Here is a 59,915-nt window from a genome sequence, read left to right on the forward strand (position 1 = left end):
CATCTCAATTAGTAATCGCATGGACTCACACAGGCCACCAACACCGGCCTGTGGTCATTCCTCAACGTTGCAGTGATAAATGACGGCGACGAGAGCTCCGTTTCAGTCCATATTCCTTTAGTGCGAGCGATGAAACGTTTGCCCTTTCCGGCCATTTCAATTATCATGTCTTCATACGTGTGTGACTCTCACCGAATTTCACAAGAAAATCGAATTGCGCGCTGTGTTGACAAGTTGCTGCATGTCCAAATGGAGACGTGAGGAACAGTGTGATAAATCTTTTGTAATAAAAGAAAAACCGAAAAAAAAATCGCTCACCGTTGCTCGTAAATGGACTGCAATGAAAAATAGATGAATAAATGAATACAATATTTTGGGTGAGGGGGTGATATAGTGGTGTGAAAAAGCATTTGCCCCCTTCCTGATTTCTGTACATTTATCACATTTTTCCCACATGTTTCCCATCGTCAAACAAATTGAAATTTTAGTCAAAGAAAAGACAAGTAAAATGCAGTTTTTAAATCAAGGTTGCCATTATTAAAGGAAATAAACAAATCCAAAGCTACCTGTGCCTGTGTGAAAAAGTGATTGCCCCCTAACCCTAATAACTGGGTTAGTTAATAAATCAAGCATTTTCATTTACTGGCAATGAGTCTTTCACATCTCTGTGGAGACATTTTGGCCCACTCTTCCTTGCAGAATTGTTTTAATTCAGCAACTCTGAAGGGGTTTAAAGCTTGAACAGCCTTTTAAGGGTGATGCCACAGCATTTTTATGAGATTCAAGTCTGGAATTCGACTTTGGCATTCAGAAGTTGACTTGCTGATGTGTTTTCGATCATTGTTGTGATGCAGAACCCCAATGGGCTTCAGCTTGAGGTCACAAACTGATGGCCAAACATGTTCCCTCTGGATTTTCAGGTCAAGAGCAGAAAGAATTCATGGTTCCATCTACACAGTAAGTCATCCAGGTCCTGAATTATCATAGCAGCCCCAGATTATCACACTACCACAGCCATGTTTGACTGTTGGTATCATGTTCTTTTTCTGAAATGCTGTGCTACATTCACCTAACGAGACACATACCTTCCAAAAAGTTCAACTTTCCGCTCAGTCTCTTCCTCATTTTGAGTCATGAAAACTGAACGTAACTGAAGCGAGGGAGGCCAGCAGTTCTTCAGATGTTTTCCTGGGTTCCTATGTGACCTCCTGGATGAGTCATCGCTGCGAATTTGGTGTAATTTCTGTTGAATGGCCACTCCTGGGAAGGTTCACCACTGTTCCATGTTTTGTAAAGTTGTGATTCGCTGGAGTTCTAAAGCTTTAGGAATTACTTTGTACCGGTAACTTTTTCCAGACTGATAGATATCAGTTACTTAATTTCTCATCTGTTCTTGAATATATTTGGATCTTGGCGTTTCGTTTTGTTGCATCTTTTGGAGATCTTTTGGCCAAAATAATTTTCTCGGACAGGTTCTAATTAGATGATTTCTTGTGTGAACAGGTCTGGAAGTAATCAGGCTTGGTTTGCAGTCAATGCAAATGAGCTGAAAATATGATTAGCCACATAACAATGGAAGCTAGTACTTTTTCATAAAAGCTCAGGAAGCTATGAGCATCCAACCCTATCCTTTAATAAATTAAATCACAATTAAAAAATTGCAATGCTTTTTATGTTAACTTAGGTTATTTTTATTTGAGCTTTACATTTTAGATGATCTTAAAGATTAAAGTGGGTAAACTATGCAACAAAATAATGATTTTAGAAGGGAGCAAAATCTTTTCCATGGCACTATAGTTCAGAGGTCGTGGGTTCGATCCCGGCCCCGGCCTCCCTGTGTGGAGTTTGCATGTTCTCCCCGTGCCTGCATGGGTTTTCTCCGGGTACTCCGGTTTCCTCCCACATTCCAAAAAATACATGCATGGTAAGTTGATTGGACTCTCTAAATTGCCCCTAGGTATGATTGTGAGTGCGGATGTTTGTCTTTCTGTGCCCTGCGATTGGCTGGCCACCAATTCAGGGTGTACTCCACCTACTGCCCAAAGACAGCTGGGATAGGCTCCAGCACGCCCCGCGACCCTTGTGAGGATAAGCGGTATAGATAATGTCTGGATATTCTGACCAGACGAGTTAGAGTGGTACGCGCGGATTTATTTTTACAGCCAGCAGAGGTCAGTGTAGCGTTTAAAACCGTCATCATGTCACTTAGTGTGGACAAACAGCAAAAGAATTTGTGGGAGCAATGGCGAAATTTTATTTAACCCAGATTCCCTGAGGGTATTTAAATGATTCAACTTGGACTTAAGTTCTCTATGTTTGAATCAATATTCGTTTCTCTTTTGTGATGTCAAGTGTGGAGGACCAAAACTGCCAAAATCAAAAATAAATAAAAGTGAAATTAAAAACAAACATAAAAAAGTATATATAATTGAAATAGAGTTAAATTCAATTAAATTGATATTTAACCGTATTTATATATTTACTCTTGTATTTATTTCCACATTTATTTTGGTATTTTGGTATTTATTTTTAACTCTTTTTTAAATTTTTGTATTTATTTTTACTTTTATTTTGTAGTAACTATTTTTTGTTGTTCTTTTCATACATATTTCCATATATATTTTTTTAATTTATATTTTCAATTATTTATTTTTTATTTTCACTTTATTTATTAATTTTTGGCAGTTTTGGTCCTGCAGTGCAGAAGGAAATGTTATTCAAATGAGGAGGCGGTCCTAAGCGTGTCATGGGTTAGCTATTCGCCTATTGGTTGATCGATATGTCAGTGCAGTGAGCACCATCAACCTACCCAATAGGGAAATAGTTCAACCCAAGCCACACTAAGGACCGCCTTCTCGTTTGAATAACATTACCTTCTGCATTTCATGCTGACATGAAGAAATGTTATTCTAACGAGGGGGCGGTCCAAAGTATTTGGAACCTCTCACCAATTGGTTGACGACATCCATATTTCGAACCGCCTCGACAGCTTGCGTGGTGGTGAGAGGAGCCGCGAACACTCTGCCGTGACCATGTATATATATATATATATATATATATATATATATATATATATATATATATATATATATATATATATATATAATAAAATTAAATATCAATTTATTTAGAGGTGGGATATGTTCATAATTACTACATACGGTAGTTCTACCTAATATTCTAATATCTCCACATCACATACTGCATTCTGAATGGCCTGATCATTTCATTTTGAATGGGTGACAAAATGCCTGCTATCTATTATGTATGACAATATATTTTAAAGCAGGGGTGTCAAACTCATTTTTGTCGCGGGCCACATCATAGTTATGAAGTCCCTCGGAGGGCCGTTACAACTGTGAGCCCATATATATGTATGATAGCCTTATATTATCACATATACGCAACAAATTGATGGATAACTAGTTTTGAAATCAGAAGCCCGTAAATAGTTTGTTCAACTATTATTCAATGTATTTTAAAGAGGGATTGGTAACAAATGCTTGCAATATCTCATATTGTTGCTGTCCTGTGAAAAACTTCTCCAATTTTGGAAGGAAAAAAAAAATTCACGTTAATGCAATGTCTGTGATACAGAAACACCATTCACGTAAAAATAAGAAAACTGAAAAAAATGGACATAAGTGTTTTTCATAGGACAGCGACGATATGTGCAGTGACGACAATTTCAAAGAAACATGTCAACACACATGATTTGCCTTCGCGGGCCACTTAAAATGATGTCGCGGGCCCGATCTGGCCCCAGGCCTTGAGTTTGACGCCAATGTTTTACAGGCTTCTTTCTACTCCCGCGTCGGCGCGGATGACAACTGCCACATTGCATCACATGACCGAGGCAGAGTGCTACGTGACATGTTGGCGACAGGTCTGCATCACATGCCGCGCGCACGTCAGAAATTGTTGCTGCGTATACGACGCCGCGCGCATTCTCTCTCGTGATTGGTCCGTTATGACACATGTTGCGACATTTGAGGGCAATTTCTTTGTCACCGAGGAGGAGGGGAGCCACCACGCAGCTTGTTCTTGCTGCGAAGCAAACTAGTTTAGCAGCGGCGTGGGTGTTATGTCACGCTCGCGCGGATGTCGCCCGCGGGAGTATTAAGAAGCCTTAAGGCTTTATCTACTTTCTGCCTTTTGTGCTGATAGTCATTTTACAGATGACATAATGACAATGTGTCATCTGTGAATAACATATTGTTATCTACTAAGAGGAAAACATGACTCTCACTCATCATCTCGCATTCACTCCATTGGCAGTTTATTCATATTAGTGTGCAGCACAACAGCTAAATGCAGCTTCACCATGTTTACTTTGAACTCTGGGCTCCACTAAAGTTGACCCAAGTCGGCAGACCTCCGAGCCCAACTTTGTTTATATTCAATCTGTGTTTCTTAATGTATTCAGGACCCAAGCCATGCAGTGATTTATAGGCCAGTAGCAGAATTTTGAAATCTAATCTACACCTGATTGAAAGACAGCGTTCCGGTCAGAAGCCTAGCTGCAGTGTTATGAATGAGATGCAGCTGTTTGATGCTATTTTGAGTAACTGCATATTTAATTCATCCCCGCAGGAATTAAAAATCACATCATTTAGGTACTGTCGTTACAACAAATTGTTGCCATGCTATCAATTATATACTTAAAGCGGAAATCAACCCAAACGTATTTTTTTCAAGAATATGTTCCCAGCAGGCCCACTAGTTGAAACACGGCATTCTGATTAATAGTGCGTTTGTGGAATATGAGTTAAGCAGCAAAATCCACCTGTTTTTAGCCATCTCTGAGGGCGGCCATTTTGTCATTTCTGTCGACTGAAAATGACATCACAACTACGACCAATCACAGCTCGCCTGTCTTCTAAAGCTGAGCCGTGATTGGTCGTTACCTGATCCCTAGGTAGTTGTGATGTCATTTTCAGTCGACAGAAGTGACAAAATGGCTGCCCCCGGAGATGGCTAAAAACGAGTGGATTAACTCTTACTCCACAAACGCAATATATATCAGAATGCTTTGTTTCAACTAGTAGGCTTGCATATTGCATATTCTTGAAAAAAATATGTTTATGTTGACTTCCGCTTTAAGTTTAACAGAGTTCACCTTTGGAGCTGTGCAAACTTTTTTTTTTTTTGTCTGAAGCCCAAATATTTGCCCCACACTAAAGTAGTTTGGAAAGGGGTGCAGCCCATTTTACCCCAAGGGCATAAGAACAAAGTCTGCATTCATATTCCAACCCCTGCGGTGCGTCTGTGAGAGGAGGAATGGTTATGCTTTTCATTAGTCTGCAACACAGCAGCAAGTAAAGAAACTTGATTGTCTGCCTGCTCCGGGCCTGTAATTATTGTTTCTGTTTGCTTCTGAGGACGCTGCCAAACTAGCCTCAGGGGTGGAGGAAATCTCAGGACTGCACAGTTAAGCAGACGGTCCACTAAAAGCCGAAAAGTCTACAGAGCGTCTAATTCCTGTCATTGAGCCTCGTTCGACACAAACTGCAATGTTTGTTTTTTTAATTATTAACTTACTGTGACTGTGTACATGTGTAGCCTACCCAGTTTTAAAACTTGAGAGACCCCAACCTTGAGGAAATATCCGCAAGTGTATGCTTGTTGCGCTGATAGTGTGTAGTGTAGCGTATTCCAGATGACCAGCACAGTACACTTCAGTCTCACCCAAACTCTTGATCTCCATAGACAATTTGGAGTCTCCTCCCCCAAACCAGATGTCTGTTGTAGTACCAAGAGTGGCCTATGAGGAGCACCATGGTGCCAAAGGCCATCCAGACAGAGGGAAAATACAAAGAATGAAGAAGTTTAACAGAAGAAACTAAGCTCTTTTACTGTACTAAGGCCCAATCGCAATACCTACACTGCACCCTACGGTCCTCATTTTAGTGTATATGCAGTCGAAGTGCACGTAGTGGTCGAGAGCGCAGGTTACAAGGGAATGACTAGTGCGTGTGACGTGATCGATTTACTCCACTGTGTTGGATCTGCGTCATCAAACATTAGCAATTTTAAAATGATAACTGAAGTAAAGTAGTGGTAAAGTAAAAACTCGGGTTCTGGCTTCCATTATTTGCGCTACAGGTATTTGTGGCCACTAAAGGATATGCGGCGCATGCGTAGATGATCGCTAAGTAGGGCGACTACACAAGGACATGAAACATAGGTGACTTTAACACATCGATTGAACTCACACAAATAAAAATGATAAAGTATGTAATAATTCGATATTTACACTTGAAAAGACATTTTTTCGGCACAGGAATTTCTCCACGCGCCGCCAGTTTCATGCTGTTTTGGTCAAATCCGTAATGAATTGTGGGTAATCCGCTTCGGCTGAGGGTTTGTGGATGCGGACTCAGCAGAAGTCTGCAACAAAGGCACACTACAATTGGGACACTCTACACACCCGTGTAGCCTTGACGGGAACGCGCAATTGAGTTGCACCAGGGAGGCAAGTGTGGGTATTGAGATTGGCCCTAAATTACTACTAGCTCTTCTTGACATTCTTATTGAGGTAAATGACCTGGGAAACGCATTTATGAGTGGTGGACAGTCATTAAAACCAGCAAGGCCTCTTTCTATCAGATAATTACACTGCTCAACAAGTTTGTCCCATTTTTGTTTTAATCGGAGATGTAACTAAACTTTTCTAGATGATTTCTTTTTTTGTACTGATTCTGAATCTGCCCTTGACTTTTTCTAGCACATCAGGTATTCATAATAGGGCCCGTGCAAGGTGCGTCATCGCTAACGTAGCAGCCATGCTGAGAGCGCACTGGAGGCGACCTGACTACTGTTGTTACACGCAAGATGAACTCGCTGTGTTTCTCGCTTGATTTAGGCGGCCGGAATATGCAAACATGGTGAACCATTGCTGTGTTAGGGGGTACGGCAATGCCACCCACGATCGCAAAGCAAGAAAATGTAACAACGGGCTGAGTTTTTCAAGGTTTCCTGCTTGGCGAGAGACGGCGGGAACACTGTCAAAAGGGGCCTTATTGTTATCTAGCTATAATTCACAGGCTCACTAATGTAGATGATAAATGTACCTCCTGTGGAAGTGAGTCAGAGCCAATTTAGCATTTATTTGGTAATTGCCCTAAAATTTTGGAGAGATTATATGTGAAAAAGTGGTTATACTATTGCAATTGCTGTAAAAGATATTGTTACAAGTTTTATACATAATGGAACATGTTTGTCCTTTGTAATCAATCTTATGTTGCTACTTGGCAAGTTTTATTTACACAAGATGAGGATATCCAAATCCCAATATCAAGTATTCCTTACCGAGTTTCGACGATATGTAGATACCTTGAAATTAATGAAAAACAAGAAAAGTGTTTGTACATTAGAGTTCCTTCGTGAATGATCTCTGATTGATCTCGAATTAATGTTTATTGTGCCTTACATATAATTAATTTTATTTTATACATTTTTCTTTAATGTTGGTTATGTGCGTATGTTGCATTACATTGATATTTTCACTTTGTTACACAATAATATTTGTGAATATTTGAATGAAACAATAATAATTATTATTTTTTTAAAAGCTATAATTCACACAGAGAAAAATCTGTATTGCGCATGCTTTTATAGGTACAAATTATAAATTAAAAAATTTACAACACAAACAAAATCTGATGTGCTAGAAAAGTAGTTGATTTTGGAAATCAGTGTCAAAAATACATTTAGGATTAAAATATGCTGAAGTGTTATTGATTCTGAAAATCTCCAGATGATGCCCGTGGCACAGTTGCATGCTGTTATTATATTTTTGTATTGTATTGATGATTTTTCTATAGTCATGGCATTAGCAGTATAGTACAAGTTTGATCAAGACGGGTAAGCCCCTACCATAGGTCCAGGTACCAAATACGCCACCCGGCCACTGACGTAAGTATTGAAGAGGTTTAATTTGTGTGCGTGTGTGTTTTAAGGAATTCGGGAGGGGAAAAAAAATCACTCAAAAATATTACAGGATAATCACTCAGGATAAACATTTCGAAACAGGACAATCAGGCTTTTGCTGACTTTGACTTTGAAAGGGAGTAATGCTTTCTGGTTATAGATTCAGTATGTGTTTCTTCTGCGAATGGCTATGCAAGACTTGTACTATTTTGGATCAGACGACGTGTCAAGAATGACAAGTTATTTGTTTCATAGACAAAACAAATGTACAAAGCAACATTTTATTGACAGGAGAAATAAAAGGGCATAATCGTATACCAAACATCCAAAATGATGCAAAATCTCAACTAATACGGATGAACTAATGAAGTGAGCAATTTGGAAAAGCACAAACACAATTACTAAAGAGTGTATAAAGAATACTTCTCAGACTACGTAGTTTAATAAAAGCCCTTTAAGGACTTGCACTGAGGCGCTCAGTCACACCACAAAAAGGAGTCCTGGTCTCAGATTGGTAGATGCTACTTTTCTGAAACAAATAAACTTTTTGAAGGGTTTGTCAGTCATCCCCATCAGTTACACACTTGCTTTACATCCCAACAATGTTAAATATTAGCACCACTGGGCAGGCATTAATGTCAAAGATGGATTTATGAAAAGAACTATAATGTAAGAAGATACTGTATCTTGTCCATGTTCAGGTAGTGGATTATATTTTGGAAGTAAATGTGACCCCTGCCAGAACCAAAGCTAAGACTGAATATTCTTTCATTCATCTTTGATCACCCTTTGACAAAAATCATCAACATTATAAAGGTAAATGGTCAAAAACAATCATATAAACTAGACAGTAAAAAAAAAAAAAAAAAAAAAAAAGACTGAGCGGAGCTATTATTATTTACACGTTTCCATCTAAAACCTTTCCCTTTATCAAAAGCTGCATGGAGTAAAAGTTTCTGTTCTAGAAAAATAGAAGTTATTAAGTGTCACATCTGTCTTTTCCCCTGGTTTCTGTATACAATTAGGCTGTTGTTGTCGTCTTTTTTTTCTTTTTTTTTTTATACAATCCTGAGAGTTTAAAAAAGGGAAACTACTGCACTGCCTCCTCAGGTTCATTTCCACACAAACACAAACGGTGAAAACGTGAGATTTTTTTCGGTCTCCTTATTGTGGATGCCTGCTACAAACACACGCACAAACAATAAGAACAACGGGAGATTTTGTGACGAGCTTGAAGTGTCAGTAGCAAAGGTTGCGTTAATAACAGGGGCGGCCACATCTAGGGGAAGATTTTGATAAATGTGAAATCTGTGGTGCAGATAATTACTTCCAAAGATCCTTTGGGTTTTTGGATGAAAGCATGTCAGACATCTTTTTCAGAAACTTGGGAACTGGTTTAAATTTTGGTCAGGAAAAAAAAAAAAGTACGGTCATCAGACAGCCAAATAAAAGTAGGTTAAACAAGATCTTAAAGACAGTCTTTCTCCATCAATACAATGTGACATACTGTATGTACAACATAAAAACCATTTAAAAAGCAATATATGAATCTCTTGATTGACCCCCCCCCCCAAAAAAACACCCCATCATTGCGATGTGACAAGAACAATCAACAAGCGAGTTCATACTAACTTGATCTTGCTTTAATGCACTTGTCCCCCTTTGCCACACAAAAATCAAACATGTCCTGTATATAAAAAGTGCTACTAACAGCTGGTGGGGAAGAAGAGCAGGCTCGTGGGTCACTGAAGGATCACGTTGTTGTTTTCAGTCACTAACATAGACGTGAGGGAGGTTCCCTAGGAGACGCTGGAGCAGCGGATACTGGGGGAGCCCATCTGCGTCAGCACCTTGTCCAGCCACTGCAAGGGGCCGTTCAGGTGCAGCTCGATCCAGCAGGGGGTGCTGGTCACCGTCTGTCGCCTGCAAACACATTGGGATGAATGAAGAAAACAGCAAACTTTTACTACTCTGGCAGAGGGGACCATACAAGAATAACAAAACAATACATTAACAACTCGTAAATGTGCTCATCGTGATCTCTTTTTTTTTCTCTCAATGAATTTAGAGAGCAGAGCAGGGCCAGAAGATTTCAATCATTCAGCTCGGAAAAGCAATAGTGAGGTGTGGCTTGAGGTGGAGAAGTGGGAGGTCTTGGCCGGCTTAGTAGTCAGAATCCTGTTTTTAAGTGTCTCCACATGACTGAGCTGGAACGCCGCCACTCCCGGCGCAAGGGCTTCTCTCCCCCGTGGGCGCTAATCATTCTTACTATCAGTGAGTCAGACTGTGCGGAAAACTGGGAGGGGGCAGAAGAGGGAAAGTCTGACATGTCTTTTTGACACAGTCCATGTGTGTTTGTTTGAAAATAGCCTGGCGTGCCAGCCTCTATTGAGAGAAGCCAGAAGACGTCTGAAAGCGGGAGGGGGGAGATGTCCTCTGGGACCAGGCCCGCTCGGAGACGTCGTCGCTCAAGTCAACTTAGAAATACATGGAGCCACCGAGGTACTATCGTTTCCTTGGCAGGGACTTCATTAGTGAACCACAATAGTCCGCTTTATAAAAATCCACATCTAGCGATTAGGGAGTGGCCTAATCATGCCTGTAATGCACTGTGGCGCATTGAGACGATATTGAATAGCCAATGCAGCCTCGCACACCCAATGTGACGCAACTTACCTGTACTCGGCCCCCCAGCCCTTAACAAAGCTCATGCGAATGGTGCACATCCTGGTGAGTTGGTAGACGGCCTCGAAACCCTGGTTGACGGACTGCGCCAGCAGCGCGGCAAACTCCTGGTTGTTGAAGATCTTCAGATTGCAGCCTAACAGAGGAGCGAGACCACATGAGATGGACAGGATGCAAGCGATTCTCGCCTCGGGGCCTCGCGCGGTCGGACGGACGCGTGAATGGAACATTTTCAAAATGTATTTGACGCTCAAAAATAACTTCAAACTTCTCATGTTATTATTGGAGAAAGTGTGTAAAATGCAAGCTACTAGTTTGTTTTGTCAAAGCCACTCATGGTGGGTAAGAATTCCACCAATAGACAATTTGGGATTTGGATTTTGGAATGTGGGGGGAAACCGGAGCACACAAAAGGGCCTGCGCTCAGATTCCAACACAGTACTTGCTAATTAATGCGCTACTTTTAGGCCTGTCACAATAACACATTTTTTTTATGGATGATATAGTATTCCCCAGAAACTATCACGACAAACAGTAGTATTGTTTTCTTTTCTTTCTTATTCTTAATGCCACTGATAAAGTAATGATATTAAAGCAAAAATAATTCAAGTACATCCTTTTTAAAATCACATTTGATGTGAAACGTAGGACAATAATCTACACTAAAACTGTGAAAACTTGCAGAATGGAGAATCGAAGCCTAGGTCATTTGATTTTGTATTGCAACCTAAATGAGCAGATGGACAACTGATTGTAATTAAGTAAAATGGCAAAATGATTTCACCACATCATTGTTCTCGTCTGTCATCTTTAATAGATTCACAGTACGGCACTGGTACCGGTACTTGCAAGACTAATCTGTCATGGCAGAATAAAATATCTCATTTTCAGTGTCCTCTTTAACCTGGTTGTACAAGGCTGGAATAGTTGTTTGGGAAATCCACATTTTCTTTCAACAATTTGTGCTGCCTATCAAAAGTCTGCAGTTACGTTAAAAGTGAATGAGTGATCACAGGAAGTACATGCACAAAATTGTTTCTATTGTCATTATTATTGTTGATTGTGTATTTAAAAAAATATATTTAAAAAAAAAAATGTAATAAAATCTCTCTCTCTCTCTCTCTCTCTCTCTCTCTCTCTCTCTATATATATATATATATATATATATATGTATGTATATATGTATTTATGCAAATATTGATATATTTGTGTTCAATTAAATAAGCCCAGGTTTCACACTGGATAGGTACATTTGTGACTAAATTGAGACAAAATCATTATTTGGGCATTCATACGTTCAGATATTTTTGTTTGCTGGTTACCCGTGGGATTTTATTCATGTAAAATAAGTACCGTGTCTCAACAAAGGTTGTAAAACACTGATGTAATATTTACTCTCCTAAATACAAGCTGAAGTTATGAAATAAGTCTGAGGTGTTTGTATGAACGTATAATGATTCCGAGGGAGCTGCAATCTCCCCATCTCGAGATCTCCGCCGCAGAGATCTTGCATTGGAGCGATGCAGTACGCTGGTGTCGCTGTCAATTCTGGCACTCGAAACAGGTGACTGGTGGCGGTAACTGAACGGACGGGTGTGCCGAAAACCCACAGGACCATTTATCAAGTCAGGAAAAACATCTAGAGTGTCCAATTTATTTATTGAGAAAATGAGTGGATGCACTGTTGTAATTATTGTAACAGGCCTATCCCCCCCCCCATTTTTCTTCCTTGATTTTTATTGGCCATCTCCATCGTATGTCCCGGTCTCACCTGGAGGGATCTTGCAGACAGTGGCGGGGTGCCAGCCGTAGCGCTGGTTACAGTTGGGGCTCTGCACGAAGATGGCGCTGTCGCTGAGACACTCTGCGAACACCTCTCCTCCAATATAATAGAGTCGCACTCCGCGACCTGGAAAGAAGCAAAAAGGATGCAAAATAACGGCAACAAGATATGAGCTGCCAACGTAGTTGAAAGAGTGTCAAATGTGATTTAACAGGGTTGTGTCGAAAACTGTGTGATCCAGCAGGGGGATGCCTACCGATGTGTCTGCGCGTTAGCTCCACTGCAGCGTTGCGGTTGACGTTGGACAAGAGGCCCAGGCAGAAACGCTCAGAGTTGGACGGGTCTGTAAATCCGTCCACCGTCAGCGAGGGCTGCGAGGCGTGGAAGGTCTCTCCTACCCGCTGGTTCAGCTCGTAGTAGGAAATGGAGCACCAGAAGGCTGGCTCGCAATATGTCACAGGCTGGAGATCTGATGGGAGGCACACTTGACATCACTACAAGCCACACTGAACACACGAAATCGGGAGATTCAATTCAATGAATGTTCACACCGTGCCATGAAAAAAGACATGAATCTTGGCTTTTCTAGATAGATAACAATGGCAAAAAACAACAACAAAAAAAACAGTATATGAAGTGTTTTCCTTGTTTGTATTTTCATCATGCTAATGAAAGTTTAGTCAGAATTGCCGATGGACGCCCGTTTAAAATTAGAGGCGGACCGGCCTATATTTTAGCCCCGGGAAAAAAGGCGAAGAGTCTTTTACATCTATGTGGGGATATTTTGGCCCACTCTTCCTTGCAGAATAACGTTAATTCAGCAATGCTGGAGGGTTTTCCAGCATGAATTTAGGTCGGTTTAGGTCAAGCCACAGCATTTCAATTGGATTCTAGTTCGGACTTTGCCTAGGCTACTCCAAAATGTTCATTTTGTTTATGAAGTACTTCGGAAGTTGATTTGCTGGTGTATTTTTGGATCGTGGTCCTACTTCAGAGCCCAAGTAAGCTTCAACTTGAGGTCACAAACCGATGGCCCAACATTCTCCATGAAAATCTTCTGGTAAAGGGAAGAATTCATGGTCCCATCATAGGAACAAAGCAGCAAGCAAGTGACCTCCTGGATGAGTCGTCGTACTTTTGGGGACATTTTTGTAGGCCGACCACTTATGGGAACGTTCACCACTGGTCCATGTTTCCCCATTTATGGATAATGGCTCTCACCGTGGCTCACAGGCAGAGGTGGCTGATCCAGGTCCAGAAAGTAAAAACCCTGCCGCAGTTTGGCTTTAGGTGCTTCTACTCAACCGGCAGGCAAACGGGCTCAGTTGATTAGAAGCACCTGTGGCTCAAGCCAAGCTGTGGCAGGGTTTTTACTTTCTGGACCTGGATTAGCCACCTCTGTTCACATGAGTCTTAAAGCTTTAGAAATGGCTTTGTGACCCTTTCCAGACGAAGCGCCTGCAGTCATACGGACTCCTCGCCAGCCTGTTGTGCTGAAGAAAGGAGCTGAGCCAAAATGCGAGGCTCGCGATTTACTGGTTGGTCTACGTTCCTACCCCCACCTATGGTTATAAGCTGTGGTTCGTGACCGAAAGAACAAGATAGTGGATACATGCAGCTGAAATGAGTGTGAGTCCCTTGGAGACAAGTTGAGAAGCTTGGTCATCGCTCAGAGTAGAGTTGCGGCGCCTATGCATTGAGAGGAGCCATATCACGTGGCTTGGGCATCTTGTTAGGATGCCTCCAGATAAGTCACAGGTGTCAAACGTTGGTCCTCGAGAGCCACTATCCTGCATGTTCTCGATGTTTCCCTCCCCCCGGATCAAATGAATTGGGAGTGGTTCCTGCAGAGCTCGCTGATGGGCTGATCGTTTGAATCGGGTGGGATGGAGGAGGGAAACATCAAAAACATGCATGACGGCGGCCCTCGAGGACGGGGGTTTGGCCGCTGTGGGATAAGCAGAAGATGGATAGTTGGATGGATCTGACATCCGTTGATATGCGTGGGAGCTGGACTTTAGTTGCGCAATAGTTACAGTACATCTTTCATCTTTGCTCCTGTTTCACAGTGAGATGATGGCCGATTGTTCCCAGGACTGCGAAGCTTTTGTCTGAGATGGCCAAAATGATACACTAGTAGAACAGGCTTGAGGTCACAATGTTGCAGAATAAGTCATTTCCAGACAGCGACCGAGCAGCCACAATAAAGTGCAGTAATGATGAGGACCACATGAGCATGGAGGAACACATCTTAAGGGTGGAAAACATTATACTGAGCTTGCATCACCTCATTTCAATATCATCTGCCCACTCTCAGAAGCGTTTACCAGACAAATAGTGGAAAGTCAAGCCTCACTGTCGGGACACCGGACACAGGTCGAGGGTCAAATTACAGGTCACTTTTGGAAAAAATTCTTCTGGTTCTGGTCGTTTGCAACATTGCGTCCTCTGCTTTCATGTATGGAAACAAGGCGCTTTGGGTCGGATACTAAGACATCAGGGGTTTGCCGCCAAGACCCCCGCTGTTTTCCGTCCTGATCGGATAAACGTGGGATATTGTCAGTGATGTCTGTGTGGCCGGATTGGTATCTTGGCTGTTTCACAGCTCGCACGGTGCAAGGAAAACAAAAGGCGCTTTCATCACCTGGTTTCCTCTTACAAAAAGGAGTCAAATCAAACAGCTTTCCCACCGGGGAGACATTCTATCACAACATTTGTCTGCGAGTGAAGGCGGACACAGACTGAAAAGAAAACAAACAAAGAAACACTCACACACAGTCCTTACCCAAGTTATTGTGTGTTGGGGAAACAGGATTGGGCGATAGGTTTGGTGAGCCTGTGTCCATGCTGTGGGTCATCTGGTGATCGCTGGTCTCGCCATCCTCGCTGAGGTAGCCTGGGGGTGGCGTTTCTGAACATGCAAACAGATGCCATCTCATCAGTCTCATTTAGACATACTGTTTAATGGTGCCATGTCATAGGTTTAAACAAGTCTTTTATAATATTGAATACCGTATTTTCCGGAATATAAGACGCGACTTTTCCCCTAGATTTTGAGCCATGCGGTTTATAGTCCGATGCGGCTATTCTGTGGATTTTTCTTCCGCCGCTCGGGTAGCTCTAACCGGAATGACAGTACAATTCAATACAATACATTTCCCATTAACTGGATGTGACTGGAGGAGTTCAACAGGCCAGGGCGCCAAAGGTGCTAGGTTATTGCATTAGGTGCTGTAATGCTTTGATTGTATGTTTTCCTGGAGGTCCCTGAAGTGCACATGAATGCAACTGGCTGATGTTACGTCTGTTCTGTGGTTTCCATGTGAAATGCTATTGCTGATTTAGCACGTCGTGAATAAATTGGTCGTGTCAGAATGTACCGTGGCGGGCTACAATTCCGCCGACGGCCCAGTGGCCCCGGAGGGAAAAACGTCCCACTTCTATCGTGACGCTAGGCGACCGTTTTATATCAAATTTGGTATAAGCATCGGAAAATATCAAATAAATATGGACAACTGGATTTGCCTAAACGTTTTTGATGGGGTTTGTCAACTACAAATTCAGGAAATGTTTACTGAGTCTTATGCAGCGTGTACCTGATCGTTCGAGAAATTTCAAAGTTATTTTACCCCGAGCTAGAGCCCCGTGAGGTCGGAGTCATCGGTCAGCAACCGCCCGCGACGGAAATCGGGGATTCGCACTTTTTGGTTTACAGAGTTCTTACTTTAAAGGTTTTTGCTAGAGTCATCTCAACATCCTATTTCGACCATGTTTTTTCTGTGATATAAGTCTTTCGAAACAAAACTGAAAATGTACGGTGACTGAATTTTCGGTGTATCCGTAATTATTATTTCAGTACATATACTTTTTGTGATACGTTTGTTTGGTGGTGTGACTTAACGCAAAAATGTGCTTCGACAGGTTGAGAAACACTGATGTAGACAATGGATATACATCTAGACGTGTCTATACTGAAAAAACATCTGGTTGTAGGGCTGAATGGCAAATTCAGAGGAGAAGTGAGGACTACAAATATCACATCGCATGATCACAATTCCCAGCCACAATAATGACATGAGTGTTCCATCACGATGCATTTGTTTTCTAAGATAATAAAGGCTTCATGAAAGTCATGACTTAGGGAAGACATGAGCTCAACGTGATCTGAACATTTAACCCAACTTGACATCATTCACAGTGCGTTGTTTTCTAGCTTTTTTCAGACAAAGGCCAAGGACATTTCGGAGCCAACTTGTGTTTGTGCTGCAAAAATGTCATAGGTCACTAGCCAAAATGAGCAGCACATTCAAGTTTGGACTGCATCACAACGCCTTTAAAATGCCGTCTTTTTTCATTTTCTTTACATATCTTAAGTTTGTTTTACTTTCCATGTGCAAAAGTATGTAACTTCCTCTGACACATGAATTACTATCACTCCAATACACAGCATAAAACAATTCCATCGGAGAGCGGCGATGTGCAGTTGGTACCTGGTATATAATTGCTCTGAGGCTCAATGCCAGCGGGGAAGTTGGTGTTTTCAGGGATTGAATGGCTGTAGTCATCCAGAGGTGGAAATTCACTCGGGATCTCTGTGTGTCTGGGCACCAGCACAGGAGGGAGGACTGTATGATGGACACGCATGCACAGACAGACACGTGAGAAACAAACAAAAACTACATGTGTCTGACACACGGATGAAAATCTTACCTGGGGTCTCTACTCTCTGGTAGTGGTAGGGGTTGACGCACACCTCATCTTTCTTTGTGTGAAAGGCGTATTCGCACAACTCCACCGCCCGCAGTTCGTGGTGGGATTGCAGGTCGGGCCAACGCCACAGACGACAGTAGATAACATGGGGCAGACCTTTTCTGTGGGATACTTGCAGACGGCCATCCAGAGACCTGCGGAAGAGAGAGCAGTCAGTTACTCTTAAGAGTGATGAGCGACGCAGCAGCAATAATACAACAGGTGAAATGTGACTTTTGTTATGTTATAACATATCGTCGCTGTGTCGTGAAAAACACTTATCTCCAATTTTGGAAACTTTTTTTAATTTTCACTTTAATGCGATGTCTGTAACGTGGAAACATGATTCAGGTAAAATTAAGAAAATGAAAAAAAAAATGGAGATAAGTGTTTTTCACACGATAGTGACGATATGTTATATATGTATAACACGTGTACTCTTTGACCGAGTGGTACTTTAGCGCCGGAGATTGGCATAATGGGGTTGGGTCTGATAATCTGTGAACACTATGACCCGTGAAAAATAAACACATCGGGTTAGGGTTATGCAAGATTCATACATGTCATACAAATACTAAGTCAGATGTTTCCTATGTTGATAAATAAAATAGTCAACAGCTAAAAGCTCTCCATATTCTAATCTGGGTCAACTATTGTGCACTAATTATGCAAAGCCCATTGGCTTTGGGTTTTCTATAGTAAAAGCTTTCATTCACTACTTCATTCCATTTCAAGTGTGTGACTTAATGTCAAGCTGTTGAGTTAAGTATGAGTTCAATAAATAATAAACTGTGCTAGAGCTGGGGGAGGAAAAATCGGCTAAATCGACCTGAAAAATTAGTCGACACAAAAACCTCTGCCTCCCTTTGTTACAGATATATGCGCTCAATCAATGGGGGGACTTTGTTGTCATGAAGGAATACAATAACAGAAAAAAAGATGCCAAGGGCAAAAATAAAGTTTTATGTAATTACTGGTAAGTGGTAGCTTGGAGACGGGAACATAGTACGTGTTCATGTGACTACGAGCTGGTTTGGCACATACTACTAAAGCTAACTTTTTTTCACTCATTTGGTAATGTAATGTATACTCCAATGGCCATCTCAGAATGCACTTTATGGTGTTTCCAGATCAAAAAGTTCTCAGCGGGTGGCTTTTTGGGTGGGTCGCAGACAGCTCATAAAAAAAAAAAAAAAAAAAAAGAAAATCTTATTTGGATTTGTCCAGTACAGAGGCGTACACAGTTCCCACATGGAACATATTAAGGAAATGACAGGAAAGCTGTCTCGCACTTTAGCCACTAATTGATTCCGTAAACAGATACAGTGCAGTCCAGCCCCTGGCTAGTGGATATCATGGCGAGCGATACGCTTTTGGCGGTACAACAAATTCATTTGCCCTACATGTGTTTTCAGAGGCTATTTTTAAACAAATAGTTTCTTTGTTGTTCTAAACTTCCATAAAAGTAGGTTGCGACTTTGGAAAATGCAGGTAGGTGACAACAGTTGAGCACCACTGTTCTAGACTAAACACTCTAATGTATTAAATTTGTAAATGACGCTTAGTTGTGTAAGTGCCCATTCCACACCTCTCACAAAGTGCAGCTCACGGTTTGGTGCTTTCTGAGTAAAGTAACCCTGAACAAGCTAACGCCTCATCGCAGTATGTCCCATCACTAACTATATCACATATTCAGGGGTGAAAAAGGTGAGTTAAGTATACAACCCCTCTAGCAGAGTCTGGGGGCATGGTCCCCTGGAAGAAAATTGTGAATATTTCATATTTAAAAGCATCAATCTGATGCATTTAGACAGAAAAATCAAGCAGTTACAATATAAGCAGGGATGGGAGGGGTAGTTTTAAAATGTATTCGGATATTTTCTAGTCATGTTATAAAATGTAGTTAGTAACGGAAACAAAGTACCATAATATTAAAATAATATAACTTAATTCATTTGAATTACAAAGTACTTTTGGATTACCTGTACTAATACAATATTAACTATTAGGGCTGGGCGATAATTCAATATCAATATGCATCACGAATGACACTTTGGAGTAGCATCTAATGCAAATAAGCATTTACACTCTTAAAACAGTTGGGTTAAAAATAACCCAATTCTGGGTCAAAAATGGACCGATCCACTAGTTGGGTCAATAAATCCTAAACCTAAACCAAGTTTCTGGGTTGTTTTAGCATAAAAAAAACCCCAAAAAATGGTAGTTTTGTAAAAAACAACCTAAAAAATGTGGCTGTTTTGTACAAAACAATGCAAGAAAGTGGGTCAAATTGACCCAATTAGTCGATAGGTCAATTCTTGACCCCAAATTGTGTTATTTTTAACCCAACTGTTTTTAGAGTGTACAATGCAATGGTGGAGGAGAAACTGCACATTACACTACAATGTACACAAAACAGGTCATTGTTATTTTTTTGTTATATAGGTTAAAAAAATCAATAATTGTCAATATTGGCTGATATGAAATACTTATATTGTGAAAAATCGCCCAGCCCTACGGAGTATATTTAATCTTTATATTGACCAGCAGTTTATTTCACTCTCTCATAGTTACGGTGACCTCTTATTAAAGGTTACAGTGGAAGTCAACCCAAACATATTTTTTTCAAGAATATGTTCCATGCAAGCCCACTAGTTGAAACAAGGCATAGTAGAGTGAATCTGTCAGTGATTTGTACGTAGTGTACTCATGTTAGCGGTGTAGCGGGCTAGAACTAGCTCCTGCCAAAGCAGGACGCCACAGGGCTCTGTCAGCTCAAACTTTTCTTTGTAAATATTATCTAAGATAAATAAGTCCTTCAGTTCAGTTCCTCTAACTCCAATTGATATTAGAAGTAGACCCGTTTGCTGACATCCACCGGGGGAGTTGAGCTCACGTGGCCCATTGAACTACCCGACTATGAAAATTCATCCACGTGTTGTGCTGGGGGCTGTGTTTATATAGAATTCAAGTCTCCCGTGAGACGCGAGCACATCTTCGCAGTTCAATGATCATCTCTGGTATACCTATATACCTACAATAAGTACCTCCATTGGGTTGATATTTTGATTTCCGTCACCAGAGGAGTTGGTGCCTCACCTGTCATGAACCTCACCACATGACATTTGCATACTGTAGAAGTTATAAGGATGGAAAGTAGTGAGGGAAGTGGAGGAAACCCAATTCCCAAAGTACATGTGTGATATCAAATGTCATCAATGATGAACCCGCATGTGACAGGATTTCCTATCATTGCCTTTTAAACCAGAGTAGGGCAACAAAAAGCAAAACACTGGTAAATGTAGCTGTTGAAAGAGAAGCCCCATGCTCCACGCCGTCGAGTGTTACTTACAATATGTTTAGGAAAGGGCTGGACTCACATGCTCTAACATGGATACATGTGACCTCCTGTCCAAACAAATAACTGAGCTGCTTGGGTTACAAAACACACACCCTCTGTGAAGATTGCCATTTGCTGTACTATTTACATGGAAATGGTTGCGGCCTGCTAAATTGTATATGCGGGATATATTAAACAATGTCCTTGTTGATGGAAGTTTACAATTACAGGATCATGTAATATATATACTAGCACATTTCCACCATGTGCTACAGTTCCTGGATGGGGCTTGCGTTTCCACTTACAGGATGTTCTGTATAAGCGGGATGGCAATAGCCTCTGGCTATCTGAAGTAGGGTTGCCAAGATTAGTCGACTAATCACGACGACGTTGACAATCAAAATTGTCGACAATTAATTATAATAGTCAACGCGTTGTTTATTCATACATTTTTTTTATTTGCCACATTGTTTTTCTCTCGAAACTGCCTCGTCTCGCGCTTCTCCCGCTGGCTGTTTGCCTGTCTGCAATGCACATGCGCAGTAGTGGTAATCCGGGTCACCTGTGATGTAGGCAGAAGCATTGTGGGTAAAGTAGTGTAAGGGCTAACTCGTGTTGGCAACAGAGTCCGAAAGTTACGGCGCATTTCACCAAATAGACTAAATCCAATGCAAACTGCCTTTCATGGCAGCACGACGGGGATGCCCGATCATTTAAAAAAGGAAGCAAGTTGTGGCTTGTGTCTGATTTCATTTCTGACATAGGTACAGTCTTGTCTGGAAGCTAGCTGTAGGTAGCATACACACTAGGGGTGTAACGGTACGCTCAATCACGTTTCGGTTTGGTTCGGTTTTTTGGAAACTTCGGTATATTTTCGGTACAAAACAACTGATATTTTTTAAAAATATGTTTATTTTGAAAAGATGACAAGTAAACTGTCCTTTTCTTCGAAAAAATAAATAAAACCGAACCATTCGGGTGATATTCTGGTGAAGAAATTACACCAGAATAAAAACATACACCAACAATAAAGACTCTCTTAATTTTATAAATTATTAAGACACTGAAATCTTTAAACATTCAGCAGCAACAGCCTATGACACACCTAAGTATTCAAGTTAAAGACAAGTTGTCATTACAGTACATATATACCCATTTTGAAGATAAAAAAAATACATACAATAACAGTTACAATTATTGCTAACTTTATCAAAACTATTTATAATGAAATACAGTAACTTTAAAGTCTTTATGAAATTATTTACACTTTTTAGGCATTGAAATCTTTGAATGTTGAACAGCATATTGTAACGAATTGGGTTATTTGTGTTGTAGTCGGATTTGTGTGTTGCTGAGTTGTGATGTTTCCGAGGTTCGTGAATGCATCGTACGGCTAGCGAGTGGAGCAGCGGAGAAAGAAGAGTGCGAGCAGTTGTACTTGGATTAATAAAAACGTTATTATTAAACTACGTCTGACGGCGTGTTCGCTACAATATGATAAATCTCGCTATTTAAGTTTGACGTTTTTGCTCCCTCGTCTAAGAAACATTCACAGTGGGATGATGCCGTGCATGTTAGACGTGCTACTTGCCGCCCATCTCATGTAGCAATGTCGGCACACAAATCGGATTTAACCACGTACCTTTCCCCATCTGCGTTTTTAACAGGACCAAACATGAGACCGCAGTGTACTCGGGACCTTCGAGCTCTGGCTCTTTTCTGGCTCTCACTTTTGTGCCGCCACTCTCGTCTCCTGCATGCACCAGTCAATAGCGCGCGTGCGTAAGCTCGCGCTAATAAGTGGACCGAACCGAACATGCCATACCGAAATGTATTAATACACCCACGTGTACCGTTACACCCCTAATACACACGTTACGGTGTGTGTTTGATGTAAGGTAACGCCAGGGCTGGGCGTCGCCTAACCGCCACCAAGTTCCGTCCTGCATATTTAATCGACCCACGTGGTCCCGGTCCATCCCGCGTCGGCGACAGCCAATCGCCGTCGAGAACGTAATCTTCACGCCACAGTAGGCTTGTCAAAAATATCGATACTTCGGTACTTACTCGATACTAAAGATTTGGAATGGATACAAAACTAGCTTGCTGTGGCATCGATACTACCGATACCAAACCACAGACTTCGATACCAACAGCGCTTTATCTGCCAACGTCTGCTCCTAATGGTCTGCTGCTCCCGCACACACTGCCGAAGCCTGCCTCGTGCGCCCCTCCCTCCCTGCTCTGCCGAGTGCAGACTGCTCGTCGACGCCCTAGTTAGCCGCACGGAAGAGCTACGAACGAAGTACGAACGACTAACAAAAAAAGGGTGTGCGCGCACGGCGCACAGCTCCTGCCGCCGAAGCTGCGTCACTATAGCACAGAAGCTCGCCTTGGTCTTCTCGGTCAGCCCATCCGCTCACTTGGTACCGGCCGGCAAGCGCGTGCTCTGGGCGTGCGCCCGGCCCTTCCCACGGATCTCACCGCAGTGGCAGCAGGCACCCTTCGCGGGTGGTCGGTGATCCTGCCCAGGCCGGCCCGGCTGGCTCATTTGGCCGACGCCCACCCATAGAACTGACGCGATGCAGTTTATGACCCAAAAGTCAGAATCGGCAAGTACGTCTAATGGCAACATTGAGCCAAGTTCAACACACAAATGTACATATCCAGCTAATGTTTAGCTTATAGCATATGCAGCAGCAGCATATACATAAATACTGTACATACAGATACATGATATGTTTACATAGACTATTTAGATTAGATTAGACTTTCCTTGCTTGCCCTTAAAATGCAGCGATGTGTTTGTCATACATATATATATATATATAGTTTTCTTTCTCAAGCAAGACAAGGTTAGCCAATCAATTGGTGTTCAGTAGCATGCTTTCAGTAACAGCTGCATTATTGTCTTGAATTTCTCAAAAATGAAGCTCGGCACGGTGGGCGACTGGTTAGCACGTCCGCCTCACAGTTCAGAGGTCGTGGGTTCGATCCCGGCTCCGGCCTCCCTGTGTGGAGTTTGCATGTTCTCCCCGTGCCTGCGTGGGTTTCCTCCGGGTACTCCGGTTTCCTCCCACATTCCAAAAACATGCATGGTAAGTTGATTGGACTCTCTAGGTGTGATTGTGGATGCGGATGTTTGTTTGTCTCTGTGTGCCCTGCGATTGGCTGGCAACCAATTCAAGGTGTCCCCCGCCTACTGCCCGAAGACAGCTGGGATAGGCTCCAGCACGCCCCGCGATCCTTGTGAGGACAAGCGGTATCGATAAATATTACTAAATAACAATGCAAAAAAATTTATTAAAATAAATACTGGTTAAAAACAGCCCTTTGAGTAATCCATAGTAAAGTTCTCAAATAGTAAAAAGTTCATGAAATTGAATAGCAGAGAGGTTCATGTGATTTGTCCAAAAATAACTACTTTTATTTATTTTTTTGTTAAGAATCGGAACCGGAATCTTCCAAAATCAAACGATGCCAAACCCTACCTGCTACTGTTCTGTATAGCCAATAACTGAAAGTATTTTAATGTATTTTCTTTTATTTTTTTATTATTACTATTATTATTATTATCTGTGACTTGTTGGCTTGCCTTAATAGATAAACATGTGGGTCAAGATACTCAGACAACTTACAGATTTTGTTGTCAATTTATGTTACTGTAAGTGGTGGGTGTTATGAAAAAGAATTCTTTTTCACTACCTCAAACAACTTGAAAATGATGCGCCATTGGTGTTGCACAGTATGCTTATTTCTTTGCACTAGTTCAGACAATTTACAGATGAATAATTGGTTTTTTTTGGTGAGTGTTTTGTTCTTTGCACTACTTCTTCCTTAGTTTTGCACTACCCCAGGCCTCAGACAACTTAAAATGTGTCATTGACTGTACAGAGGGTTGTCGAAGTTAAATACTGAAGTTGCACTATTTTTTTGCACTACCTCTTAAAAAAACTATTGTATTAATTAAGTTTTTGGCGATAAAAAACATTTCATAATAAAAAATAAAAAAAAGCCTGTGCTTTAATTTGTTCCGTGTGGTATCGTAATGGTATCGAGTATCGATGCTGAACTGGGTATCGGTGTCAAAGTTGAAATTCTAATATCGAGACAAGCCTACGTCACACGCAGGCGCCGCTCGAGCAGACACGCCGCCAAACAAAGAAGAAATTTCAAACAAAAACAACAGACACACACACGTATAGCGTGGTGATCCGCAAAATATAACAATATGGGGACAATATGTCATTTCGTCTGTGGGACCGCAAGGTATACAACACTGTTTTATTTTTTTCCTAAGTCAACTGCGTGTCAGGAGTGCATTTAGTCATTCACATTACAAAAAGAAATGATGTCACGTGGTGCAGTGTTTACAGGATGGCCCAGCGTGTAGGTCTCGTTCCTGACATGGCAATTTCAAGGTTTTTGTGCTTGAACTGACCAGTCCAAACAAATATCATGTATTTACCAGTTCCAAATCATAACTTTTTCACCACCGACTGTTTTCCAATCCTTGACCCGCCATTTCTTTTCGCGCCAAACAATTGTGACATTTGTGTCCTTTTGATGACATATAGGTCAGATGACCGCGACTTCAGCGTCCCCAGTTGCATCGGATAAATATCTCATTTACACCCACATATAAAAGAGGCCTGATCAAATTTGACAAAATCGTAATTATACTGTTGGCATTGACATGAAAAAAAAAATCAGACACACCACATTGCATAAAAAAAAAAAAAAAATCAAGATTGACGCGCAGTATGATTATAGCCTCTGGGATAAAAGATCAAATAGCGACAAAGGCTCTACAGCGTAAGAGGATCAACCATGTTAGTAAAGTATTGCAATAAACGCATTAGAACATATTAATGTAAGCTTTTGACATGAAAAAAAAGTTGCTCGTAAAAGTTTTGAAATGATGCAAGTAGCTAAAATGTCTCTTGATAAATTGTCCAAAGCTTCTGTTGACAAGAGGGAAACATGGAAAATACATTAGCAAAAAGGAAAAGTGAACGGAAGAAAAACATTTACTTAAAACCATTAATCTGTTTGACAATAACAATTCAACTTGTGGTTATGAAAATAACAGTCTGAAAGTGTAGTACAAATGGGACTCAAGAAGGGATGTTGTTCGGGTTCTGCTGTTGGGTGTTCCCTGAGTCTTTCTGGATGTGAAAAATAAAACCAGCTCACTTGAGTGTAGATGTGTGAAATGATGTGATCTCTTTGGTATGCGTCTTATGTCCCTGCTGCTGCGTGGGTGTTTGCTGGGACGAGACACAAAGCGTGGGCTCACACAAAGCGCAGTGGCATTAGTGGCTGCCGTGTCATCTTAGATTGCGTGTTTTCTTTGAGAGGCCCCTTTCACCTCATTATTACACTTTCATTTGCTTGAAAACTCTCTCTCGGCACTCTCTACACTATTGTCCTTGTATCACAATTACTGCACTTCTGCTCACTTTACATTGCTCACTGACTCTCTCTACTTATGTGTTTATTAGAGGTGGACCGGTATTATTTTTTCAGGGCCGATGCTGATTATTGGTAGTCAAGGAGGGCGATAATCAATATTTGAAGCCGATATTCATTTGCAGTAAAAAGGAAAATATTTCTGTACACATTTTTAATAATACAAACTCCAACACTTTGTTGAAGTGCCTTTAAACATGTTTATTAAACCGCTTTTCATATTTGCAACATGTTAAAGGTTTTTTTTGCTTTTTATCTTGGGAAAGGGACATCTTTGTTTTCAAATTCAAAAAAAAAGGTCAGCAGCATGTCTTGGAAAATTAAATGAAAACTTCAACAAATAAATAGCTCCTTAAACTTTTCTACAGTGCAGTTTTCAAAAATGTCATTATACTGAAATGTTAATGTTTCGCTTAGCTTTGTTTAAAACAAAAAGTGCATGAAGTTCCCAGTCACAGCTTAGAAGGTTAAGTGGAAAAAAAAATTATATATATATATATATATATATATATATATATATATATATATATATATATATATATATATATATATATATATATATATATATATATATATATATTTATAACCTCGGAGAATTATTATTCTCTGGTTTTTAATATGATCTGTTATCAGCTGGCAGATTTTTAAAAAAGGCTGATGTCGACGATATTCGTCAAAATGCCAAATATGTCCGCCGATAATCGGCCCGGCCAATAATCGATCTATCCCTAGTGTTTATGTCATAAATGTATATTTGGTTTAGTGGCCTGTTTGCTGTAGTACTAGAGGGGCCCCAACTACTGGGGACAAATTGTGTGCGTTTTTTTTTTTTTACATACTTAGTCAATAAAGATGAATCTTAACATCACAGACATGCTAACTTTATGTATGATAGGAGACACAATAACATACCAATAGTTCATAAAGCAACACCAACATGGTAATGCTAGTAACTACTTTTCAAACAAAGTAACAAAATATTTTATGCCTGTACAGTTCATAAGGGACTTTAAGGGTCCATCTCTAACCTTAACAAAACCAAGCCAAATACCTTGGTTGGAACAGTTTTAAAAAGGGTATAGATTGCTGCGCTTTATTGCAAGATTACATTAATATGTATTTTGTGTCAACGCAGGAATGCACCGTATCAAGACCAGGGCGTGAGTAAGTAATAGTTGTGAAAGTAAGACTTGTAAAAACATTGCTGCAGAGTAGGAGTGGGGAATATTCCAGCCCATCTTACAGGTCATGACGGTTGCTTTTTGCTATATGGCTGCTTGAGCCAAACACCGCCAACATGAACTCCAGAAGGACAGACAGGTCCAGACACACACTATGTACCCTTCATTCCAATGACTCACCTCCATGAGGACATTTACAATACTGATGAGAAACGGCAGTAAAAAAGGGCACCAGTTTCCCGCTTCAGCTTGCTGCTGAGAGGAAGAAGTGGCGGAACTTTTGAATCAATCGCAACTCGCAGGGATGCTTAGTAGCGAGAAAACGTAGAAGTCCTTGTGTTTGTGTTGAAGGTGAACGGAAGGTGTAAGCTTCCAAGAGCCCACAAGTAAAACACAAACAGGTTTAAACGATTGGTAGAGATTTTCATCACAGGAGCCAACAAGGCTCCAATTCGTGACCTGAAGCTGAAATTGACAGTCTGTCAATTCGCTCAATCGGCGTGCCTTTTGTGTGATCTGAACTTTCAAACACAAACAGTGTACATGACGGTAGCTGAACACAAACAACAAAAGAGGAATTTGTGTTATTAGGCTATCTTTTACAGATCCTCTCTGCAAATTGGGTAATCATCTGTAAAATGTGCAAAGGATAGTTAGTTTGTCAGTGAACGTTTGTGTGTGCAACCCAGTGTGAGGTCTCAAAGCCACGGCTCAGACAGAGCAGATTGAACCGGACAGACTTTACATGGAGAGCAAAACAAACACGGCGAGGAAAGCCTACTTACTCCGAGAGACACAACCATGTGTACAGGTTTACAACTCTTTCTCTTACACACAGGAACAGCCACCCGGCAAATCTTTTCACGTGGACCTTGTTCGGACTTCAGGCATTTCTAACTCCGAACCTATGCGCACTAAAAGTGACAGAAGTTTCTGCTTGTTGTTTCAAAGCGATGGATGTTGCAGCATTTCGATTCACGTCGAGACGTTAACACGTGCTCTTGAATTTGGGGGGGTGATTGTAGATCCCTGCGGTAATTGAGTGTGTATATAAATGTGAAGGGGCGCGTAATGAACCAAGTCCACTAGGCTAAAGAAAGGGTGGTGTTGCTGGACAAAGGGGCGAGCAGGGTGTCTCAAAAGCTCAGGACAGCTCAGAGTGTCTGGGCCCCGTGACCCCCCGCCCCTGTTCCCCCCTTCTCATCCGTCTGTCTCACTCCCCACTGGCCTACCTCCAGCCTTGCACTGAGAGAAGGTTGTTTTGAGGACGGAAAGGGATGGGATGGGGTTGGGGAGTGTCGGGGGAATTGGGCTTCTCCAGTCTTCGTCAAGTCCTGAAGGCTACTACTATCGGAGTTACTGACTAGTAACATTTAGTAGAGGGCCAATGCCCTTTCCTGACAACACAACAAAAATCACAATTTTTGGTCTGACGCCCGATGCACCGCATTTCTTCAAAGTCCCAGCATATGTGTTTAACAAAATGATAAACACAAACAAATTTTATTCAAGCTCACCGAAGGGTTTTTGGCTCGTTTGCCTGATTTCTGCGCAGCTGGCTGCGTGCGTTCGGTTCCCACTCAGTGCAAATGTGACTAGAGTGTGCGATATAAGACACACCTGTTTATTGTTGATGCAAAACAAAAACGTCCACCGCAGGATGTAACAGTATGTCGTTCATATTAGGGCTGAACGATTATGGAAAATAATAGAATTTAGATTTTTTTTTTCTAAAAAATTGCGGTTGTGATATGAGTTGCGATTATTTTTTCCAAGGTCCTTTTCCAATGTATTTTTCAACAATTAATATGGATTACAACAAACAATATTAGATCTCTTATGCATTATAGAATACTGAGGTGAAGGCAAATGAAGCATGAATTCATATGAAAAACAGCTTACCTCCTACAATTAGAGGTATAAACGTACTCAATATTTTGATCTGCCACACAGACACACATAACATAAGTACATACAGGCAGTCCTCAAATTACGACGTCCGTGACCAAGGACGTTTCGACTTTACGACGCCCGTGCCTCCTCTTCCATTTTGTCCCCAGCACCATAGTGACTATGTTCACATGCAGTCAATATTCGGGTTAAAGTCAAAATTCAGATTTCTGAAACATTCTGAATATCCCGTTTACATGATTGAGCAGACAGAGTTGCTCCGGCATTTGAATAACCCACTGTGTACGGCGACATGTGGCGCCATGACTCAAATGGACGTCATTTCCGCTTGTTACTTTCAAGTGTCAATAAAACGCTTAATATTCATGTCACTCACCACATGAATGAAGCAGCCGGTTTCGTCCTCGCTCCAAAAGTGTGCTTTTGTGCTGCGTCTCTGAGCTTGTTTAGCTCTGCTTGTGTATTCGCGATAGGTTTCGCGCCAAACAACGCACTTCCACATACAAGTACCTCCTGTACTACAAAGACCAGCATTCCTTGCGGTTGAGCATGCGCAGAGTGTTTCGATCGTGTCTCTTTGCACGCCGGCAGTATCTTTGCCTTTTTCGCCCTTCAATCTTCCTTTTTCATCCACTTCTCAGCAGTAATGCTAAGTACAGCATCTTATGCTTTTTATTTTAATGTATTTCCGTTGTTTTATACAAAGTATTTTGACATTACATTAGACTTTAACGGTGAAATCCGACATACGCGAGAATTCGTGTTATATCGCCAGTGTAGGAATGGAACTCGTTCGGAAAATGAGGACTTCCTGTACTATACCGATACTATACCGTAAAGGCACAAACTCAAGTGCAAATTACAACAATAATGTATACAAATCAGAAGTTTTGCCACTTCCTACATATCACTTTGTTTCATGAAACATGATATCTAAACGTGGACTGCACTTCTTAAATCGCTCACTCACCTTAACATACAGTATAGACGGCAATAAATAAATCATCACACAAGCCACCCTGCAGGAAAAATAATATAATGTCGTCTTATGACGTCAGACCGAGCGCCAGCGGGCACTCGGCGGCGTCTCATCGTTAAACATCTTTTCGTCTGTCTTTTGGTTCGAAACACACGGCCGAATTCATCCTCTTAACACTTTGCACAGATGCGTTTTTATCTGTCGTGACTCAAATAGCCGCCCACCATCATCTCTGTGTATGTGCTCAAACTTTGCAAACACGTAAATCGAAGTTAACTCTTACAACGGCGGCACACATCCGACAGCCAATCAGACACTTCCTCACACACGCCCTTTGACATACGATGGCAGCCAAAACATCACAACATAGACAACACACGTACACGTTTTTTTTTCCCACACGCGGGAAGTTTGAACCATGCGAGGTGAAAAGGACCAAGCATGTTAGAAAGCTGCATTCGTTTAGCGTTCAGTGAATCCCCCTCTCATTTAAAACGCAACTTTTGCCATTACAAAATCATGTTTTCTCAAATCACGATTATAATGCAAATGCAAATCGTTCAGCCCTGGTTCTTTTATTTTTTATTTTATTTTTTTTTTTTAGCAGATGGACAATGTGTACATACATTAATGAATATTGAATGACAAGAAGAGCTACTTGCAGCAAGATTTAGCAGAAAGATCATTTCCATAATTCTCGTTTTGATTTCTCTTGAAATATCATTAAGTTGAGTTTACCTTCAAGCAGAGACATTTCCATAGGCAATTGCCACTCAAAGCAACTAATAAAGTGAGACTTGTTTTGTGTCTGTAAGTGTCAGGTGCTCATGACTTCAATTTTCTCATGTGGCGGAAAATACTTCATCGTCGTGAGGAATTGTAGTCATTCACTCGACTCTGTCCGGGCTGGCCTGGTGGTGTACAGTATGTCTACTGGTTTCATATGTCATATTTGGCCGTGCTTCATTGGTCCCAGCGCTCTCCAACCCAATGATATCACCTGTGGGACACAGTCAAGCCGGCTTTCGCTTTCCTCTCCCACTCAATTATTGGTTCCTTTCCCTCAGCATCCCCTTCTTTTGTAAGGAAAAGACACATCTAATAGCTTTTCCAGAAAGGGTGGGAAGTGGGTGGGAGGTGTGTGCGGAATAAGTTCCTTGCACATCACTTGCACCACTGGAGGAATGTACTTGAAAGCCAAGATGTGTAAACTTTACAAGTTTTTTCCTCCCCTGAAATTCAAGAAAACGATACTCCTGGCATCTCCGAGCAAATCAAATCAAATCCAAAAACAACGTATCGACAACAATTACTGTAGATTCTCAAGTTAGTACGTAATAGCCTTAGATGATTGAGTATCCTGCCTTTATTTTACGATAATACAGTATGTTGTGGGTAAAAATAAGACACCCAGTGGACTTGCCTTTGTTATGGCACCTCCATTTGTTTTTCATTCGCAAAAACAAGGTCCATCAATTAGGCCATAAGTGAGTTGGCTGCTAAACCCTTAATGCTAGTTGATGACCAGAGCAGCCTGTGACTTTCGAAATAAAAATGAATGATGATTCAAACGTCCCAGCTGGGATCAATAAATTAGCTCGAATGCCAAGCAGTATAGTAGGGCAAATGGTAGACACGTTAGCCAGCTCTGCAGGCCAAGGGAAACAACATTTAATTCATTTTCTTAAACAGCAAGTAACTTACAATGGAACATATCATGCAACATCTGTATAAACTATCCGGTTACTTGAGTGACGTTTCCATTCTAAAATCCAAGAAACTGAGACAATTGGCGTTCACTATACGGCGAATGGGAATGTATGATTATATTTTAGGAGTGGGATTAAGAAACAATCATGAATAATTCAATTTCATTATGCTCAGTAACTTGAGATGTAAATGTAAAAACGGCAATGGTATTCTTCAATGTTTCTGGTAGTAGTACAATGATTTCAGAAATTAGGAGCATGATGAAAAAATGGTAGAGGCTCGAAATAACTCTTCTTGAACAAATTTTGAGGAGCATTTTTTGCAGGTTAATCCCATGCACCTGAAACATGAGTTTTATCAAACAATAAAAATACAACAATATAACAGTGAGGTTGATTGTATGGTTGCAGCTGTCGACTATCTCATTACAAGTTTCATACAAAAATCAGAAATGTACCTTTAATAATGGTATTATTAGGGCCCAACCAAATTAATGTACTGATATTAGCTGTTTTTAAATGGTCAAAAACCACCACAAAAAGATATATACAAAATTGGCCAATTATGATCTTTATTTATTTTTGTACACATTAAAGCGAAATATAATTATGTTCAATCTCCCTAAATAGGTGAAAAATCAGCCAATTTTTGCAGATTTTGCTCTCTGTTGAAAAGTTAAACAAATACTAATGGAAAAAGTACTGTAAAAGAGTCAAATGCTCTGCCTGTACTGTATTTATTGTTGCAAGTGTTAAGGGAGCAAAAGAGAAGTTATTTTATTCGTTCCATTTTATTTTAATTGATCGGCCGATTAATCGGTTGATGGAATTTTATTCTACCAAATATCAGAAACAGCATCGGTCAGGTTGTATGTTATAATTACCAATTAATGGCATGAGTGGACACTGATCATGTTAATGATTTCTCTTCTCTCAAACTGTGTGCGCGCAGACCTCGCCCCCGGGAGTATAAAGAAGCCTTAAGTCACAATAGAAATAAGTGAAGTTCCCATGAGTAAGGTGAAAACTCTCTTCTGGTTCAAGCTTCCTTCCGATCCACGCACCTTTTTGCGATTAATTGAATGAAACTTCCAAATCGGCCGTTATCTGTTTTTTTTTTTCATTTTCCTTTTGTGAACAAAATTGGAAATTGGAAAATTAGGGGTTTTTTTTTCGTTTTTGTAAGGATTATTGTGAAAACATGTAATTATTTAGTTTTTGTAGTTTCTTTTTGGTTTGAAATATGACTGAATAATAATAATATATCTGGGCAAGGTTTGTCGTTAATATGTGTATATATGTCATATAATAAAACTGAACACATTTTTTTCCTAATTTTCATTTTGATGTCCTAATTACAACAACATAATTACTCCAGGGCTACACCATCGCAGTTCATTAAAACGATACAATTTCCAGTTTAATAAAAAGACATTCAATTTATACTTAAAAAAATCGAGTTGCATGACTCGTTCAAAAAATTAATTTCCGACCTCTGACTAGCAGGCACCCTGTGATCAGCTAGCTAGCACGGTTCTCGAGGGCACTCTTTTTTTGCACCACAGACCGCTTGTGCCTACCGACATATTTTGACGGACTGCCATAGCCGCGTCGCAGCGACATGTAGTTTAACGTCTCGCCGGTGGCCCTCTTGAACGCATTGGGCCACCGTTCTCATAGCAAATGTAAAGTTAGCGGGAACAAGCCTAGAAAAGCGCAGCAAGGGTCAACTTCAAAAGTGAAAGAAACAATGCTATACACGTATAGCAATGCCTTACATGGCTTTTGTTTTGAAGATGGCCCTCGGAAGCAATCGCTGTGGCGGCTAACTTGACTTCGAATTGAGGCTGCATAGCCTGACCGCAGTCAAACTGACTGACCGAGCTCCAATGTGCTGAGTATATTCCAATATTCCATTCCCAGCGCTCATGCGCACCGCTTCTGTGCATCCCTGAGTATACTGAAAGATGCAGTGGTACCTTGACTCAAAACACGTACACGTTTTTCAAGCCATAAGCTCTTTTACCGCTGTATTTCGGACAGCCATGCAAAGTGACTTCAAATTTACTCTCATCCATACTGTGAACATGACTCATTCTCAAAGAATGTCAGATTCTGGCTGTTGTCTCTAACGGTGGCAAACTTACTGACCCCCGTTAACTAGTCCTTATCTTTGGACTGATCTGAATGTGACTGAAGCAGCAATCATACTCTCTTCTTAAACCATGGTTCTTTATGTCAGGTTGTTTTCCTGCACCCAGCCAGTTGTAAACCAGCACCCAGTGAGCACAAAGGCAGGTTTGTTGTCTGGCGAGCATGTCTGTGTGTATTCGGCTTGTGTACGTGGAAGCACATGCACGCGCACACCCCCGCAGATAGACGGCCAGGGCAAAGTCAAGGCCAAGCTGTCTCCTTAACCCCTCCAGTGCAAACCACAAAGCAAACAGCAGCCCACCCCCTCCCGGAGTCTCTGGCAGCCTCAAAGAGTTTTGTCCTAAGCTAACACACTCAGACTGACAGGCAAATTAGGAAGACAGATATCAAACAATCATGTGCAGGAATTCTAATGAACTTATTACCAGCATTGGCGTTGACCATGCAACCGCCTACTGACATTGATTTCTACCCTCTGACTCATTCACACAATACCGTCTCGAATGACTCAGGTGTGCAGCTTGACAACCTGAAAAGAATGAGATTGAATGAGTGCGCAATGGTAGACTTTTGACTCAAACGATTCAAAGTGTGTTTCAAAAGGTTAACGAAAGCACGCCAAGCCACTATGATGTATAATGAGGCCGTGAAGTGGTTATTTTTTTATTTTTCCACCAAATATATTCTCTCGTCTTCATGTCTAGGTGTTTATAAGTACAGGCAAATAACTATTTCAATTCACTTAACATTTAATAAGATCATTCTTGAATGTGTGCAGGTATAACGTCTAAACGTGCGACTTACCCCCTTGGCTCGGACCTTATATCAGACGCTACAACCGAATGCAAGCACAGAAAAGGAAACTACTAAGTAGGGATTTTAACGATAATGGCGATATTGCAATATTAAAATTGCCACGATATCTTATCATCTTACACATGACCAGGGGTGCACATAATTTTTTTCATGAGGTCGGTCGAGGATTTTGAGTCACGGATCGGATTGTTTTTTTTTTTTTATATGAGCAAAAAAACCAAATGAATAAATAAATAGAACTTTGTCTTCATTTATTTTATAATTTATATAATTTATAATTTATTTATTCTGCCCATAAAAAAAAAATCAACTCCTAATGTCTAATATGGTCATTTAGGCTTTAAGAACACAATTTAACGCAAAGTGGTACAGTGTATACATTTCAAGGTATCCTGCCAGACATTTTGAACTGAATGTTTTCTTACAATTATTAGGCAAACGTGTTGTTATAAATTAATGAAGACAAAGTTTTCTTTTTATTTTTTTTTCATAATGAAAAAGACTTGAAGTGCAATTAAAGGCACCTTTCTTAAAACATACCAAGTAATCGATGTCCACAATATAGAAAGAAGTTTGAAAAAAAAGTCAGTAAGCCAAGGAGCATCTGTGATAATGATAACAGCTGATTACTGATTACCGATTAATCTGCCGATTAACTAAAAAGCATATAATGCATGAAATAACATGCATGCCTTTGCAACCTTGAACGAACGCTGACGAAAAAACATTTGGGCCGTGCGCAAACACGCGCCTGCCTTTGCCGCTCATTGAGATACCACCATAACCATTGCTTGCTTGCATAATCGAGTTTGTTTTTAATATCTAGTCCACCTTACAAACAAATGTCATTATGTATATTTAAGAATACAAGGTTAAGAAATTTATGTGTAATAAAAAATGAGACCCGTGTTACAATATACAACTAGTGTTGCCCGGGATACCGGTACCAGTACCGTGCCCCGATTTATCGGCAGCAAAAATGGCTCAATACCATTTTTTTAACACCAGTATTTAAAAAAAACAACAACAACAAAAATGCAGCTCATCAACTTTGTCTACCTGCATGTGATTAACGACTTAAGTGGCATGCCTCCTTGCGTGTGTCAGGAAGCTTCAAGCAGAGGAGCGAAGAATGACGCCAGAAGTGCGATATGGAATTTTTTTTGCATACATGGCCAACGGCCATGGCAAGCCAACCGACATGGCGAAGCCGCTCTGTTATAAAACGACTGTGGCTCGAAGTTGGAACACTTCCAGCATGGCAACGCAACTCGCTGACCCGCATTCAGCCCTATACCAACAGTTTAAAGAACAACAGGTTGTGATACATTTCTAACACTTCCCTCAAGAATAAGTCGAGTGTGAATTCTTTTGTTCGTTTTTTTTTTTATTTGACGAGGCATTCGACAAGCCGGGAGCGGAATCGAGAAGAGTAGAAATACACACACATGCACCCCCACGCATGCATACACACACGCACACACACTCAAAGCAACATTATGTTGAGTCATCAATTAAATGATTCAAATGATCAGGATCGTTATCCAGCTTCTGTAGACCTTGCTGATTATATGATAATTTGAATCAGGTGTGTTGCAGCAGCGACAGATGGATAACAGGCATAATACTGGCCCTCGAGGGCCAGAATTGCCCCCCCCCCCCCCCCCCGGACTTAAAGAACTGAAGCAGTCAGCTACCAATGGTCATATAAGAGCTTGGTGCAATCATGCCTCAATTTACTTATGATCCGATTAGTCGACAATTCGCGACTACTGTTGGTGATTAGTCGACTAGCAAAATAATAGTTTGTGGCAGCCTTACTTGATACGCTTGTACCAAACATCATTGCGTATTGCGTTGGTGGAAGGCTGCAGTACCACACTACCGCACAGAAACAAGCATGGTGTGCGATTTAAAAAAATAAAATGAAAACTTGAATCGAATCCAAAATCGTTTACTCAGAATCGAAAATCGAATCAAATCGGGGCTTAAGTGAACGCGTGTGCGTTGCAGACAGTCATGACATGAGAGAGCGGCTGTACTTTAACATGGCGTTGCGAATCAATTCCTTTGTTTTTTTTAACATCGATGCATATTTTAACGCATTTCCCATGCTCACATGGGAGTAGCCTCAGGAGGGACCCACCAAATGCGTTTGAAGTGTCTATGATCAATGTGCCCTGAAATTCAATTCTCTGAGTTTAACGTACACCCCTTACGTATACCAGATGCAGCGGGCCCTTGGCCGCAAGTCCACCCCTAATGTTCTGTTCAAATCTTTATGCTAAACTTTTGACTTACGGATGTGGCAATGACAAATTACTCAACCAACAAGTGACCTACAGCCCAATTGGAAAGCATAACAGACAGGCTACCACAAATCATTCCTTGCAATATCACATTGTACCATCCGCATCGGTAATTGTGTAAATAAACATCTATGACTTTTATTTACACAATATGGTAGATTCACCATTGAGAAACCTGTGACATGTCTATAAATTGCACTCTGGTGTGAAAACAAACCACTACTATCACTTGTGAAAAATCTCTTTCTATTTTGCAAGCTTACCACACCAACCATTTTCAGTCGTCTATTTTTCATCCTTTCATTTATTTGTTACGCTTCCAGCCAATAACACACTCGCCTTTGATCTCTGATAGTAGCCCCCGTTTCCCTCCACCCTCCCCCAGTACCAGACACAACACGGGGGCTTGTCAACAACACTCTTTCTACGACACATGAACTTCACACTGAACTTCTAAAACTGCTTAATGAGACAGACTTTTACAACCATTAAATATTGTCTGGACTAAAGCTGGGCGATATGACGATATACATCGTGAAGACGATAGTAAAGTGTCTATCGTGTCACTTTTGCACTATCGTGTCCATCGTAATTTTTCACCTGCATTGTCACCTGCAGTAAAATGTAAGTAGTAAGAATGACAGCAGAAGCTCGAATTGATGGACAAATGTTTACATTTGTCATTCTTATGCACACAGTTGCCACCAGGTGACAGACTGAACAAAACAGAGAGACGTGAATCATACTACATGGCAATCATACATTCCACACGTACAGTGCAATACTAAATCTAACAGGTCATGAAAATGAATAAATAACAGGGTACTGTATGTGCATCCAAATAACAAATTGTACCATGGTAAAGAATTAACTAACAACAACAAACCCGTAACCCATTTGTCACTTCCCGTTCTTGCTCCGAGCGCTGATTGGCAAGCTAACAGCCAATCAGAGCGACCAAATGTCACGACTCACGGCGCACTCAACATGCTAAACCACCAGACGATTCCCGATGGGGTCCGACGCTACGACGGTGGTCACTACACCAATCAGGCGGCGCAATCAGACGCCACGACGCTTCACGACCTCCGACATCGGATTGGTCTATCTGGGCTCCAAACTACAAGGCTCGAAATAAACTGTTTTGCACGGGGTGTAAAATTGCACTTTGTGCTAAATCAAAACAAAAAAAGAATAGCATAACTGAGAATCACAGATTTTTATTTCCGACAATTGAACGGGGGAGGCGGGCGTGTGGGTTGTCTACTCTGCAAGTCAAGGTGAGATCTCAGCTACTTGGCAATTTAGGCCGCAGCAGCTCGCTATCAATTAGCTGCAGCTGGCTACTGCCGCTTGTAAACACGTTGCAACTTCGTGACTGCATCAGTAATCACAGTCACCCTTACGGTGAATAATCTACACTTCGTGCAAGTCTCAATCCCCAAAAAGTTGGCTCCTACCGAGTCCTTTTCCCCATGTAGCCATTTTTACAACGCTCGGTCCTCTTCGGAGGCAATCGGCGCAAATCTGGACCTTTTTTCCTCCCTTCGCTTTTGTGACATCATTCGAGAGGCTCCAAACAAGGTATGAGAACTTCTGTGCCCACGAAAAGACAAATATGAACACAATAAATCTATCAAATAACTATGCAGATATAATACTTTACTTTTTGAGAATGGGTAAGAGCAAATCAGGGGACCATATAATACAGTACATGAGTACAGAGAAAAAAAACGGCTTTTGAAGGGAAATTTTGGCGGGGGATGTATAATATTGGAGCTCGTGTTATTCACAAGAAATTACGGTAGTTTGGTTTGGAGAACAAACTCGTCTCTCTTTCGTAATTGATGACAATGATGTATGTGTCTGGGTGAAAAGAATTCAATTGCACACCTTATTGGACTTTTTTTCTCAAGAAGAAATTCAAATATTCCTAATGTACAGAGACAAAACCATGACGTCCTTCCATTATTTTTGATCCTTCTGTTTCCAGCTAACGCAAGGTTTCTGATCCTCAGTTCAACTTCTGATTTTAATTGGGAGTGTATTTTTTGGCATGAATAAAAAAAATAGAAGTTGTTATATTACTTCTTAGCAAAACAAAAAAGTACCTGTGCTGTGTCCCTGAGCAAAATGTTTGGCTACTTTCCACATGTATGTGGCATAACTGTTGTATCTCTTGAGAACATCCATTTTTTGAAAGCTCAGATGTCCCGGTTTTCCTTCAGTCTTTGCATGTACATAATACATTTCTTTTAGGAGCTTAAAAGCCTGGATTGAGTCTCATAGATCCTCACCCAAATGTGACCTAATTTGTGTCTGTCAGGCAAACACAACAATGTGTGAACAAATACAAAGACTGTTACAAATACTTTAGACACGCATATGAACAGGGATGTTTTGGGAAGCGAATCATCACTCCAGTGGAAGCGAAAAAGTCAAACACACCGTGTGACCCCCAACTGACTCGTATGTCGCTCATACCTCCCCAAATATTTTGGTCAAAATCCAAATGCGAGGTGTTCAACATTCATCGTGTGAAACTGTTGGACACACATTTGAGCTAAACTATTGATATTTGTTTCAGCTGAAACATTTTTGCACAGACACAAACGTGTAACCTCACAGTTGACTCATTTCAAGTTGCAGAGCGTTTGCGACCAGTCGGACACGATCTCAAGTTGACTGCTCTTGGCAAACGGGAATGATGAAAAGCAGCGCGGGGAAAGAGGAAGGAGGTAAATCATTACCACAATTCCACAAGTGCTCCTTGGTGGACAGGGGTGTCACCATCAAGCTTTTAGCGTTTAATGAGCTTCAAAAAAATCGAAAACTCCATGTCAAACCACGGTGACCTCAAGAGCAAGAAAAGATGCGGCACTTTGGAGATGATCAACCAAACTAGGTAAACATTAAAACAGTGTTACTTCCAGTTGAAGAATGGGAAGAATGAAGAGGTTCACTGTGTACAATTTAGCAACAGAGACTGTATTTTTCCAACTATAAGTCACACTTTTTCTTCACTGTTTTGTTGGTCCTCCGACTCATACTCAGGTGTGCCTTGTATATATTAAATTAAAGCTCATACTGGCTGTTCCCTAATTGTGTTAACGGCAGCGATCAAGTTCCAGTGATATTCAAAACTTCCACTTCTAAGAAGTGGCCAGCACCATGAGATGTTTAAGGCAACAATACATATCATTTTTGTCAAAATATGGCTGATAGGTGATACAGGTGATGCTATCTAAATATATGATGTGTGTAATTCTTTTTGTTTTGTTTTTAGTTTTACAGTAAACTCCAACTGGCGTGTCACGGGACAGCTTGAAGCGCACTCATGGAGGGCGGAATCAGATAGCCACCGCACGCTTACTGAAAGCGGCAAGTGTGCACTCGGGGCTTTCGCAACGCAGGAAGTTGCAAACCTGCACCGCACCGTTCGGCACATTCGTCTTTTTCTTTAGTTAGAGAATGTTTTTATGATCGTGAGGAGCCAAAGTGAAATCACAATTCAACTTCGAGATTTGCGAAATGTCCAATTTATACAGTCAAACGTTAAGGACCCTTAGGTCTTATATTCAGAATTGAAACAAAACTTTCATGGGGAAAAATGCCTCAAAAGGCAGGAAACCTGGAGTTCAAACAGCCATGGTGCACAACCTCTTGCAAGTCTTCACGGGTTGAATCTCCATTATTTTCTTTGGGAAAATGAAAATAGTTGAAACAAATCAGACGTTGACAAGCATCTTGGAACAAATGGTATTTGGAATTCCATGTCTACTGAAAATTGAAAAGCAGCCAAATGCTTGTATTCACTCCACCAGCAGGTGCAGCTACACCGGCCTGACTCGCTCACTGGAGCAGCAGCTAAGCAAGCTCATCATGGAGTTCAAGTGTCAGGGAGAGAAAGGAGCTGACCTCAACACGGACAGGCCTCAACAGGCAGGCAGCTGCTCACGGCATGCCAGCACATAGGAGAATTAATAGAACCAGCAACTCTCAATGGGACACTCCTAGGTCACACCGACAGCAGCCAATTCTGATCCTGGGTCAACTTAATGCGCTCTCCGCCTCTTCCCCTCCGCATTAGCGGTGGGAAATACGAAACCTGGAACACGCCAAACATTGTATGCATTTCCGAGTGGGCTAAAGTGTGAATGCTGCTGTCCTGGGCCGTACCGCGCGAGCTGTGATATGCGCACTTGCGGCAATCAAGAATCTGGGAGTGCCCTGTGTACTTTTCAGTTTCAGATAGCACACGGTATGTGGTTACGTCTAAATTACAGCCTCTACGTGTTACTTTTCACAACTTAGTGCACATTCTGGAATTCACTGTTGCTGACGTTAAACAGTATGTGACGGGTAGTCGCCAAGAGACAAGAGGCCTCGTATAGTATTTTGGTTCACTGAATCATACCTGAATTGTCCAGTAAACTTAAGCAAAATAGTGAAGCCCAAGTTGCTCCTCATGTTCATTTTGCCAATGTGCAATTTGTCAGCCAGAGTATTTTGCTTCCATGTCAACATCCACCATCATTGTTGATGATAAAATGGTAAAAGCGCTTTGAGTATGAAAAGGTAGAATGTATGCTTATCAATAACATAGTAAAACACAATGCCATTGGCGCCAGGCTATAGCGCCCTGTGTGCAGGATTAGTGGTGTAGATGATGGATGGATCACACACTTCAGTCGAGAGGACAGAGAAATAATCGATTCTTCGATGCATCGCAAAGCAGATGTAGAATATCCTGAATTGAGAAATAATGAATTCATAAATAACGTAATATTTGCAGAAAAAGAAAGTCCAAGTGCATACTTACATAAATAAAGTACATGCATGCACCACAAACAGAGTAGCTCAAAAATGTCTCAAAGCAAAGGCATTTTTACAATGCATTAAAAACAGGATGTTATTATTAGCGGGGGGAAAAGTACCAAGTCACATACTGTATTGGCCAAAATAACAAGCCACTTGAGTGAGTGACCCTCACTTATACTAACTTCGGACGAACGGAAAATATTCTGGAAAATACCGTGACATCATAGCAAAGGTGTGCACATCTCTTCCACACACACAATGAAGGCATATTTAAGTCCTTCAATTGCATCATTCACAAAATCGCATCAATGACAAAGAATGGGGGCTCACATTCATGCTCAGCAAATATGTGAGGATCACAAACTAGCATCATATGAAAAAGTACTTCACACTAAAGATTAGGGGTGTAACGGAACACGTGGGTGTATAAATACGTTTCGGTATGGCATGTTCGGTTCGGTCCACTTGCGTTCAGTTTGGTCCAATTATTAGCGCAACCTTATGCACGGGAGCTATTGACTGTTGCATGCGGGAGAGGAAAATGGCGGCTCAACAGTTAAAGCCAAAAAAGAGCCAGAGCTCGAAGGTCCCCCCCGTACACTGCGGTCTCCTGTTTGGAAACATTCTGGCTGTCCTGTTAAAATCGCCGATGGGGAAAGGTACGTGGTTAGAGTCCCAAAGTTGTGTGCCGGCATTACTACATGAGATTGGCGGCTCTGTTGCAGATACTGTAGCACGTCTAACATGCACGGCATCATCCGACTGTGAATGTTTCTTAGACGAGGAAGCAAGCAGTCTTTTTGGCCCAAAACGCCAAACTTAAATAGCGAGATTCATCATATTGTCGCGTCTTCCAGGAAAAATAGTCAGACGTACTTTAATTATCACGTTTTTATTCATCCAAGTACAACTGCTCGCGCTCTTCTTTCTCCGCTGCCCCACTCGCTTGCCGTACGGTGCATTCATGAACCTCAGGAACATCACAACTCAGCAACACACAAATCCGACCACAACACAGATCAGAAAGACTTTTTAAAGTTACTGTATTATTTTCGTAATAAAAATAGTTTTAATATAGTTAGCAATAATTGTAACTGTTATTGTATGTATTTTTTCATCACAAAAAGTGTATATATACTGTCATGACAACTTGGCTTTAACTTGAATACTTATGTGTGTCATAGGCTGTTGCTGCTGAGTGTTTAAAGATTTCAGTTTCTTAATTTACTAAATTAAGAGATCCTTGTTAGTGTATTTTTTATTCTGCTGTAATTTCTTAGAATATCAGCCGAATGGTTCGCTTTTATTTATTTTCTCGAAAATAAAAGTACAGTTTACTTGTAATCTTTTCAAAATACACATATTAAAAAAAAATATCTACAGTTTTTTTGTACCAAAAATACACCGAACCGAAGTTTCCAAAAAAACGAACCGAACCGAAACGTGATTTAACGTTACACCCCTACTAAAGATTGTTATGTTGCCAGGTGAGTGAGGGTTTGGAGTTTCAGAGTTGACACTTTTCAAAAGCTTCAAAGGTTTGAGGATGAATGATGAGAAATCATAAAACATTAACCTCGGTTTACAGCCCTGGATGCTTTATGATTATTGTCCGTAGTTTCCACTTTGCTAAAGTGCTCCATTTATTTGCTCTTTCAGTCTTCTCTCAAATAAAATGCGTCTCCTTACCGTGGCCCTATGCCGAGACGTTAATAAAAGAAAAGCAGAGATGTAACGAGCAAAACATGGACTGGGCACAGTTACGTGGGATCCACTAAATTGTTGTCGTACATAACGCAATTGCCTAAACGCAGTCAGATGACAATGAGTTGTCTTTTAATTTCTTCCAGTGTCCATAGTAATAGTTTCTGTTGTGCCGCGTTGCTGTGTTTTCTGTCTGCTGCAGTGAGTAACTAGAATATGTCTACGTTTACAAAATGGAGTGAAAACAAAGTATGAAAAAGCGCTCACTCTCCGGCCTTTTCGTTGCCTGTTTGTCTCTCATTGTGAGCGATGCGCGACACACTACTCGCTTACTGTACGTCATAGCAGGAGCACTCCTATTTTGTATCCATTTTCTCTATCGCTTATTCTGTTGAGCGTTGCGGGGAGGTGGAGCCTATCCCAGCTGACGTAAATTGAAAGGCAGACTACTCACCACTCAATCACAGGGCACACACACTGTAGGGACAGACAACCATTGGCACTCGCAATCGCATTGTCACTGAGTGGGAACTGAGCCCACACAGCAAGAAATAACATTAGGAGTTACACCATTGGCACCTTGGCACTACTATCTCGCAGTGGAAAGTCGAGCCAAGTTAAGCCATAGCAAGCCGACAAGGAACGGACAAATGGGACTTTCATTTATAACCGTAGCTGTTTGTTGGAGAAATGAGAGTTTGCTCACTGTGCATTGCTGATGTGTCAATAAGCAAGACATTCATCATTATTACTGTATGCAGCGTTCCCCCTCTATATCACCGTTCATCATTCATAGCCCCAATATAACGTAGAATTCTTCCAGGTCACATCATTTTTATGGGTTTTTATAGTGTAGTTAACAAGCAAGTCCATATTTAAAGTTAAAGTTTAAGTAGAGAACTTTCGTTCGACTACATTATATGGTTTGGTTGGACATTTTGGTGTTTAAATTTACGGTATTGAATTTTCTTTCATTTTACGTCAGTTTTGCAGTAAACTTCAACTGGGAGTAGGCATGGGGCAAATTACCGGTTTGAAGGTTTACTGTGGTTTTAAAAAGTCAAGGTTTTGATAACTGCTAATACTGGCAGTCACCGATAATGAGCTTTCTTTTTTTGAGGGAATGTCTAAGCAGGGCACAACATGATTGGCTGCTGCAAAGTTGAGTAAACAGCACCTCTTTGAAGTTAATTGTTAAAAATAGCTCAGCAGTGATCGGACACTGCGACTTGAATTAAAACAGAAGAATATTTGTTTATTTATGTGCCTTGTGAGGATAAGAGGTTTGGATAATGGATGGATGGATGTATTTATTTGTATTTATTTATTTATTTACTCATTCATTCAAACTTAACATGATACATGTTTGTTCAAGACTAGATATTCTATATTTTACTTTAAAATAACATAGATGGCGCTCAATGGAACAAATGCTATTTTTATTTAGCCAAGTATTTAAACAAAAAAAGTCATTTTAATTTTAATACTGTGATACTCCGCCGGTAGTTTTGCTCACGGTTATCTTAATCTAATATCGGCCCATGCCTAACTGGGAGTGAAAAATAAACGGCTTGAAGCAAGCATGCTTGGTTTCTTATTTAAAGACTTGTGCAAGCAAGAGTAAGAGCAGACACAAGTGTATTTCATTATGTTTAAATATGTTTGAAGTTCATAAGAGGGGTAAAGCTATTTAAAAAAATGTTTCTATAAGGTCTCGCTATACCACACACTTTCAGCTTTTGCTGGTGGGTGTGAATCTTATACTTTGCATCTATCCGTCATGATAAAGAGGGGTTCGCTGGAATCAGGCCTAATTTTTGTGCCATTTGTTTGGCGGTGTTTACTGTGCCAGCAGGTTCTTCCAATCGAAAATATGTGCCTTGGCTAGATAAAGTTTGGGAAACTCCGCCTTATCGTTTTCACAAAGCAACTATTGTTGACTTCAATAAATAAATAAATGAATAAAAAAAAGAAAACGCTTTAATATTACTGGAAACAGTGACCTGTTTTACGAGTGTAAAGACAGACGATCGGCGCGTCTCTAACCACAGTTTCACACCTGTCCTCTCACCGCCCCTGCACTCACTTTCCAGTCGACTCTAAAGCACCGTTTAAATGTAGTTGATTGCATCTCCACGCTGTTGAATGCCCTCACGCAGCTCAGGGAGGAGAAGAGGTCAGCACTGGGCTGAGTTACAGCACTGGCACATAGCGCCACAAAAACCAAGCAGATTAAGGACAAGTTATATAACTCGGACTCCTGGACACTTCGAGCCTGTGCGTTGCATGTATCAATGCACAGCTACAGAAAAGTCCTCAGTGCCTCTGCTAAACAACTCCTGATATAAGGCTTGAAAAGTAGGTTTGCTGGCGTGGCGTGGAATGTTCTGTATGGGCAACACTCTGCGAGCTGTCCAGCAGCACTTACGTTGGCGTGTATCTAAACCACCTTATTCGCGTGTTATTAATATCCGTCGTTCTGTGCGATATGTCATATTGGCGCGAGAAAGGAAGCGGAAATGAGTGTGATATTATGCCGTGTCGCAGAAAATGCCAACAAGTGAAAATAATAAGGTGTGGAACTAATTTGGTGGCAAAAGGTCGTAATTAACCTGCCCTTGATAACCAGCGGCGGTGCCAAATGAACTCCTCTTCTTACCTTGGTATGGTGATGCATTTTGTGTTGATATTCTGCGTGGTGATGGCTTTCTCCAGTTCGTCCAGCTGTCCCGTCTTCTTCAGCTTTTTCACCAGACTTTTCACTGCCTTTTCACACCACTTCTCCTCCTGGCCGTTCTGCTCTCCCTTCTTCCAGCCCAAAAGTCGCTTGACGATGGGGGGAGTGAAAGGCAGGATTGACATCTTGTAGCTTGCTCTTGACTTCTTCTTCCAATGGCCACAAGTTCGGCTGCCGTGGGAATCAAAACCGAAGCGAGCCTCTCTTTCAAAGCGACCCGGACGACACGGTCGAAATTGTTATTTCCTCAATATCTGAATATTATTCAACTCAAACGGTGGCATCCCGGGATTTAACGTTGCAGTGAACTCTATCCGCCTGACTGGAGCTCACGAAATGTGTGATGGCAGTCTGTTGCGCTGTGGAATTAGTACCCCTCCGCCAAGAAACCTAGTACCGTCTATACGTTTTCACACAACTGTTGTTTTAAGACGTAGACCAATTAATGTTGCCACAAGAGTAAGATTCCCCAATAAATGAACTCAGATCGAGACTTGTTCGTCGAAATTTTGTGCACTAACCGGTCATATGTTTTTTTTTCTAAGTCAGAGTCATCCGCGGAGCTGGTTCCGCCGTGCGAAGTCTGCATGAAATGCAAATGCAGGAGCTGCAGCTGAGAGTGTCTATTGAAACTTCAGACTGCACAGCACACCCTTCAAAAGGCCGTCTAAGCAGCTGGACAATTGCGCAACCCATTCCCATTTTCTAATGGTGCACTTGCACTCTGCTAAAAACGCATGCTTCTGTGCCATATTAAGATGTAGCCCTTCAACTGGTGTTATGCAACACTGGACAAAACACAAATGTAATGGCCAGTTAGCATATGATTCCATATAAAATAGGGGAAAGACACATCCTTTAACTTATTGACATGGCACGCCAAACAACTTAGTCTGTTACACCGACTGTTTTCCACCAACCCTTGGCATTTTTTATTGTTAATCGTTGACTCGTATCAACAAAAAAGTTCTACTGCAGGAAAAGATCTTCCACTGGGTAGTTTGTGACCAGCTTCTGTAAAATGAAAGATGATAAAATGGAATTTTGAACACGTACACATAGACAAGCTCTGCCACCCACTTGTCTCAGCTTGTATGAACAGAAGACCCACTCAACAAGATGGAAGTTGGATGTGCAGTATGGCTCATATGTGAACGCTTTCACAAGTGCGCACACGCTTGCATTGTCGACTGCCCAGGCACCAGATGCACTACTCAAACCGCAGCACAGTGAACCGCGCACAGTGAAAGTGATTGTGGGTTTAGGGTCTTAAACTGCCTTTGTTGTGGAGCTTCAAAAAGGAAGACTTTTATTGCGTTCAAGAACAGACTGTAAGAAGGTTGAATGCACACATGGGGCGGTGACATTGCCAAATTTGCAGCACAATTGTTTGTCGGGGAAAAGCATTGAATACAACATTAAAAAAGAGCAACTAACGGTAAATGCAAATTACAGCTGTATATGAAGCCGATATGATCCAGAAAGGTATAATTTATTTGAAAAGTGCACAAGCGACATTGTGTGATGGTGTGAAATGTGACTGGCAACCCGAATGCGCAACCGCTTCCTCTTTCTCCGGTGTACTCTGCACTGCAGTCAAAAGGGTATTGTGCATCAGAGAAGAGCAAGCCTTTAATCAAAGACCACACTGACAGTTCACAGTCATACAAAAATAGTTGCATCGACCTGTGGGTAACATTTTGGCATGTGTGTACAGCCACAATGACCTCCCCCCGAGCCCCCCGCCCCTGTGAACACAGTGTGTCATTTGTGCTAAAAATACAGCTGGATCTCAGCTCAGCCGGACAAACTCTTTGCTTTTATCTATTTTGGTTACTCAGCACCAGGTACAGTATGTATAATTTTAGGTCCGCTAACGGCTGTTTGTTCTCATTTAGCCATTTACAGTACACTCAAGTTAAAAATATGGACTTCTTAACTACTTGAGGATATGTTTAAGTATATATTTCTAAATCATTGAATGTGGGAATGTTTTGCCTGATTACCACTTGCACCTATCCTTGTGTTGGTCCAGCATCCCTTTTGCAGCTTTACAACATATCATGATGGGATGGCAGCTTGCAGGAGCGTGCTGCCATGTGTCACACGGCGAGGCCCCTCCGGACCTCATGGTAACAGTTTACGTCCCCGCGGGACTCGACTGGCCAAGACAGCTGGTTTGTTTTGGAGTAGTATGGGTCGAGACAGGGCGGATATGGGGATGCAGGATGGGGGATGGGATTACAGATGGGCCACAGTAGACAGGAGGGGAGTGGGTGGTGCAGGGTGGAAGGGGTTTTTGCGGAGGGGGGGACGCGGGGGGTCTCGGGGGGTAGCCTATGAGAAGAATTACTGAGCACAAAAGGCTTGTCAGCAAGACCGAATGGGCAGTGACCACATACAATCCGATGGATGATAATGACATTGTGTTGGATGTGACCCAAGGGGACCTGGTCCTGAGTTCGTGAGTAAGTGTATGCATGTCAGTGGGGAGGGCTGGAGGGTGCTGTGTGTGATGTCAGCTGGTGTCCCAGAGGAGCAGTAGGGTTAAAAAAAAAAAAAAAAAAGACTAGAAGTCACAAGTCTTGGCTTGAGTTTTGATAAGGCTTTAGGGCCCTTATTTAGCTAATTAATACCCTAATATCTAATGTGAATGTAATAGTTTACGTCATCTTTCCTTTATACACCAAAACAGACGGCAGACGGCCCTCATTTTTAGGGGATCAATATTATTTGAATGAGAATTAACTCACAAGGGGTTAAGTGGCATCAATCATCACATTCTCATTCAGGAATCACATCAATGAAATGTGATTGGAAGAGAAAAGGATGCAGAGGGAAAAGACAAATCACAATCCAAAGCAAACCACATCATGTGACAACGATGGTGTTATACAGCATGGTCAAGTATTGCAGCTAATTTAATGGGCACAATGCTGTTCATTCATGTGACAGACGACAGAGGTGAAGGTTGTATGGCGGCAAGTACAGCACATTTCATTATAGAATACAGAGAGGACTCAAAAGTTATTCCACACAGTTAAGATAAAAAAATCACAAACATACAGTTAATACACGAAAAACAAATAGTCAATAGTCCTTGACGTAGTAGAAGAAGAAACTCAATTCCTGAGGCAGCTGAAGACACGTAAAGTACTTTTATACGGAACCCCAAGTTGTAAAGTTGGCTAGTTTGTGAAATGGCCACTTGAAGTGTACTCACTTGGTGCTGCTATTGCCACTCTTTCACTTTTGCTTGTGCTCACCACTCACTGCACCAACACCCTGGGAGCTGTTTGGGTGAACCTTGCTTTTTACTTAATATGCAGCTATTTAGGAAACAATTCTCAGTTCATGGTTCCTCTGTGACAAAACTTATGAAACTTCAGAATGTTACACTGTGCTATGAATAACAGGAAGGTAGATATGGTTCCCTCTCTGTGTAATTAATTGACTGTCACTCAGCTTAGCAGCAGTTTATATACCATGCACATCAAGTCGGAATTCAGGAGTTGTTAATCGACAAGACATGCCCTGCACTGGATCACTTTCAGATTTTTTTTTGGAGGGGTGATATATTTACGCAACATGCTCAAATTTAGTCCCAGCAACACACGTTTGAGGGCAGTGGTGATTAGTTTTTCAGGTAAAAAAAACTAAAAATTGTGACTTTTAATGGAATAATTGTAGTTATTAGTGCAATATGGTTTTTCAACTACTTTTAAATTAATCAGCAAAACGTTTGGGCTAATAAGAGTCTTTTGGTTATATTTTTTTTAATTCACCCACTTACTGTACAGCTTGTCCTACTTACAGCCATCACAGCTGACTTTGGGATGTGCTGGACGACACCCTGGATCGGTTGCCAGTCTATTAGAGGGCACACCGTCAACTGAGTGGAAACTGAGTCCATGCAGCATGGTGCCTGCAGGCACCGGGTAGTCCCCAAGGTCCACACTAGTAGCCCACGGACATGTTCTGAAAAATGAAAATGAATTGAAAATGTAAACACTGGCAAAGATTTATAGAAATAAAGCATTGCATATTGATATTTATCTGTTTCCTAATTATTGTGAGAAATTAATAGTATGATCAGCGCAAGGGCGGAGCCATGGGTAGGCCTGGGTGTGCACAGATAACTCTGTTATCATTATTATTATTATTATTATTATTATTATTATTATTATCATTATCATTATCATTATCATTATCATTATCATTATCATTATCATTATCATTATTATTATTATTATTATTATTATCATCAAACAAATACAGGCCTGCATGAGAGATGAAAGATAAGAACCCCATTTACTAATTTGCTCATTCTCTTAAAGTGAGCGCTTCTGGAGATGCTTATTTGTTGGGATATGTTCTGAGGTTGGAGTGGATATAAGTAGAGATGTCCACATACATTTTGGTGCTGATTGAGTTCAACTTTTGGAAATTATAAGTGATGCCCGTTCAGTGATTTAGTACAAACTGTGTCCAGTTCCTCCGCTGACGTCACACCAAGTTATGTGGGGAGGGAGGCGTGTCCGTATAAAATTGAAAATGCAAGCTTGATAAGTTTTCCTGATCAAAAAATGCATAAAGAGAGTTTATGAGTGAAAAAAAAAGGATCATCCTGGCCGCATAGTCCCTTTAAGAGCGATCCAGGTCACGTTGTTGTTAGCAACATAGCACAGCGGCCGAGTCATAACGATGGTCGCCCGAGGGCTCTGTCTGTGTGACTCTGCCGATGTGGGTGGACCAAACACAAACACGTGAGTCAGCGCAGGTAAATCACCACGCTTCACTTGAGTGGTGACTCACATGAAACAGCAATCCTTGAGATAACCTCTTTTCCTAGCTGTGACTTACTCTGAAATCGTAGCTTATCCCGTATTTAGCTATGGGACACCACCACTATGACTTAACTCATGAGTCACCAACAATGACTGTTCGTAATGTCCTGCGAGAGCAAATTTCCTGTTGTTAGCATACCTGCCTAATCTCATTGATAGCAGACAGGATATTGAGTTGAAGTCATCCAGTTGGAGATGTAAAGGGAAGCTGCATGGAGGTCTGTGTCTCATGTGAGGCATCATTTTAGATCATTTGACACATGCACATGCTCCCATTGCAGCAATGAAGTCCACTGGGGAGGTGATGACTCACTTGGGATTTCCCAATCCGATGATCATAGCAGCATTTTGCAATAATCATGTGCAGATGTGTATGATCGAGTCTGACTGATAATTTAAGAGATGGCAGAGCTCATAACAAGCACAGGTCATGTTTCATGCTATCAGCATCTTTGGAGCAGAAAAATCTAGCAAAATACAAATTTAATTCATATTAAGTTTACAGGTCATTGTACCTATAGTCACCAGACAAATGAAATCCTTATACCCGAGCACAATCTAATGCTATTAAATCTAAGAGTTGTACCAACAATCTTGCCTTAACTAAAATAATATTGCTCAATTTTGACTTATAGTCAGACAGGCTTTCATTGAACAAATGGTTCATAATTTTTGGCTGCAGTCATTAGTTTCAATTTACATTTACATTTACGATTTACAGTGATGTAGAATGGCACTGTATTGCATTTCGTATATGTATACCATTCTAATTTTGTAATGCAATGTACTTTAGCCTTATTTAGTAACTCGGGTGAAACAAAATATGGTTATTGTGATGCATCACAATCATTATCTATTACTACATCAAAAATCTAAAATCGATTTCAATTTTTTAATTTTTCTATCTAGTATTTTTTTTCCTCTTATTCCTCTTATTTTATTTTTCTTTCTATCTATCTAAAATCTAAACTTTTTTTAACGTGTTTATTTCCCCAGCTATCAATATTTTTAGACAGTTCTTTTAAAAACATGGAATTGCACTTTTTATTTATTTATTTAACTATTTATTAAATTTAATAGATTTATGAGAGACTCGATTTCACTACTTACATATAATTGGTTATTTGCAAAGATACACATTATTGTGCATTCACTCTATTATCGTAATACTGCTATTAGTACTACTACAACTACTCCTGCTAGAATCTTAATAATATTGTAATTCAATTTACGTTGCGATTCCCACCTTTATTAGCGCCCAGTGGTGTTTTTGTGATTACGCATGCCAGATGCTTGTGTACCTAATTTGCCTAGTGAGTTTATTACTCTGCAAATTACATAAAGCCGGTCGTTTTCCAGTGAAAAGCATACACTGCGTGCACTACCCTCTAGAGGAAAAAGTGTCATACTGCAATCCATGTAAGCGAGGTGTTAGCGTTCATGAAGCTGCCACTGGCCACATATAGGGGCTTCAACACAATTAAATCACTTTTACAACTTGCAATCTGAGAGGATGAAAACACTGTGTTGTACATTATTTTTGATTCTAATATATGACAACTTCTGTTTCTATGCAGGATTAAACACATCACTAGGTGTTTTATTATCAGTACCATATAACGGCATGCATACCTCATACTGATTGCATCAGTCCAAAACTACTGGAAGAGATTGTACACTTGTTCTTTGACCATTGTTCTGCTGTGTGGCGGATACAATTCATCATGCTTTCAAGCTCTTTCACACCACTCCTTGACATTATGCAAATAAATGTCCAAGGGCATCTATTGTGCTGCTGCACTTGAACTATGTCTGTGAGAGGAACCCTATTGTTGGTGGAATGATGAACAAATTACACGAGTTACCAAGAGTGGCCGCAGATGATCGGAAAGTAGGAACTTGGACAAAGCAATTATGTTTGGAAATGGAGAATCGCATTTCAATTCAGTGTTTTTTGTTTTTTCTTGGGGGTGTGTGCAGGTACATTAGAAATAACTGTTTCCTGCACTCTAAAAACAGTGGGGTCAAAAATAACTATTTTTGGGTTAAATTTGACCCAACTGTTGCGTTAAAAAAGGACCGACCCAGACTTGGGTCAATTTGACCCAAAGCATTGGGTTATTCAGTTTCGACCCAACTTTTAGGGTTAAATGAACACAACAAATTGGGTCAAAACACCGCAAATAAATGGGTTATTCCACTATTTTATTTATTTATTCATTTTATTTATAATGCTAAGGATACTGCCCCTTCCCCAAAAATGTATTAATAACAAGTGAAAGTTTAAAAAAAAATGTGTACTTATCTTCAGATGCATTACTCCTGACGTTGACATAATTTCAGCAGCAATAATAAGATAAGATAAGATAAGAATGCCTTTATTGATCCCACAGTGGTATAATAGGGGATGATATACATTTCAGAGGTGGGCACGCCGTCTCATCCCGGATGCCCATTTTTTAGGGGTGACACGTCTGAAGGTCTTGATTAAGTAAGGTCAGAAGTGGATTTTAGTGCAGCCAAAGTTCATCTCAGCCTACTCAGTGATGTGCTTATGTTATCATGGCAGGGAGGTCATTGTTTGTTGTGCGTTCGGTCCTCAGTCATGGTTTCATAAAGTAGAATGCATACGTGTTCAGAATTTTGTTCAGCACATTCATGGTGGAAGTGAGAACAAATCTAAATTAAAAAGTAGTGTTTAGAATTGTGGCAAATTCATATATTTTGTGTCATGGTGCTTTTTAGATATGAATTTAATGAATAAGACACCAACGACAGTCTGCAAAGTGGTGTCAGTGACAATAAAGTGACAATAACTCTGATTGGCTGTCAGTCAAGAAATGCAAATCAGTGCATGAGATAGATGAATTTGTAAAATAGTCTACAATTTATTTCAGTTCTTTAAACCAAGCATTACTTCCTTGCAGTCATCACCAGACAACTGCCTCACAATTTCACATGGGATGTGATGAGTCGTGGGTCCATCTTGAAAAGTGTGTTGAGATATATTGACCTCTTGAGGAGAGTTGCGCTCAACAGTTTTCAATCTCCAAGCAAGGTAACCAGAGCCACTCTGGTAATCATAGAAATGTTTCTGTGGATTACAGTAAACACATAAAGTTAATATGGAACATTATTTGGAGAACGCACAGTTCCTGTGAAGTGTCACATCCTACAATGGCGGCAGACCAATGCCTTTTTTTTCTTTTAACGATTCCAGCACTCGTCCTGTCCAACACACACGCTCAGTCACAAGCAACTTGTTTTCAAAACATTACAATGTGTGAAGTACTTACCAAAACAGTGTGATAAATGAAGAAATCCAAATGTCAAACGTGTCGCTGACTTGACCACGATGCTGCGTGTGTCGACATGAACAGCATGTCGGTGGCTGTCTTACTTAATTAAAGTACATCTGGCACCTGTGTATGGGCCTTTAAGGTTGATTTTGGACCCAACATAAAACATTACTGGCATATAACCCAATATATAGTTCATTTGAACCAACAATTGGGTTAATTTATAAGAAATAACCCAGAACTTTGACCCAACACAAACAATCCAAAAATTGGGTTGATGAAATAACCCAATTGTTTTTTAGTTTGTGAAAAAAATAAGTGAGACTATATACTGTACCTTCATCAAATATTAGATTATAATGGAATGGGCCATGTTGCTTGGCTTGGAAACATTTTCATCCAGCTGTTTAGTCAATTGTATTCAACGTGCCTGTATGGAATTACATTATTTTCCCTGTCACAAAATATGAGCAGAAAATGATATGAGGAGAGGCGGGTAGGTAGTTATGAAAGTAACAGGCTGCGCATAGCAAGGATGAAGAGCCCTTTATGGGAAAATGAGCATAGCATATTTGAGACTGTGGATGGCTGAAGCAAAGGGATAATTGTAACACTCTCAGTTTGAGTTTGACCAATCGGAAATGAGCCGTGGTGATGTCCTCAATACTGTCCACTTAGAAATTGAGCTCACTGACTTTGAGTTGAAATTTGCCTGTTCTGCAGACCCAAAACTATTTCCAGGTAAGAATTTAACATTTTTTCATCACAAATACTTTTTGCATCGTGTCTATTGTGTTGTACATACAATTGTTTCATGTACATACCCTCAAGTAGTAGTTTCTGTAGTTTAAATTGATACATGTTAAGTTAGTGCGATAGCCTTGAAGCTAAATCCTACAAAAAGCCTAGCTTTTGAATTGCTGCCTGGCTTATAACTGTTCTTAAAAACGGATTCTTGTGAACTTGATACTGTGATACTTAAAGAGTGATCCACTTTGATATCTCACAACCAAGGGAAGTGCGTGTGGATCAGGTGTCAGCATTGTAAATTTTGGGCCCATGAAGCCTGCACCCCAAGCAAAGACAACTAATTAAACATATGCATTTGGCAGTTTGCTTTCTAAGTGATTTTGCAACTTAAAATCACACTATTCAAAAGCGTTTTGTTTATTGTTCAATAGACAGTTCAAATGTTCAAATGCCTTTTAGCAAATGTATGACTCAATGCAACTCACTTGGTATATTTAACTGCAATGTTTCTGCAAAATTGTCTGGCAACAAGTTCAGGGTGCACTCTGCCTATACTGATAGGTGGTTGTGAGGATAATCAGTTCAGATAATGGGTGGATGGATGGCTGTTTCTGCAAAAAACATAAAGCCTTGCATTCGTTTGTATAAGGGTTGTCGAAACACGAGAAGTTATTTTTGTCAATAGAGGGCAGCAGGAATCCACCAGTGAAAAGTAGAACAGATTTATCATCTGACAGCATGTTCCCAAACAGTCTGTAATTACACTTGAATTTACATCAATAAATCCGTCATTGCGAGAATGTAAAGTTTATAAACATATAAGTCAATTACACTAAACATTTCCCATTAAAATTATGGAAAGGCATCATTTAAATGAAAGCATCCCAGACTATTCAACATGGTGACAAAAATTTCAAAAGTGTTTGAAAGTGGTTTGACATGTCACGACTCAGATAGCAACACAATGACACTTATTGATGAAGATGAAAATAGAACTCAACCCACCGTTTGTTGAATATATTTTTCCCATTCCATGCTAATGTTGTATCTCTGAAACAGGGGGATACATATGTATCAGGGGGATATCCATTCATCCATTATCTATAGCGCTTTTCCTCACAAGGGTCGCGGGGCGTGCCGGAGCCTATCCCAGCTGTCTTCGGGCAGGAGGCGGGGGACACCATGAAATGGTTGCCAGCCAATCGCAGGGCACACAGAGACAAACATCCGCACTCACAATCACACCTAGGGGCAATTTAGAGAGTCCAATCAACTTACCATGCATGTTTTTGGAATGTGGGAGGCAACCGGAGTACCCGGAGAAAACCCACGCAGGCACGGGGAGAACATGCAAACTCCACACAGGGAGGCCGGAGCCGGGATCGAACCCACGTAAAGGAGGCACTGTAAGTGATTCAAGCAGTTTTAGGTTGTCATATTTGAAACTGGCTTGTCTTTTTTTCATGGAAATAATTAGCTATCAAGCTTGTATGTCCAAAAGGCTTCATCTGTGGTCCTTGTCTGATTATATATAGTGTGGGTTTTATTTGAAGAGAGCAAAATGATAACTCATAAAAAAAGACTTCACTGAAAAAAAGCATTGCCCATATTTGATGGTCAGATGACAATGCAAACAATATGGTAATTGCTGGACTAGTTCAATGCATGTGTCGTCTTTATAATACGTGTGTGTGTGTGTGTGTATTTTTACCATTGCATAGCACGACCCACTGTTGATTACAGCTTTTGGCTATTCAGATGAAAGTTTTTCCATTTTTCGCAATGCTATTAGTGCAAGTGTGGTCTACGTGTTCGTGCAGGTCACCAAAGCAACAAGCATAGACTATTCTCAGTATGACCAAAACAGATTCAAATCAGCTCATTTCATCTGGAGAACCAAGCGAGGGTGGAGACTGCTATGGTCTCTCTACCAACAGGAGGAAACCTGAGATGGGTCGGTGCTGTGCTGGAATTTACTGCCCTGGCATCTGCTGCAGCCAAAACCTCATTCTGGAAGTTTGGAAAGCAGAGTGGAGTGACAGCATTTCCTGCATCCATTTAGAGTCCCACAATATGGAAAACATTTAAACCTCCCCTAGAAAAAAAAAAAAATCCGCCCTCCTTTGGTTTCATTTCCTGCTGAATGCAAGTCTGCAAAGGCAACCTTTTATCTTGTCAAAAATAACAAATTAAATACCACATTTAAGTCGGTTTTATACTTGATTTTGTGGTCTGTGCTTATTGTGAGATGAATTACATTAATTTGTCTCGATTAAAGTCTTGCCAATTTGTCTTATATGTAGCCTCCCTTAGCTTTTAAAAAAAGACATGCATGCAACGCAGGGGCGGAGCCAGAATGTGGCTAATGGGTGGGCCTTGAAAAATCAAGGTGGACCTGAATATTTCTCTCACTATCCCGACACATCGTATATTCAAGTAAAATGACAACCTGAATAATATGAAGTTCAGATCTTTGTTAGACAACCACAATTATAGAATTCTTAATATTCAATAAAATAACACAGAAAAAAACGCAACCAAATTCAAAAATAATTGAATAATTGACTAAAAATTCAAAAGTATATATTTTTTTCATGAGTGTCACTGGGTGGGCAGTCTGTCAATGTGGGTGGGCCCAGGCCCATGGCTCCGCCCCTGATGCAACGCCAAAATAACTGATAATAATGTAATGATGTAAACTCACAAAGGCAGGACAATAGAATCTGAATTGTGTACGTCCTTTCCGAATCATCCCGCTAGCGTCATTCAAAGATGGCCATTTCCGCACCGATTACCTCATGGATTTTGGGATCCTGAACACGACTCCCCTAAAGTCATTGAGCAATATGACTTGAAAATGATATATGTTTATCGTGACAGGACGTGTGAAAAAGTCTCATGTACCCATACCTGAAAATGAAGAGGAATTTAGCTATTTTGGTTTGAAGTGAATTCCAGGGTCCCTCCGAGCAAACTCAAGTGTGGAATTCGTCCAAATGAGCCTGAATCGGAACCAGGAACTAACGAGACAATGGGAGATGGGATCTAATGTGGGTGGGGCATTGCTGTGAAGTTTGATGATCAAGGGAGTACGAGGGCTCATTCATCACTGCTTGAAGTTTTAATTGTTGTTGTGGTTGTAATTCAAAACCGTGTACAACTATTGTTTGACATACCGGGAGCTGTTTCCTATATTTTTGCTGTTATTTCCCATGTACTGTACTATACGTGGCAATACTCATATCCTCACGACTGAATAGTCAAGGGATGCCTCCCATATTCTCACAGATTACAATGCAAAGTCAAATGTTGCATCTTCGAGTCTGAATTACATAAACAAACCACTGATTATGTATTTATGTTATTACATAAACCGCACTCTTTTCACACTCATCCGCCTGCAGCAACTCCTCTCCAAGGCCTCTCCTTGGCACAGCCTCTGTTACATGTCACGCACAACGCCTCTTTGATAAGACCTGCGCTTCATGTTGTCAAACACATACAATGCCAAGATTGTCTGTCTTTGGCAAAAGCAAATACGATTTGCGCATATACAGTCAAGTGGGTCATGTTTTAGACCGTTGTTGTCAGGACACTCAGAGAAATAGCGCACCCCTGTAAATTTAAAATGTCCCAATTTGATATGGGACTTAATGAAACCGCATTTTTCTCTCTTTTGTATTTGATTTATGACTGAAATGAGTTGTACACACTGTTCATAATACATCCTCAAAAAACGTACTATATGTACTGGACCTAACCTAATGTCTAAGTAAAAAGGTTCCATTCAAGAGGAGATTGGATTTGTTCTCTGAACAATGCCAGTTCCAAGCATTGTGTGACTGCTCTGAGTCAACCAGGTACACTGCATGTGCCAACGGTCTTTAGGCGTACCAAAGGGGTTAAATTGAACTTGAGGAGTGTCTTCAAAAGCAGCTCCAGGCAGTACACCGGTCATGGCTGAAAGAGAAGAAGGCTGTCTCAAGCAACCCCCCGCCTCCCTTCCTGTGTCTCTGTCTCCATATAATTACACTATGGCTGACAGACATAGTGCTTAAAATGACAAAACAAAGACAGGCAGGAAAATAAACAGCACCGCGGCCACTCGTTGGAAGAATGAGCATGCGCTGTTAATGTGGCAGCCTTTGATGGTTCGAATGGAGGCGGGCCACAGATTACAGTCAAAACCATACAGAAGACAATCATTTTAGACTTTTTATTTTCTCATATGGATGCATTGAGACAACTACAAGCATCACAAAAAACTGTAAGTATTTTCCAGTGAAATGTTGAGCGAGCCCTTCTTTCTTTCTAATTGAACTTTTCGGGTGATTTCGTGCAAAATCGCGCTTTTAAAATTCCCACTAAAGACACAGACTTTGAGACTGGATCAAGTGTCGCACTCTTTCCATTGGCTGGGGAATCCCTTGAATTTAAATAACACATTTAAATGATAAGTCAATCAAATCATTGACTCGATAGTAGATTAGATTCAATCTAAGTGCCTACTCGCATTGAAATGATGAGAAACACAAAGACAGAACAATTGGAACACCTCCAGTGTTTGTGATTGATCAAGTAGCTGTCACAGTTGTAGCATTTTCCTGAGGCTATTTCATGAGGCCTTTTGAATGTGTATACTTTTATTGAATAAACTTTTTTTTTAATGTGGTCTTATTTGTGTCATTCTTGCACTGATGTTGATGTTATTAGAAGGCCCGAGTTATCCAATTTTTG

At 40.8% G+C, this 59,915-nt stretch overlaps 1 protein-coding gene across 1 annotated transcript; it reads right to left on the reverse strand.

Annotated features, from left to right (window-relative positions):
* Positions 1-8,199: 8,199 nt before the first annotated feature.
* On the reverse strand, positions 8,200-46,846 carry smad3a (SMAD family member 3a). The gene is made up of 8 exons (XM_086025959.1): positions 46,205-46,846; positions 17,111-17,304; positions 16,891-17,025; positions 15,186-15,311; positions 12,657-12,869; positions 12,389-12,526; positions 10,609-10,753; positions 8,200-9,855 (listed from the first exon to the last, which is right to left on the reverse strand). The coding sequence occupies exons 1-8, from the start codon at positions 46,405-46,407 to the stop codon at positions 9,732-9,734; spliced, it is 1,278 nt and encodes a 425-aa protein (XP_085882085.1). The 5' UTR covers positions 46,408-46,846; the 3' UTR covers positions 8,200-9,731.
* Between the last annotated feature and the right edge of the window lie 13,069 nt (positions 46,847-59,915).

Source organism: Filicampus tigris, chromosome 3 (assembly GCF_054856515.1).
Source record: "Filicampus tigris isolate MCC_2025a chromosome 3, RoL_Ftig_1.0, whole genome shotgun sequence".
Taxonomy (NCBI): domain Eukaryota; kingdom Metazoa; phylum Chordata; class Actinopteri; order Syngnathiformes; family Syngnathidae; genus Filicampus; species Filicampus tigris.

What these genes read in the sequence shown, in the direction of transcription:
- smad3a (XM_086025959.1), bottom strand. Translation starts at nt 46,407, where the DNA reads ATGTCAATCCTGCCTTTCACTCCCCCCATCGTCAAGCGACTTTTGGGC. An exon ending in AAATGCATCACCATACCAAG is followed by an intron (nt 17,305 to 46,204) that starts GTAAGAAGAGGA and finishes TCTCTTCCGCAG; the next exon opens with GTCTCTGGATGGCCGTCTGC. An exon ending in TGTCTGCAAGATCCCTCCAG is followed by an intron (nt 10,754 to 12,388) that starts GTGAGACCGGGA and finishes CTCCTCTGTTAG; the next exon opens with GCTGCAATCTGAAGATCTTC.